At 34.1% G+C, this 71755-nt stretch overlaps 6 protein-coding genes and 1 non-coding gene across 10 annotated transcripts; 4 read left to right on the plus strand and 3 right to left on the minus strand.

The window, feature by feature from the left end:
- Positions 1-3791: 3791 nt before the first annotated feature.
- Positions 3792-7208, minus strand: LOC102607236 (probable inactive receptor kinase At2g26730). Its single transcript, XM_006475702.4, has 2 exons — positions 5674-7208; positions 3792-4966 (listed from the first exon to the last, which is right to left on the minus strand). Exons 1-2 carry the CDS (start codon positions 6971-6973, stop codon positions 4302-4304), a joined length of 1965 nt encoding a protein of 654 aa, XP_006475765.1. The 5' UTR covers positions 6974-7208; the 3' UTR covers positions 3792-4301.
- A 9522-nt stretch (positions 7209-16730) lies between these two features.
- Positions 16731-21995, plus strand: LOC102606950 (sodium/pyruvate cotransporter BASS2, chloroplastic). Its single transcript, XM_006475701.4, has 13 exons — positions 16731-17218; positions 17427-17541; positions 18110-18233; positions 18335-18376; positions 18463-18576; positions 18690-18752; positions 18881-19008; positions 20074-20155; positions 20288-20339; positions 20487-20584; positions 20701-20859; positions 21424-21513; positions 21589-21995. The coding sequence occupies exons 1-13, from the start codon at positions 17101-17103 to the stop codon at positions 21664-21666; spliced, it is 1263 nt and encodes a 420-aa protein (XP_006475764.1). The 5' UTR covers positions 16731-17100; the 3' UTR covers positions 21667-21995.
- Positions 21996-24540: 2545 nt separating this feature from the next.
- On the plus strand, positions 24541-32801 carry LOC102631359 (transcriptional corepressor LEUNIG). 3 transcript variants are annotated; one of them, XM_025097407.2, is made up of 18 exons: positions 24541-24897; positions 25566-25663; positions 25778-25887; positions 26108-26383; positions 26458-26546; positions 26672-26747; positions 26838-26913; positions 27519-27568; positions 28090-28368; positions 28474-28653; positions 29042-29284; positions 29806-29923; positions 30047-30156; positions 30287-30436; positions 31102-31257; positions 31361-31483; positions 31711-31917; positions 32272-32801. In XM_025097407.2, exons 1-18 carry the CDS (start codon positions 24866-24868, stop codon positions 32413-32415), a joined length of 2517 nt encoding a protein of 838 aa, XP_024953175.1. In that variant the 5' UTR covers positions 24541-24865; the 3' UTR covers positions 32416-32801. The 3 variants fall into 3 exon arrangements, with proteins under 3 accessions (XP_024953175.1, XP_006475762.1, XP_006475763.1); XM_006475699.4 differs by having other exon boundaries at positions 24542-24897; positions 28078-28368; XM_006475700.4 differs by having other exon boundaries at positions 24543-24897; positions 28078-28368; positions 28489-28653.
- A 141-nt stretch (positions 32802-32942) lies between these two features.
- Positions 32943-37531, minus strand: LOC102627755 (gibberellin 3-beta-dioxygenase 3-like). Its single transcript, XM_006476045.4, has 2 exons — positions 36700-37531; positions 32943-33531 (listed from the first exon to the last, which is right to left on the minus strand). Exons 1-2 carry the CDS (start codon positions 37176-37178, stop codon positions 32943-32945), a joined length of 1068 nt encoding a protein of 355 aa, XP_006476108.1. The 5' UTR covers positions 37179-37531.
- Positions 37532-39766: 2235 nt separating this feature from the next.
- On the minus strand, positions 39767-49084 carry LOC102631050 (ABC transporter G family member 32). 2 transcript variants are annotated; one of them, XM_006475698.4, is made up of 24 exons: positions 48466-49081; positions 47944-48064; positions 47754-47842; positions 47589-47673; positions 47304-47463; positions 47153-47229; positions 47017-47070; positions 46639-46729; positions 46247-46548; positions 45873-46154; positions 45419-45735; positions 45176-45336; positions 44985-45088; positions 43694-43850; positions 43466-43588; positions 43273-43364; positions 42864-43196; positions 42456-42746; positions 42112-42195; positions 41860-41993; positions 41529-41756; positions 41004-41175; positions 40652-40906; positions 39767-40343 (listed from the first exon to the last, which is right to left on the minus strand). In XM_006475698.4, exons 1-24 carry the CDS (start codon positions 48738-48740, stop codon positions 40071-40073), a joined length of 4260 nt encoding a protein of 1419 aa, XP_006475761.1. In that variant the 5' UTR covers positions 48741-49081; the 3' UTR covers positions 39767-40070. The 2 variants fall into 2 exon arrangements, 1 of the variants encoding a protein (XP_006475761.1); XR_008052999.1 differs by lacking the exons at positions 39767-40343; positions 40652-40906 and having other exon boundaries at positions 41028-41175; positions 41399-41756; positions 48466-49084.
- A 1080-nt stretch (positions 49085-50164) lies between these two features.
- Positions 50165-52614, plus strand: LOC127901416 (uncharacterized). The gene is made up of 2 exons (XM_052438675.1): positions 50165-51652; positions 51763-52614. The coding sequence occupies exons 1-2, from the start codon at positions 50165-50167 to the stop codon at positions 52612-52614; spliced, it is 2340 nt and encodes a 779-aa protein (XP_052294635.1).
- A 1143-nt stretch (positions 52615-53757) lies between these two features.
- Positions 53758-53861, plus strand: LOC127898771 (small nucleolar RNA R71). The gene has a single exon (XR_008050603.1). It is a non-coding gene; the product is annotated as a small nucleolar RNA R71 (small nucleolar RNA).
- The last annotated feature ends 17894 nt before the right edge of the window (positions 53862-71755 follow it).

A 71755-nucleotide genomic window follows, 5' to 3' on the forward strand; every position in this document is an offset into this window, starting at 1 on the left:
GTGCACTACTTCCTCCTGTCTCCATTGCTTTTCGCTTACTTCACCCCTCTTCTTGCTATCAACAGAAGCTTTTTGCTCTGGGTCCCCACAGACGGCGCCAAAATGTTGATGCGAGATTCCGGTTCTCCTTGTTCTATGACCAGGATCTCTGCTCGATCAACTTCCCCACGACCAGGAGGTCTCCTAGTAATGCTTCTTCTCCAGATATCCCTGCACACACAGACAAGTCAGAGTACGCCGGTTGTTCTCCCGGCGCAAACCCTCCGACGCTCAAGTCAGATATCAAGGTTCGGGGAACGCTTGCCACAGGTCTTATGGCTTTTTCGTGGTTTTTTTCTTTTATCTCAAAAATGCTAACCCTTTTACCTTCGTTGGCTACCTTTTTATAGGCTTCCTCTGAATCCCAGTTTTCTGCTTTTTTCGAGACGGTCTGGGGCTCTGACTGCTGCGTTATGGGCAAACGTGGGATCTTGCGTGTTACGCCATGGTTCAGGGGAAAGCGTGGCTGTCGTGGTTCTGCGAGATCTTGCGTGTTACGCCACGGTTCAGGGGAAAGCGTGGCTGTCGTGGTTCTGCGAGATCTTGCGTGTTACGCCACGGTTCAGGGGAAAGCGTGGCTGTCGTGGTTCTGTGAGATCTTGCGTGTTACGCCACGGCTCAGGGGAAAGCGTGGCTGTCGTGCCTAGATTCTCGGGCTGGAGAGCATGTCTTGCCAACTGCCGTCGACCGGGTCTCCTCGCCTATCGACCTCTAGCCGGAATGGCCGTATGCCTCTTATAGGAAATTGGCCTCGCGGATGACAACATCGTGGACGAGCAGGATATTTCTGCTCCTGTTCTTCTGCGCACCAGGCTTTTACGGAACACACCGGTTCGCAGAACTCTGCCATCAGATATCTGCTCGTCATTCCTGGTCTCGTCGACATATTTATCCCAAACAGTATCTCTCCCAAACAACAAGTATAGTAATATTATATTTATATGCAATGCCGATAAAGCAAGCTATCTTCATTCCATAGATAATTAAAATAATTCCTTTTGCAGGATAAGCAACCTCCCATGGAGGTGGGGTGGCATGTGGAAAAGGCCTTTGCTCAGAGACCACAACTTTGTGGAGCACTTTTTTGTTGTCGAAGCAAAGAAAAGAAAGATTGTGAGTATTCATTTAAAGAGAAGTTACACATGCTCCACGAAATTATTTGTGAAATCTTTTGACCTTTATGGGATAATTAGTAAATTGGTGCTAAGAAAGACTAATACCTACTTACACATTCATTGTCATTAGTATATATCAGTACACTGCCGTTGATGTGATTTTTAGAAGATACTTCAACCAAGCATTAGATTACATCATTGAATAAGGTTTTTGATGGCTTAAAAAGGTTTCTTTCGTCCAAACTGATCCAACTAACATGGGATAGATAAGAGTCTTGGAAGTTGATTTCAATACGAAAGATGATTATGAATGGAAATTTCATAAGGCCAATTCAAAATGCTTTATCCTTTGGCTCTGACTTTCCCTTCCAACTCTAAAACCATACGCATGTCCAACTACACTACAGAGCTTATGGTCATTGCTATACTTTCAAGAATAATCTTAGAAGGCAAGAAACTCTCTGTCTTCGGTCACACTCAAAAGTTTATGATTCAAAATATACATTATCAGGTAGCATCTCATTTATCTATACTTCATCTTTTTCTCTGTTTGTTTGATTTGCATCGAAGACCGTTGTACAATTGCTTGGGGATCACTCTTCAACTGAGGGGTTTGCCCCAGTAAACACAATAACAATATGACTGCATCATCTTTCAAACCCAACAAAGACTAAATATGAGGATTTGATTATTGGTGACGTGAATAAAACGAGAAGTTGAAAATTTTTCTAATGTTTTGTTCAGCTGATAAAACTGAGATGGATGAAAATGCGTCTCAATCAAAAGCAGAGAAAAGCCCTTCGTTTTCTTTTCTAGTGGTGAAACCTATTAACGTTACAAATTTTGCTGGCCTAAATTTAGGTAAGCTGCAAGTGGAAAATGGGTTGAAGTCGACTGCGTATGACAAGATTTAGTTTTCCACTCATCAAAGTATTGAGTGTTAAATTAGGTGACCTGTAACTGTTAATGGGCAGGACCATCCAGGAACTTACCGAGATGCTTGCTTGCAAGCATTGATTGAAGCATCCAATGCCATTCTGCTGTCTTTAATTAATTAGTTAAAAGTTAAAGAGATTATCTGCTTTTATGGCCAAAAAGAATAACATTTTAGATAAGCTGCCACTGAGAAAGGGAAGCAAAGGTGCTTCAGCGGCTTCCTCACGATGCTTGTGAGTTGTGTATAATCCTCTCAACTTTTTCAGTGTCAGCAAGACAAACAATCATGCTCTGAACCTTTTTACTTTGGTGTCACCTCACCATCATTATTGTATGTGATACTCATGACATTCTCCCATGTTTCTATTTTCTCTCCCTTGCATCAGAAGTCTTGATCAAGAGCATGAGCCCATAATTATGATGTAGTTCTGTGGCCTTGCACCATGGTTTATAATTAATTTGATGGTATTCACAAATTGAGCTTGAGAAAGTAGCTAGTTATATTATTGAGTACTTGAGCCAAAGCAGGTTGTCAAGTACTTACGTTTGTCTATATCTAAAAAAAAATCTTCCAGCTTGAAAGTGATTTAAGGTGCAAGTAGGTAATCAAGAATTCAAGTCACAAGATTACGAGGAGCCGATAAATTGCAGGAAAAACAAACCAAATCAAACGAAACTGAAAGTGTAGCCGGTGTCCGCTTTCGGTGCACCAAAGCACGAAGATGCGATTAGCCCAGTGAGGCACGTGCGTCCATTGACTGTGAGGGCGACCACGTGGCAGAATTACAATGTGCGCAAAGCTCTTAACTTATTGAGGGTGAGGAGGCGCATGTTAGGAAAGCTGGCAAGCCAAAGGACAACGATGAGTGGGCCAACTTCTACTTGGAATTGTCTGGGTCTTCGCTCCCTGGCATTTTATTCGCTTGGACTGTCTTCCCAACGCGACTCTACAGCGCGTGACCAACACAGTCAAAAAGGTTATATGATGAGGCGGGACTCGATGCGGTGATTGGACGAGGATACTCTGCATGCGTAGAAATGAAATCACCAACGGGGCCCCAGTTATATATTTTATTAATTGGAGATGAAAGGGGATGCAGAGATAGAGTGGTGTCACGAGTCGCGTGAATCAACGGCTGACAGTGTGCGTGGGTCAAAAGACACAACTCTCTATAATGTCAGTCAGACAGAAAACAGAGCGAAGCCGGCCAGCCTGTTCCCCACCCTGCTCCTTTCAGTGGCTCCGTAAACGGTAAACGGACAAACCTTTAAAGCGAAATCCCGAATCTACCCTTCAATGATCATACGTGATGTATTTGTTCCGTAACCCACGTGTCAAGCTTCCAAATTAGTCAACCCTACTCCGGTTGGACCCGCTGCTATCACCAACCGCTTACCGATGATTTCGGTTCGGCATAAATAATCATAATGTGATGGGACCGACCGGGTTGTTAAGATTTAAGAAATCATAAACTGGTTTAAACTAGTTCGTAACATAAACAAGCAACTGTACAGTAGATTGGGTCATAAGATCATACTTTTTATTCCCATGTGGACACAGTAGATGAATGAACCGAGAAACTTGGAGATATTTCAACGCTCTGGCCGGACCTTAAAATCTAGAATCAACAAATCATTATTAATGGATGAATAATAAGAACAAAACAATAATGTTTTGGCACTATACAAGAAGAAAACAAGTGGTTGGAATTTTTAGATGATTATTTCTTCAATGAGCAGTTGGCTGCATTGCAATAAAGGATAAACAACTAATAAAATTTTACATCAAAAGAAGAAAAGCCATGTGTTAATGGACACACTACACAGAGCGTTTGTTAGCGAACAGACTAGTTTAAAAAGAAAGAATTATAAATAAAAACTCCAACTAATTCCATCAATGGTCACTTCCAATCAGTTCATGGAACTCCCAACTTTCACCCTCATAAACAATTCAAAATCCCCCCCACCTGTAAAAATCATGGCAAAATAAAAAAAAAATTTCAAAAAAATGAAAACAGAAAACACAATTAAATGGCCACCTTAATTCCCCCAGTCACCTGCGCACTTCCAACACTAATACTTACGCAATTAGTGCACAGTTCAAGGACACTCCCAGCTCGTTGTTCCTTGCAACACTTCTGGATTCTTTTTTTGTTCGTTTTTTTTTTTTTTTTTGTCCTTCCATCTTTTAACTCACGCAAGAACGTAATTTTAAGGTGTGAGAGCTGTAGGTGGAGTCCGTGATTCAGGGGGAGGCGTATGGCCGTCTGATCCTTTCGAGGGATCATCAGACGATTGCCGTAATCCATCATCAGTCTCACCCCTATTCATATTCTCAATCATGCGTACCACCTCTTGCATAGCCGGTCTTTGATCGGGAACAGTGGATACACAACCCATAGCAATTTGCAACAGTTGAACCATTTCCTCTTCAATGTTGTGATATCGCATCAACTCCACATCAAAAACCTCAGCCGTCCACTCTTCACGTACCACGGACTGGACCCATCTAGGTAAATCAATACCTTCCTCACCCAGCGAGGCCTGATTAGGTGCTTTGCCCGTTAATAGCTCTAACAACAAAACACCGAAACTGTACACGTCGGATTTGAATGTGACCTTGCGGGTCTCGACCACTTCTGGGGCACGATACCCAGCCACGCGGGTGGGCGGAGTCGTGTTACCGAATAGCGGGTTCAATCCGAAATCGGAAACACATGCATCGTGGTCAGGTCGGAGCAGGATGTTGGAGGCTTTTATGTTCCCGTGAACTATTTTTCCTGACACGTGGAGGTGGGCCAAACCCCGTGCCGCACTTAGTGCTATTCTCATCCGGTTGTCCCAGTCTAGCGGGGTACGGCCCGAACCTCTACTCCCTGTAAAACGATTCACCGCAAGTTCAGACTATAAAAACATAATTTAAGGGACATGCCGTACAAAATTAAACAAAAAAAGAATACAAAGCATCCATAAAGTAAACTCGTGAGACTTGAGAAAGGTTTATTAAAATGATGATGTCGGTGGCGCCATGTTTGATGGTCATTGGAGTGTGCTGCAATGTTGGTGGGAATAAGAGTAAGTAAATTAGACCAAAACGGCAACTATCTGGTGCGTGCTGCGTGTGCGTTACTCACACGCTAAGAATGTTTGCACAGAAGCATAAACCGAGCAGAGGAATGTGCTCCTCCTCCTGATGCTGGCTATAAAATTATGAACTCTCCGTTTTTTTTTTTTTTTTTTAATTTCTTAAATGTTAAAGGTGAAGAATTTCCCACACAAAACTCAAAATAATCTAAAACCTAACATCACTTTACATATTCTATAATCACAACATTTATTCCCTAAATAAATTTATTGAATTTAGAAAGTACTACTATAAAAAAATTTCCAGGACCCAAAACAGCTGGAAATCCACTACGGTCAAAGCACACAAAAATAGAAAACAACAAAGATAATGCAGCATTTTCTAGTGAGGTCAGCACATTTTGAAAAAAATGATAAAATCTGCAACAAAAAAAACAAAAAGCAAAAACAAAAAACTTGAGATTACGAAAGGCAATTAGCGGACAGGAGGGGGCATTACCGTGAAGGAGAGCGGATAAGCTACCGGCAGGCATGTAATCATAAACAAGCAACTTTTCATCTTTAGAATAGTAAAAAGCCCTCAAAGGAACTACATTATCGTGCTTAATCTTGCCCAAAACCTCCATTTGCATCTCGAACTCTCGTTTGCCAACGGCCACTTCTTTAAGCCTCTTCACGACAACAGTGGTTCCCTCTTCAAGCACGGCTTTGTAACTCGTCCCAACGCTTCCTTTACCCAAAACCTCGGCTGAAGCCCTCAACAAATCCTCCAAATCGAAGCTATAAACCCCTCCTTCAAAGAACACAAGCTTGTTCCTATCAGCCTCGGCTGCCCCGCCAGTGATATCATCTTTCGATGACGAAGTCCCCGCCTCCATCGTCACCGCCCGCGCCGTTGCTGCCGCAGGGGGTTTCGGGGCCTTCCCTGGCCGCTGACGACGTCGTTTTTTAAGACAAAATAACAGTAATAACAGTAATAGCACAATAAAGACTGCACCTCCAACCGCAATGCCGACAATGGCGGCCGTTGAGAGTTTATTGGACTTTTTATGGACTGGAGCTACTGGTGGTGGTAACGACGGCGACGGAGCCGGTGAAGGGAAAAACGGGTTACACGGTGGCAATGGGCCACCACATAGATCTAAGTTTCCGGTGAATGATGATTGAGGGAATTTTGAAAGCGTTGCAGGGATTGAGCCGTTGAGATTGTTGTTTGAGACATTGAAGTCTCTCAGATTAGCCGGGTTGATGCTCGGAAGGTTGCCTGAGAACTTATTGTTCTCCAAGAACAGACCCGTTAAGTGTGTCAAATTGTTGACATCGAACGGGATTTTGCCGGAGAAATTGTTGGAGGAGAGGTCGAGCCGAGTTAGGCGATTCATTCGAGTCACACTCGCGGGGAACACACCGGAGAACTGGTTGCTTTGCAAGTAGAGGCTACGAAGGAGTGTTAAGTTAGAGAAATCGGAAGGGATCTCACCGGAGAGCCGATTTGAGCGGAGGCTGAGAACTCTGAGTTGACTCAGCTTTCCTAGTGTGTTGGGCGGGATGGGACCCACGAGGCCGACGCCCGGGAGGCGAAGGCTGTAGACGAATGAGCGGTTGGCGTCGCACTCGACGCCCACCCAGTTGCAGGCGGAGTCGGAGGCGTTCCATTGCACGCGATTCTTGTGTGGGGTTCGTGAAAGAAACGCAAGGAGAGCTTGCTTGTCTTGAGTCGGCTCCGAGTTCACATACCCTATCCCACCACCACAACTCAGTAACAGAAAACAAATTAACCGCATTAACGCTCCCCCCATTGTGATGATATCAGTTACCGAACCAAAACACACAAGAATTAAACAATAAAACAAAAAAAGAATGCGGTTGCTTATGTATGAAGACTATAATTTATACGGCGGTTTTGATTGGAGGTTTGAGAAAGCTATTCTGTAAAAAATCCAAAAAAGCGGTTTTCCGATGACACTCCATGTGAGTGAGAGAGAGAGAGAGAGAGCAGATTTTATTGTGAAAGACGAGGGCTAGTGAGAGAGGGTTTTGTATTGTGCATTAGGTACCCGAGGGTAAGGCGCCCAAAAGGTGAAAGATAAAGCTCTGTGAAAAACAGAACCAGTCGACCAGGCATCAGTGAAAACGTTTTTTCGTTTTTCTTAATTTTTTATTTTGTTGTTTTATGAAATAATTTCATTTCTTTTTTTTTTTCTTTTCCGTTCACTGAACCCACGCTTCAAGCGCGTGTCACTTTGTTGATTTTGATGTACAGCTACCCGCATGTGAGAGCGTTGGTCACTGCCACTTACGTTAGAGGAGCGTGGGATTGGCGAATGGCGATTGTTAGATAGATTTTGTAGGAGTGAATCGGCCAAAGCCAAGCTCCGAAAGGCAAGTGTGATGTATGTAAAGATCACACGGTCTAAATTTTCCTGATCTATGTAGTGTTTCACTCTCAGGTAGTTGATGGTTCTTAACCGTTTGATGGATGTAAAATTTCGGACTGGACGCAGATTTATTACAGTTGCAAATTTATGGGTTTGACTGGTAAAAGTAAAAGTTTTAGTTAAGCAAATTTAGGGGTGCTGTTGATGAGAGAGTGATGACACATGGCAAATAGTAGAATGCTGGCGCTGCCAAAGCTTAGCTGGAGAATGTGTCACTGAACCGAATTGGCAAGCCAAGTGGAGCCTTGGAGGGACAAACATTGGTGTTATAAAATGATTGACACTTGTTTTTATTCAAAACTTTGTATTATATAGTCTACTTTATGCTTAATTTTATTTATATTCTGATGTTCTATAGTTTGTTTTAATTCTATTTTATGGAAAGCAAAGTTTTATACTAGGCTTAATATGAGTACTACATTCAATTATTGACCAAAGATTGGCCGGCATCTAGCATATCGAACCCAGTCTAAACTGAATTATTATTTATCACTAGAAGAATTTTCTACTTATTCTACGATGATGCTTCCATGTGGGAGGAATTATTTTTGTAGATAAAAAAAAAAAAATTCCTGTTATTGATTGATTTTTTCAATTGGAGATTATACAAGTGAAGATGATCTGTTTTATTACAAACCCTTCAAAGCGAAGCTCTAGGAAAGCACAAAATGATCAACTTTAACCACCGGAGCTAGTCCCCACGCAATGATTCATCAGACACAAGTTTAACAAGGAAACCGTGTGATCATGCTTGTCCATTAACAACCACATTACTACCAAATTGTGTGTTTGCTTCTTTATGATTTGGAATCAATCAATCTACTCTGCATTGCATTAGGATTTCACTTCAGAAAAAGATTTACTTTACAAACAAAACCCATTTTAAGTTTTTCTCCATTGCTAGAATGAATGATTGAATGGCTTTAAACTATCTTTAGTAAAGGGCGGTTCATATACAGGACAATGCTAGAGCTAGAGAGAATTCAAGAACCATACCTATTTCAGAAAAAATAAGGAAAGGAATTCAGTTGACTCATGAGTCATGAGCTGACTGCCCACTATGTTCATACTTTGGGTTGTGGCAGTCATTAGTGGTTGGATTAAGCTTTAGCAAATAATTGAACAGTGTTCAAATTTACTGCCAATATGTACGACAACAATGACAAAAAAAAAAAAAAGTTGAAGGCTAGGTTCTCACATTTATAATCTTAACTCTTTCAAGCACATCAAAAAAGATGTGCAAATAGGAACATGATCTCCACTCTACATTATGAATTCAGTCAGATGGAGAGAGAGACAATAATAACAGTTTCGAGCAAACAAATAGATCACAATTAAAACATTAGGTCACAATTATTGTGCAAGTTTGCTTTGACAAAAGGTGGTCCATATGGACCAATTATGATGAGCACATCTAAAAAGATCTAATAGCTTATAAAGCATTGACCCATATGGTCCCGAATTGAGTCCCCGGTGCTCATCAATTTCTATCTTTTAATGTGCACAAAAGCATCACTGTATCTACCACAGGCAGCAAGACTGACTTTCACTTGCCGACCAAACTTTTCGTCCCAGGAGTAGAGTAGGCACTAGCCAGAGACGGAGATCTGCTGCTTTTATTTTGTTGGGTCAATCAATGAACTGAGTCCACAACTCAAGATGCGTTTAGCTTAATCTTGAGAATTTGGGCCCTAAATCTTTTCCAAACCATTTTACCGTTGGAAGACACTGCAAAAACTCCCATCATTTTCCATTGGACAAAAAGGGCAATGCATGAATAAAATACGATAGTGGCTACGGCGAAGTTATTCCACCGCAGAGTATTGATGATAACCGTTAGATTATACTAGTAAGTACAGATTTGATATTTATATCTATGACCATATGGTTATCATCGGCACTCCATCGTAGAACAGTTGAATGAACTCAAAAAATAAATATGACTACAAAGTCTAAAACTAAAGAAGGCTTACAATTACAAAGAAGATCAAATTAATTAACTATTGACTTGAGTTGCCGCAGGTCCCAGTAAGGTTTCAAATAGTTTGAAGGCGCCGATCAAGTTTCCAATGAAAGTGGGCATGGTGGCTACTGCTTTCTTCTTGTCACTCATAATAGACAAGTTACAAACAAACCTCGTACAACTTGTCAAGTCCAATTTCCAAAATTCTCGACAAAACCCATTGGCTGTAAATGCCAATCACCTGCATCCAAAGTGAAAATAGTAACAAGTAACAGCGCCGTTGGCCTTCTATTCCAACGGTGGGCTGCTGTCCTCAACACTCTTTTTTGCCCCCTCAAATTTTAGAGTAGGAATAGAATATTTCTCCATACATATTTTTAGTTAAGATAGATTTTCTACTCGTACTTAATAGACTGGAGCTCCATTGTAAATGTGTAATACATGTAGATTTTTTTTAAATAATAAAAAAAATCTATAAGAGGAGTCTTTTGAGAAAATACTTTTTAAAATAGAAGAACACAGCCAGAAAAATAAAGCCTGACAATTCATGGCACAAATTCGAGAGACCGTAAGTGAAGCCTTTACTATCATCAACCACAGAAATGAAGCCCTCCAACTTTGCCTTATCCAGCAGGAGGCTTAGAACAAAAGTGGTGAGATACTTTTTAATATCTATGGGGTCAAGACTCAAGGGAGCCAAATTTCACTTGAAATATTAAATCAAGGCAAAAGGGTTACCAAAAGAGCACCATTTTGAGTCCTCTTGTTGACTCACTAACCCCTCTCTCTATTAAATAATTTGGTAAAGGTGAACACCTGGAATGAATATTTCTCTAATATTTTTATAGGAATAAAAATTTGAGCGGTGTTACATTAATTATAATTTAGGTGTTATATCAATAAACTTGTATAATTATAAAATAAAAAGGAAAAAAAATTGCTAATTTTCTTTTTTGTTTTTATTTTAACTTCTAGAAAGAAATTAATTTTTGAACTGATGAAAGGGAATTTCAATGTAAATGATCAATAATTGAAGGAAAGAGACAGCACGTTGTATTAAAAGAAGAGAGGCAAGCAATAGAGCTTTTTCAAAAGCTGATCAAGTTTCCATACGAAAAACGTTCACTTGCTCTGCTGGAGATTAAAATTTGAAACAATCAAATAATTTAAGGGGCTAGCTAGCAACTGGAGTTGCCGCCTGGAGGCTAGGGCAGCCATGCATATTTTTGGCACAATCAAAAAGTCAATGTTGCTCATTGACTTCTAATTTTATGGCCAAGCCACCAAGAGCACACCCTCTGCATTTCTTATATAAATTCTCCTTAATTTTTTAAATTGTCGAAATAATTAAAAAAAATTAATTCTTTTATTTTGAATGAAAATTTAATCAAGCACTTAAATAAATTATTCTTTTAATAATTTAACCTAATTTCATAATTTATATTTATATTTTAAATTTCCATTAATTTTTTTTAGAAACTCGAATGAATTTAAAATTATAGAGATAGAAATGATGTAATAATGAATTTAAAATAATTCAAGATTTTAGGATTTATTATATTTTATAAATAAAGTTTTAAAATAAATATTATTTTTTGATGAAATTTATTAACAAAATAATTGATTTTAATTTGTAGATTAGCATTTTTTAAATTAAACTGGAATGTTTTGGAGAATAAAATCCAAAAGCAGTGTCATAAGGATTTTTTGAGGATTTCCACTCTTAAGACCAAGTGTTTTGGTGGTGACACCTTCTGTTCTGTTGGTTCATTTAGCATCAATCCTCATCCGGCTGTTTAGCCCGTAGCTCCAAAGCAAGCAAGGCCTTTGTCCGGTCTACTCATTCGGATTCTGCACTTCGTTTGGTTAAAAGCCCAGCCCATCAGAGATTTATTCTACCCATTATTAGTTTTTTTTTTAAGTTTTGGAAAAAAGAGCTTGATAAATTAAAGGATGAAATTATTATAATTGAAATTTTTAAAAAATTGTTATTTGCTGATCCTCTGCAATTGATGAATATTCAAAATTTTACTTAAGATGGATGATAATTTGTGTCAAGGTTTTAAGTCAATTATTCAAGTTAAACTAGCTTTAATTAGAGACTTTTAGAGTAATACTAATCATCTCAAGAATTTATTAAAAATATGTAAATAAATAAGTGCATCTCGTATAATGTTGATAATTGGACTTCCGAATAAGGAAGACTTCCTGCCAGCCATCTATTAATGTTAAAACTTGTCCTTAATTTTATTGTTAGGCTTATGCTTAGCAACTTAAACTTAGGTCAAGCAATTTCTCTAATAAGCTAAGGTTTCATGTTTAAACTTACGTGCTCACTTTGTGCCAATTAAAATTGGATCATATGTCACATAAGGGCCAATTAAAATTATCTTTTACGGTCATTAGATTCTTACTTGGTTTGAGTAATCTACATATGTGTATAAAGTTGGGATTAAAAGAGTTGATGTGACAACACTATTCCTCGTCTTTTTATATTCTCTGTTATTTAATATACTGGCTGAGATTAAAAAATAATTATATTACAAAAGATAAAAAATAATTAAAACTATTACAGCACTCATGTTGTTGTACATGTCTCTTCCTCTTTATATTTAAATTCAATAATATGTAACTATTAATAATAATTAATTATAAGCTTTGAAACATTCATTTATTTATTATGCTAGCAATTTCATTAATTAAAACTATTACAACACTCACGTTATTATACATGTCTCTTCCTCTTTCTATTTAAATAAATTCAAGAATATGTAACCATTAATAATAATTAATTATAAGTCCTAAAACATTCATTTGTTTTATTATACCAGCAATTAAATTTTTGTGGCTTAAAATACATCAACTAATTAATATAAGAAGGAATGTTCATTCATCTTCTCTCAACAATACTACTACCAAGACCTAATTTTAATGTCTTAATCTCATATTTTATTATGTAACCTTTTGTTTAGTGCCTTTTGGCTTCTTCAAACCCTCTAAACACTAAGTATTTAAGATTTGTTATATTTGGGTTTTTTTAATTATTGAACCAACATCCTCTTTAGAAAGATTCTTGTGTTTTGATTGTTTGACTTGTTTAAATTTTTAGTATTGTGTGCTTCATGGAGTACTCTTTTCTTCATGAGTTGAACAATGATGGAGATAGTTAGATCATAAGGGTTAGACTTTTTTTTTCCCAACTGTTTTACACTTAATGTAGTATGTTTTCTTTTTTTTATAGGAAAATCTAATGCATGCAATAATGAGGAAAAATTTAGTGACAAGGTTTAGGCACATATTGAGTAAGGGTTCTTTGTACAGTGTCAAGAATTTGAAAGTTGTTTCAACTACAGGCGAGTACAGACCACTTTCAAATCAGTATAAGATTATTTTATTGGTTATAACTTCACTTAAGAGGTTAGAAGAAAGAATTGTTAAGATTCCGATCAATAGATTCCAATTCGTATCTCTGAATTTAATTGATTTACGTGTGAATGATAACACAATCCTCTCAAGTATTTATTTTAATTATTAATGTTTGTTAATCTTTAAATGTATATTAGAAATTATTGATCTTTGTGTTTTAACATGTTTATATTATTTTTCCATGATATTACAGATGTTGTCGGAAGTTTATGTAGTGTGTGTGATATTGAGATCGTTGGAGTTGGTTGAAAAAAAGAAATATATAAGTTATAACAAATTAGTTTATGAGGTATGAGTGATATTGAGATCGTTGGAACTAGTTAAAAAAAAGAGATATAAAAATTCTAACAAATTAGTAAGTTGAATATAATTAAGAAAACTATAACTATATATATTTTTAGTTATTGTTTTATCATAAGAATTGATCGACAGTTTGACTTCACTAATCTTATTAGTTATTACGTAATTTTTAATTTTCTTTTTCAATGAATATATCCAATATGTGCTGAAGAAAAACAATTAAAAATACAATAAAAAAGGTTATAGCCCTTAGAGATTATTCAACGTATTCACAAGAAAATTTAATTAGAAAATATGTTATAGGCAGCTCAAGCATCTTCTTACAAACGCATTAGAATAAACAACAGTACTTGCGGGTTAAAATAATTAATGTAAAAGAAAAAATTAATGAAATCACTCTAAATCCAATTGGAACTTAAAATGAACAACCTCAATTCCTTAAATTATTGCCTAAATATTTGTTCTAATTCTTAAGATTTTTTTTTTCTTTTCCTCACACCTTACCTCTTCATAAACACAAATAAAAAAGTCAAGTGGTAATATTCATATTGAAACAGGGAATAAAAATATTAGTGATTTGGAATAAAAAAAGTAACCAACTGTATAATAATGTAATTCGAGACTTTCAAATTTAATGATAATACGATATCCTTATAATGAGTTTTTCTCTTTACATTATTAACTTTTGTTAATTTGTATGGATAGCTCGGCGACAACAAATATTACTTTATGGGAAAAGTTGGAGAAGATACTTATAGAAATAAATTTTTTTTAAAGCTGCGCGAAACGCGATTCTATTTTCTAGTTTAATATATACAAGTGAATTATTTCGAGTGCTTAAATGAGAGAAACAGTAATAGAGACGGATAACAAGAAGCAATTAAAGAAGGTCTTTATGGTGCGTTTACTTTATGTGAATGAGAATGAGGTGGAATAAGAATAAGAATGAGCTGGGATGAGAATGTAATTTCAATATTTACTTGGCAAAAATAAATGGGAATGTGAATATATTGGAATGCTATTGATGTGTTTACTTGACAAAATAAATAGGAATGAGAAATGAGAATAAGAATCAATTTACCAAAATATCCATAGTATTAATAATTAATAAAAATAATTAATTTATCATTATTAACAATATTATCATTATTGTTTTTGTTGTTGTTATTATTATTATTATTAATAAAAAAATAATATTAAAAATAATTAATAATAACTAAAATAATATTAATAATATATTATTATTATTAAATTTTATTAACTTTATTATTTTAGTTATTATTAATTATTGTTAAGATTATTTTTATTAATATTATCATTATTAACATTTATTATTATTATTATTAAATTTTATTAACTTTTTTTATTTTAGTTATTATTAATTATTGTTATTATTATTTTTATTAATATTATCATTATTAACATTTATTATTATTATTATTATTAAATTTTATTAACTTTATTATTTTAGTTATTGTTAATTACTGTTAATATTATTTTTATTAATATTATCATTATTAAAATTTATTATTATTATTATTAACTTTATTATTTTAGTTACTATTAATTATTGTTAATATTATTTTTATTAATATTATCATTATTAACATTTATTATTATTATTAACTTTATTATTTTATTTATTATTAATTATTGTTATTACTATTTTTATTAATATTATCATTATTAACATTTATTATTATTATTAAAATTAAATTTTAATAACTTTATTATTTTAGTTGTTATTAATTATTGTTATTATTATTTTTAATAATAATGATGATAATATTAATAAAAATAATAATAACAATAATTAATAATAACTAAAATATTAAATTTAATAAAATTTAATAATAAAAAAATTAATAATAATAATAACAAGAATAAGGATAATATTGTTAATAATGATAAATTAATTATTTTTATTAATTATTATTTTATCATTATTTTTATTGTTAATAATGATAATATTAATGAAAATAATAATAATAATTAACAATAACTAAAATAATAAAGTTAATAAAATTTAATAATAATAATAATAATTATTATTATTATTATTAATGACATTTAAAATAATAAAATTATTTGTGATTTGAACAAGGGTAATTTCGGAAATATAAAAAAATTAGAAGGATAGAAAAGTAAATTTATGTTTCATTCTTATTCTCACATTTTCATTCCCAACCCCCCATGGGAATAAGATTCCCATTCCTTATTCCTTATTCCTAAATTGTGTGGGACCCACACATTTTATTCTCATTCACAAATTATATTTTGCCAAGTAAACATAGGTTTCATTCACATTCTCCAAACCCACAAGTAAACACACGATTAATGAAATAAATTTAAGAAATTAAAAATGAAAAGGTATTGACATTTTGCGCTTTTAGTTTGGTCGTAGCACCCTGAGCCCTACGGTTTTAGCCACTTTACTATAAAAAAAAAAAAGAAAAAAATATCAATTTCTTTAAGGGAATTTTCCTCCATATTGTTAAAAATTTTAATTTATTATTATTATTATTTTATTGCTTGGATGTCAAAATTATCGAACGTCACTATTTATAAGGTTATAAGCATAACAAAAATGCTAAACTTACAAGAAAAAAAAAATTCATAATGAAAATCCTAAATAAAATGAAAAGTTAGTACAACTGTGAAAACAAAAATACTAATTCTAATCCAAAAATATTTTTGCTGGCAAATTCTAATCTTAATTCTAATTCTAATTCCAATTGAGTTTTATATTTGCAAAGATATTTTTTTATGGGTATAATTTTAATTTATCTCTACTTAAAATGACAATCCTCAATTTACTCCCTAGAGTGTGAAAACATTTATAATTCATTTATCCCCTTTATTGTTAAGAAAAGGATATATCCATGATTATTCTTTATAAATTGATTATCTTCAAATTACTCCTCTTATTTTAAAAACATCAAGTTACTCTTTTTTTTTTTTAAAAAGAAAATAAATAGGTGTGGACAATGACTTAATGATTTTTTTCGTCTTTCTTAATAAAAATAGGAATAAATTGAGATTTTTAAATGTGAGAAAAGTGATTTGAAAATAGTTAATTCTAATCCACAATTGACCTAAAAAATTAGTAGAAAACTATTTACACATGCGCCCCTATACGACCCTCATATTTTGAATGAAAATAAAAAGTAAATTGAAGTTTTAACACGTCTCAAGATAAGTTGAACTATTTTCTTTTCAGCTTAAAGCTGAAATAAAGTTTGTCAATTTTTATTAATTCACGCACTAATTATAAAATCAGGATAAAAATGAAGATGGGTGGGTGAAATTTAACAAATTATTTTTTTTTAGTGCGAAAATATGGAAAATAGAAAATCAACTCAAATTATAAAAATCAATTAATAAATTACACACGAACTTTGACTGGGGGCTTGTTGGGATCATGATTCATGATCATTTTAACGGTGGACACTTCGTTGGTCATCACATCCTCGATATCGTTTTCTGTTTGACAGTCGCTTTGCGTCTCAGAAGACATTGGAGCTCACTCGCTTAAAGCACAAACGACAAAACGACAGTAGACGAGTGAGAGTTGTTTTGAATGAAATAGCCATAAGCCATATCCGTTACCTGGGTGGATGAACCTTACGTTGGTTTGTGTGGCTCATCGGTTTCCACGACCCACAAAACATCCAAACAAAAATCACAAACCCTGTCACCTTGGAGCCAACTTGTTACATCTTCAATATCTTCTTCTTCATTTTTGTCCCATATTTCCCAGTTTTGGCCTAGTGAATCGTTCTACTTACAACCGTTCTCAATGGCGTCCATGACTTCTAGATTTGTTGCTAAAAATTGTACCAATTTACATGCTTCTGAGGCTAGTTTTAGACCAACAGGTTCTTCGATTTTGGTCGGAGTGGCGCAAGCTCATCTGGGTATGTTTGATTTCTGCTTGTTTCCGTTTTTGGCTTTCTGGGGTAGTTTTTGTTTGCTCATTACTTCATGAGTTCTTGTTCTTGTTTTTGTTTGTTTGTTCGTTTCTTTTTTTCCATCTTTCTTTGCCTCGTTGCTAAGACTCTTGAGTGTTTACTTTTAAGTTTACGTCAGTTTTAACTTCTATTTTCTGTTCATTTTAATGCTCAGATCTAAGAGGTGGATTATCAGCGATTGATCATGGAAAAAGTTTGGCAATCGAAAGCAAGCCCCAAAATCACATTGTTGCTCTCGCAGCTCCCTACTCAATCATTCAAAATTCAAGGTATCTCTTTTAGACCAAGTGATTTATTATAGTATTTGTTAGTTTAAAAATGAGTATTTGTTTGCCAAGGTGTTTAAGCATTCATTTGCTATTGAAGTCACATGCCTGATCAATGTCATCATGCCAAGTGGCAACAGTGAGCTCTAGTTGGTGATCATTAAGAAATTATAGTCCATTTCAGCAAAAGATGCTATAACTTGCATGTTGTTATCTTTCAGTACAGTAGGAGAGTAAAAGAGTAGCCTTCATCCTAGAATTCTACCCTTAATTAGATAAGGGGTAGATCCCTTCCTTTTTTTTTTTTTAATATGGTTTCTATCCAGATAACCAGTTTGGCTGTCAGTTAAAGTAGCTTAGTCATAGTCTAACCATGTTGTACCCCTCTGGTGTGAAGTACATGACAGTGATGCTACTAGACCTCAATTTAAATCAAACATTAATTTTTGGGTTCCTTTTTTCAGGCATTGCTATTTTTATTTATATTCTTAAAATTCATTGTCTTTTGCTGTATAATCATGCATCTGTACTCCAGTACACACAACAATAATGATGTAATTTCTATATTTAGGTGCTCCCAAGTTTTGTGCAAGGCAGCAGCAAATGTATCTGGAGATGTTCCAAGTAAATCTCCTGGTGGAATGAGCCAGTACGAGCAAATAATTGAAATTTTGACAACACTTTTTCCTGTGTGGGTATGTCTTTCATTTTGTTAGTAGTACTTGATGGATTTCCAGCTCATAGTCCAAATGAAACATTAGTTTTTGCGTAATCGCTGTTACCTTTTTATGGACAGGTCATACTGGGCACCATTATTGGCATCTATAAGCCGAGTGCGGTAAATTGATTATCTCTTTGTTGTTTCTTTGTTTAGTTGCGAATAAACCACTGTTTAACAAGCTGGTTATTGAGTTTTTCCTACAGGTAACATGGTTGGAGACAGACCTTTTCACTATTGGCTTGGGTTTTCTTATGCTTTCAATGGGATTGACTCTGACCTTTGAAGATTTCAGAAGATGTTTGCGGAATCCATGGACTGTAAGCGGCAATCTGTTTGAATAGTAATTACTAGCCTTTTTCTAAAATCGAGAGCTAGACAGTGTCAGTTTATTTGTTTTCATGATTGATACTGCCTAGAATTATTTTTGCAGGTCGGTATTGGATTTCTTGCTCAATATTTGATCAAACCTATGTTAGGCTTTGTAATTGCAATGGTATGTTTGCTTCAATGTCCTAAGCATGAATGTCTCATTTCATATTCATTGATTTCTTCTTATTCCAATGATATATTGTAATTCTTGTTGAAATCATAGTCACTAACATATATATCTTTCATTTTCAGACACTAAAACTTTCCGCACCCCTTGCTACTGGTCTTATTTTGGTCTCATGCTGTCCTGGTGGTCAGGCTTCAAATGTTGCTACCTATATATCTAAAGGAAATGTAGCACTTTCTGTTCTTATGACAACGTATGCTTCAGTTACTTTCGTGCTTTAAAATCCTTTTTTTGGGTTGATAGTCTCTGGATGATTTCTCTGCTGTTCAATGTTAAGTGCTTTGGTGTCATTTGATAGTTCAGAGCCACTTGTTGTATCTTTTAGGCATTAATCAGGTGGAAAATCTTAATTGGTGCATTTAACCCTTCTAGTTTTTATCTTTCCCCCACAAAAGATAAGCAAAAAGACACTTTTGACATGTAAATTGCAAGCGTGTACTCTGTACATAAAAACTGATATATTTGCCAAGCCTTGATGCGCATTGATCAGCCATAATGTTTGAGGAAAAATGGGAAAATGTCTTTTTTTTAAAATCTCTAAATCCATTGAGTTTATTGTTTTCTCTTGATTTATATTTAAAACTAAGCTTTAGTTGTGCAATTATTTGTGCATCCGGCAATTCTTTGAAGTATTGGTGACGAGGAAACTGATATGTGTTTGTGCATTCATTCACTGACAATGAAAGAGTGACAAGAGGATATTCATTTGGATGAATTTCAGGTGTTGGAGTTTGGATAGAACCTGATTTTGTGGATTTAAAGGCAAGTAAAACTCAGGTCATAACAGTTGTCCTGACATCAGATGGGTACATTGGGAAATCTAACATGTGCCATTTGTGTGCAGCAAGTAGTCAAGTAATCACATCACTTTTGTTTCCAAAATTATGACTTTATCAACTTTAACGAGGAAAATAAATTCTTTTCTTTTTGCTTTTGAGGATGAAATTGAAATTCAAGGTTGAGAGGGAGTTTATCTCTATTCTCTTTATTAAAATGCAAGAGGATGCAGAATCTGAACTGTTAGTAAATTCGGGATCTGGTTGTGAAATTTCCATATTTTGGTCCAACTTGAGCTCAAACCTATGGTGGTCATCTGACTTTCATTGATTTGTTTACCCAGTAAAAGTGGTTATAGCTTCTCTGAAATTTTCTTAGTAGGCATATGCATCGTTTTCATTCTTAGCTCCAGTGGTGTTTTGTAGATTATTGAGAGTTTATAAATCTAAAGTTTCATGAGTCTTTTGCTTAATATCTGTAGGTGTTCGACTATTGGAGCTATAGTCATGACTCCACTTCTAACTAAGCTTCTAGCTGGTCAGCTTGTTCCTGTAGATGCTGCAGTAAGTAGGACAACGCCCTATAATTTCTTTAATATATAATCCCCAACTTTTGCGTAGCATTAAATTGACGACCAGGAAGGAACCAGTGTATTTAATCCACTTATTCTGACATCTTTCCTTTCGTCTTCACAGGGGCTGGCTATCAGCACTTTTCAAGTCGTGTTAGTACCAACAGTTGTTGGGGGTAATTAGTTTAGTTGTACTGTCAAATCATATATCTGCTCAGAGATTTTGACATTTTTGTGAACCTGATACTGTTACTAGCTAATGCCAATCTATAACTCATCTGGTTATAAATAATTTGACTGTGAACTTCTTCTTTATGTGCCAGTGTTGGCGAATGAATTCTTCCCAAAATTCACTTCAAAGATCATCTCCGTGACACCCTTAATTGGTGTTATTCTTACCACCTTACTTTGTGCAAGTCCTGTGAGTTCTCTAAAAACTTTTAGAGAGAAACATAATGATGAATTCAGAATTTCTTTATGTATGTAGTGATAGTTTCTTTACTTGGAAAGTACTGATTTTGAATTGTTATTTTCAAGATTGGGCAAGTTTCAGCTGTCCTGAAAACTCAAGGAGCACAACTCATTTTTCCAGTGGCACTCCTTCATACTGCTGCTTTTGCTCTTGGTTATTGGTTATCAAAGATATCTTTTGGTGAATCCACTTCGCGTACCATATCGATCGAATGTGGGATGCAGGTATGTATCTGTTTTGTTAGTATTTTTGTAAATTTATGACGTGAGATTTTTCGTCAAGCTAAATGGTGTGTAAAAAACATAGATTTATGTTGCTTAAATAATACTGAAGGAACCATTTGACTATTTCAATACTTGCGTGCTTTTATTACAATTAAGATTAGTTTTAGACTGGAGATGGTAGAAGTTTCATTTAGAAAGTTGGACATTCTTAATGTGCACTTCATGGATTAACTTGACTAATTTAAATCGGCTCAGCTTCTATGCCTTCCTGTAAATTACAATTGACCCTAAAGAGAGCACCCTTTGAATGGCCTGTTTATAATAGTAATGAGAAATAGTTGTTTGTGAACAATATGCATGCAAGAGTGGGGTCTGGCAGTGGTCATTACTTGAACCATAGTGCTTCGTTGCCCATTGTTCTGGACCGATGGTAGAATTCACCTCTTGTGCCCGTGAGTTCATATACCCATTAAGATATACGTTTGTAGTTCATTATCTGAGATGTATGGTCATAACATTTTCTGTGATTCATTCGTGACTTTGCTTCTATTTTTTGTCATCCAGAGCTCTGCACTCGGATTTTTACTAGCCCAGAAGCATTTCACAAATCCCCTTGTTGCTGTCCCTTCTGCTGTTAGTGTTGTCTGCATGGCGGTATGGCCCTTTTACTTGTAGTTTTTAAATTTTTGTTGGTATGTTTTATATTAACTGCATTATCATGCCTTACAGCTTGGTGGGAGTGCTCTTGCCGTATTTTGGAGGAACCAGCCTATTCCTGTAGATGACAAGGATGACTTCAAAGAATGAAACTCTTGAACCTTTTTCTATTTTCTCCACAGCTTTCTAGTCCTAGAAAAATTATGCTTCTTTTAGTTTAGGACCTATGTTTGCCTCGACCATGAAAACTTCATTTGGTTTAGTTTCAGGGAAAAGTTATGGATTCATTCCACATTTCTTTTGGTCATAAGGTATAAGCCCTGAGAAGTGGAAACTGAAATTGGAAGAAATAATCAAATGATAGAAAATTAAAGGTGGCTAGTGCCCCATCACCTTGTAAAAGTAAATCTCGACATTGAAGTTTATTCTTGTTCGGTTCAGTAGAGAAAATAATGCCCAACATGAGAATCGGGGGTCAATTATTTTGCAGAAAAGTACATAAAATCTCACTGTCATCTATTTCTGACGATAGGATTAATTGATGAAACAGATATAGCCGGTGCTTTCTTGTATGCCAAGTTAAATTTCCATTTTTATTCTCTCTCAAAAGCTTGCCATTTTAGTGTTGGCCAACTGTTGCACCGAGGAATGAGGACTGCACTGCAGGTGGAATTAAAAATGGAAAAGAGAATTTCCAAATTTGTCTCGTCAGCCGGCTTGAGCACTAAAATAAAAAACTACAAGCGAATACCCCACTGAATTCACCGCACTGAAGATTGACGGGGGCACAAACAAGATGTCAAAGATTGCATTGTCTCCCTTTCATTGATCTCCTTCTTCCCTGCTCTGCTTTTGCAGCAACTGCTCTTCAGTTTTTCTCGTTGCCTCATTGGAAAAGTGGTAAAATAATAGTTCACCAATTAATTAAACTCCCCCATTAGCAGGATCATTGGTAGAGATGGTAAAATTTGACACGATCCGATTACCCGACATGAACATGACATAAATAAATGGGTATGGGTAGTCAAATTTAACACGATTATTAAATGGGTCGGGTCTGGGTCAACACGATTTTTTTTTTGTGTCGGGTTTGGGTTAAAATTCTTGACCCATTTATCCGATCAATGACCCGATTATATTTTCTATTTTAAAATAATTTACATATTCTTATAATTAAAACTCAAATATTAGAGATGATTTTCTTTTCTTTTTTTCTTTAAAATGGTGAATATAAACACAATGTTTTATTTATAAAATTTTACATACATTTAGAGCTTCAATAGTGTAAATGTGTAAAAATTGATAGACATGTATATTTTATAATATTGATATAATATATATATATATATATATATTAAAACTTCAATAGTGTAAATGTGTAATATATTGATAGATATGTATATTTTATAATATCGATAAATTATGTATGTATGTATGTATGTATGTATGTAGTTATGTACATACGTATGTATGATAGTGTGTAAATATTTGATGTAACTTTTGTTTAATATATATATATATTAAACGGGTTATTGGGTAATCCGATTATTTTTTCGTGTCGGGTTTGTGTCTCAATATTTTGACACGATTATTAAATGGATCGAGTTTGAATCGACCTAAATTTGACACGACACAAAGCTGACACAACACGAACACGATCTGATGACCCGCTTTGCCAGCTCTAATCATTGGGTTGTAGCCGGAGTGCAACCTCTTCTTCTCTTCTATTTGTTTTTCTACCTTTTTCTTTTATCAGGTAAAAGTAAATTTCATTCCAGCAAATTTGAGGACAATTACAATATGATAACACTCTGCCGACAATAAACAAATAACGAAAATCTCATCAACCAATCATAATAATATTCGCATAAATGTGATGAGATGTGATATTCTAGGAGCATCAAAGGCATTCTTAAATAATAATATACAATAGGATAAGACCCCCAGGGCCTACTACTTGACCTAGCATTTTTTTAATAATTTTCTTTTAATTGAAAAAATAAGTTAAAAAATTAATTTAAACTTTACCTACATTATATTTCGTATATTTACCTTGTTATATATCTGAACTGTTTTGATTGATACCATCAATTTATAAACATTAAGCAAATGGTACCATCAATTTATTAACATAAGAAAATCGCTATCGTGGCTTTTGCTTCACCCGTGGGCGTTTTACCGTGATCAACAAAAAGAAAGTGGAAAAAGAAAAAAAAAATGAATAAGTTCTTTTATCTTGATAATAAAGCAGCAGGTACTTTAGTAGCCGTCACTCACCAACCTTCGTATCTTCAAAGCTCAAAAGTCGCCTCTCTCTCCTACTTTCAATATTTGCTCTCTCTACTTTTTGCGCCATTCCCAATCAGCCAATGCCATACCATCGTCGTTTGAAATCATTTTCATGACCAAATTTATACCCCATGCTTTACCAAAAGGATTCAATAAGTTGGAGCTTCTGTTATGTCTAGAGAAAGATATGTACTGATTCTGGCTCAACGATTTCCACTTCTATGACTATTTGGAGGTTGAGTGATCAAATATTCATGATCCACACAATACGCAGACAATAGTTAAGAAAAATTAATATAAAAAAAAGACATAGAATCGAATTCTCTGGACTCACAAATCCGAATCTATTATCTTGATATCAAGGTGTCAATACATTTTCTAATCTCGCATGATAATTAAAAATCATGTGACTTGCAAATATTGCTCCAAAACTTTGGTATCAAGACTTAAAAAACTGATGAGACTAAGCTAAAACCGATTTGAAGTCTCCACAATTGTTAGACCAAAATTCGTTTTCACCAGTCAAAACAATTTCTAAAATCGATTGGCGAAAAGGGTACTTAATGAGGAAAACAGTAGATTATTAGAAAAATCTGAATATTATTTCTTTCAAAGAAAACGGGTTTTAATTAAAAAAAAATATTACCCATTAAATGGAATTATGGAAACTTAACTTTGACCATAAAAGTTAAAAAAAACTTAATGCCAGCTGCCCTGTTATTAAAAGCTGACAAAAAAGCAGAGCTCAAAGCAAAACAAATTTGCAGCTCTGGGCCTCTGGTTGCGTGAGCTCTTGCACTACGGAGAAGAAAATTGAAAAAACTATTTTTTATAAAAGGAAGAGAAGCCACTGGAAAAATTAATATTAAACACATGCCATTGTTTCAAGCGGAAGTTCTTTAAAAAAAAAAAAAAAAAGAGCAAGAATGTTTTATTCTTATTGTTAAAGCCGTAGAGCATGTTTTAAGATTCTAACTGAAGAAGAATTTTCAGCCGACATTCTCAACACTCACAGCTTTAAACATTTTCTCTCTGTCTTTCTTAAGCTCGTACAAGAATCATGTCGCAAAACAACTGGGAAGCTGATAAAATGTAAGTGTTTTCAAACAACTGAAAGATTTTGTTTTATTTTGCTGTTTTTTGTCATTAAACTTTTCTGGGTTTTTTGTTTAGGTTTGTTATCTTTTAGTGGGTTTAATATTTTCTTGTTCTATGGATTGGGTAGGTTTCTTTTTTCTTTTCTTTCTTTTTTTGTATTTTTGTGTGGGTTTGTGCTTTGTATTCATTTCTTAACATTCGACTCTGTTTTTCTTGTTTGCTATTGATAAAGTTTCGAACTTGTAGCAAATGGATGCTTGTTTTGGGCCCTGGTGTTGTTTATTAGTTTTGTAGATACTGGTTTGTGTAAAAAATTGGGTTTTTAAGCTCAGTTTTTGGCTTTGATTTGTTATGGATGTTATTACTTATGTTTTTTTTTCGGATGTCTTTGCTTTGTATCCCGTTGTGGTTTATATTCTTTGCTTATTTCATCTTTGATTTTGTTGTGCTTGTTGTTTTTTTTTGACAATGATGGAATTGCCATATGATGATGCTAGGGCATTTTGTTTGTTCTTTTTTGGGGTGACATTGAATTGTATCTTGTTTCACTGCCTCTTCGATGATGCTCTCACAAAGTCTTTTTCGCTTTTGCTCCATTTAGTATTTGCTTATCCTCAAATTAACTGGTGATTTTTTTTTAATTTCATTTCTTTGGTCATTAGGTTGGATGTGTATATATATGATTACCTTTTGAAGAGAAAATTGCATGCTTCTGCCAAGGCGTTTCAAACTGAAGGGAAAGTATCTACTGATCCAGTAGGTATGATTATTAAAAGAGAATTGCCAAAGAAGACAGAGTTTTTATAAATTGACATTTCATTGATATTTTTGCTACTTTATGTAATGATTCTTTTTGTGTTTGAATGAGCTCCAGCTATAGATGCGCCCGGTGGTTTTTTATTCGAATGGTGGTCTGTGTTCTGGGATATATTTATCGCAAGGACAAATGAGAAGCACTCTGAGTCTGCAGCATCCTACATTGAGGTGGGTCGATGGGATTTCAGTTTGCAGTTCATCTTCCCCTATTTGATGCATAATTAATTATGAAAGTTATAGGTTACTTAGAAAGAGAAACTTGATTCTATTTCTAAGTATACGCTGGATTGAGAGTGTGCTGAAAATCATTTATGTGAAGTCATTACATTGTTTTGTGCTGCTATATGATCTTGCAATTTAATTATTAAGGTTTTTGATGAAACTGCAGAGTCAGGTGATTAAGGCTCGGGAACAGCAGCAACAACAGCAGCAACAGCATCAAAAGCCTCAGCAGCATCAGCAGATGCAGGTTCAGCAGCTCTTACTGCAGAGGCATGCTCAGCAGCAGCAACAGCAGCAGAGAAGAGACAGTACTCAGCATCTAAATGACACTGGTGATGATCTGAGACCTGGCTTTGCAAAAGCCTTCACAACAAAAATGTATGAGGATCGATTAAAAAAGCTTCCGTTTCAGAGGGATTCCTTGGATGATGCTACCATTAAGGTACCAATTGTGTGATAAGTTTATAAATTGGTTTATCTTTACTTGCTGTCTTTGACATAACCCAATTATTTCAGCCAAGATTAAGTGACAATATGACCCAGCTTTTGGATCCCAATCATGCCACTTTGTTGAAAGCAGCTGCAATAGGCAGCCAGCCTTCAGGGTATTTCTTCTCATGATGCTATCATGAATTCCACGGTTAAGTTTGTTGGTTATCTATGGACCTGCTACTTGCTTTGGCCAGTCCCTAATTTGTAATTTGATAAAAGCCGAGCTCCTTGTTTGCAGGCAAACGCTGCATGGTACACATGGAGTTAGTCAGCAAGTTCAAAGTCGGAGTCAGCAACCTCCACTGTCAACACAAGTAAAAATATTTTTTTACCCTACCCTAGCTTTATCCTTGTAATTCTATCTTTCGTATCTTATTCTGCCCATGTCTTGTTTGTTGAAACAGGAAGTGAAAACTGAGATGAACCCTACGATGAATCCTAGAGCAGCAGGTTCAGAGGGATCATTGATTGGAGTTCATGGTATTAATGGAGTTTTCTTTCTTTGTTAGTTACCTTTTTTTTTTTTTTTGCTATTTCTAAGACTATGTTCCAAATTGTTACAATTGTGGTTTTCCAATTATTGTTTCTAAAAGTAATCATTTGGTGGTAATTATCCTTCTCTGTGGAAGATAAACATGTTCCGTGATTATTTATACTTTCAAGTACAATTGTTGGTATCAGTAATTGGGCCATAAAGTTTCAGTACGTGAACCCTTAGTATGGTTATTGTAATTTGTGGCGTATAATTGTGAGTTGTTTGGAGCTATATATTATCACCCTCCTTTGGATCTTGCTTTGGTAGGATCAGTATTTGGTAATGGTCTTCTATATAGAACTTAAATAGGAGTCCACCGATGTGAATTCATATCTGAAATGCTTACATCACTGGTCGCCGATGTGAATTCTTATCTGAAATGCTTACATCACTGGTAATTTAATTTTAGTGGGGATTCATGGTTTAAGGTTTCAATCCTAGTCTTTGGCATCTGAACCCGTAATCAAATTGGTTGTGTGAGATTTTACTTCAAATTTTAAGCTTTTGAGATTGTCATTTTGGCTTAACAGTTTTTCTTGTGTTTTTTAAGGGTCAAATCAAGGTGCTGGCAATGTGACTCTGAAAGGCTGGCCTTTGACTGTAAGTATTTGGCTTTATGTGATATGATTTTATTATCACCATCTTACATAGGTTATTCAACTGTGAAACACTAACAGTGCTACAATGATTAATGAGAGATAAAATTTTTAATTTTGTTTGAAATTTCTTAATGATGCTTAAAGTACACTTTACCATAAATCTGTGTTTGTTGACAAGTTAATGATGGCGGTACTTCCTTAAAAGTAAAATTCGGTTAAAAAATATTCAAATTAGAAAGCAATATGCTTGGCTTGTGAAATTTGAATTGTTAATTGATTTCTGTTCTGTTCCATGACAGTTAATTAGACTAACTAGAACTCTGGAGCATGGATTACTTTGATTGGTCTCCTTGTTCTATGATTAAAATTTCACAAGCATTGTCAACAGCATTTAATAAATTAGAATCTTTTGCCTTTGTTTTTGTGATTTATTGGTTCAGTTATAATACTGAATATCATTAGGTGTGCATAGTGGAAGTTCCTTTTCTGACAGCATCCCATGTGTATTAGGGACTGGATCAGTTTCGATCTGGGCTTTTGCAACAACAGAAATCTTTGACTCAGCCCTACAATCAACTTCAGTTGCAACAACTTATGCTTCAGGCACAGCAGAATTTGGCGTCTCCGTCCGCCAATGATTTGGAATCCAGAAAACTGAGGATGCTTCATAACAGTCGTAATATGGGTCTTGCAAGGGATGGCTCATCAAATTCTGTTGGTGATCTTGTGTCTACTGTTGGATCAGCTATGCAAATTATTTCCCCTGGTTTGCCTCGTGGAGATAATGATCTGCTAATAAAGGTATCATTCTCTTTTGTACTTGGAGAGGATTTAATATTTCAGTATTTAATTTTCCTAATATAGTCTGAAGGAGGCCTTATGGCTTTCTGATGTAAACTCGTAAAGTTGACTACTACTCAGATACAGCAGCAGCAGCAGCAGCTGCAGCACTATTCCCACCATCCACTTTCAAGCCAGCAGTCTCAAAATTCAAATCCTCTCCTCCAGCAGCAAGATAAAATTCTTGCCGGTGGCAGCATGACCATGGATGGTAGCATGTCTAACACTTTTCAAGGAAATGATCAGGTTTGCTGCTATTGCTTCTGGGCTCGTAAATTATATGAGCTGCATTGCTTTCTAGTTGTCAATCCTTTCCTTATTCAACCATTGTATCAGCTTTTTGTACACTTAAAACTATATCAAAATGTTGCGAATGGTTATTTAAGTTAATACAATCCGAAATTAATTATAACATATTTATAAACTCTAGTTCTTTCTGAATTCTGGAAGTTTATGCCTCTTCTATGCGCATTGCATTTCCTTATCTCAGTTCTGCTTAGGAATTATTATTACTCTTGTTTTTTCTTTTATTCTCAAGTCCTAATATACCCTGAATTAGACAATGAATTTGACTGGCATTTGAAGTTGACAGTCTGGTTAGTGATTCAAATACATTTGCTTTGTTTGTTTTAAGGCATCAAAAAATCAAATTGGGCGAAAGAGAAAGCAGGCAGTGTCATCTTCTGGTCCTGCTAATAGCTCAGGAACTGCAAACACTCCTGGACCAACCCCAAGTTCTCCCTCATCACCTTCTACTCACACACCAGGAGACGTAATCTCAAGGCCAACTTTGCAGCATAATGGTGCCTCCTCTAAATCTCTGCTGATGTTTGGTTCTGATGGTATGGGATCACTTACGTCAGCACCAAATCAGTTGGTAAGCAACCTTTTATTTCTATAGGTATTTTTTTATCCTCTCTTACTTTTGGAATCATTTGATTAGAGAAGTCATCTGCCTCCTAATTTGTAACATTTAAAATTTAAATGTAGCAGCTTTACTTGGATGAGTAAAAAACTTATGAAGGGAAAGCAAATTCAATGAGTAAAATTAAGGGATATGAAGGATTTCTGGAGTTGCTGTCATAAAATAAGTTTCATATCAGCTCAAATTGATAGCATTTGTCAATTTTATCCTCCATGGTAAATCTGGGTTATAGATTACAATGTACAGATGATTAATAACGGATTATTGACTACAAAGTCAAATCAAATAATGACCCGTTTAAAAAATCTAGTCTTATTATTCGGTACTCATTTTTTTCCAAGTAGAAGCAAAAGTAAGCATGTAGAGGTCATGGAACTCATTCTTATTCGTATTTGATGTTTTTCGTGTAATTATTAGATATCTCAGATGGAATTGTGATTAGAACTCTATTTGATAGTGGGTGATCATTGCAGACTGACATGGACCGCTTTGTTGATGATGGATCCCTGGATGATAATGTAGAATCATTCTTATCACCTGATGATGCAGATCCTAGAGATCGGGTTGGTAGGAGCGCAGAAGTCGGCAAAGGTATGATTTATGCTGACTTCTTACATTGACGTGTGCTTCAGAAAATTAGCATTTTGGATAAAATTATGTTTCATAATTATGCAAAATGATTCCTACGGTTTGACAATTTTGCTGTTACATTAGGCTTCACATTTACGGAATTTCAGCTTATTCCTGCAAGTACAAGTAAAGTTGAAAGTTGTCACTTCTCGCCAGATGGAAAACTTCTTGCCACTGGTGGACATGATAAAAAGGTTAGATGGGTTATTGTTAATGAGTTGTTCTTTGAAAGTTTTAATGATGTTTCTTCTGAGCAATGCAAGATAGTTCTGTGTTTCCAGAATGACAATGTCAAATTCATTTGCTCAATGATTTTTGGTGCAGGCTGTGTTATGGTGCACGGAGTCTTTTACGGTAAAGTCTACACTTGAGGAACATACTCAATGGATAACTGATGTCCGTTTCAGTCCAAGCCTATCAAGGCTGGCTACATCTTCAGCTGATAGAACTGTCAGGGTTTGGGATACTGAAAATGTCCGTAAGCTTACTTTCATTTGCTGTTACAAGTGCATATTTGTTTCTACTGCTATTGGTTCATGCTTCTTCGCACCAACATGATTGCGATGAATTAGTTAGATTTCCTTGAATGTGCGTTGCTTATAATAAATATTAACATGTTTTTGGTTTGCATCTCTCTGAATAGTGACATGTTCAAGTATATGCCTCTTCCTAGTGCAGTGACTTTTTCTTCTGCATTTCTCAACTTTTTCCATGATAATATTATAACTTGCTGCCTTTACACCTTACAGTAGGTTCATTTTTGTTGCCCTTTCTCTCCACCCCCCCCCCCCCCCCCCCCCCCCTCCCTTTTAAGTCATATGAATGGAAACAACTGCAAAAGAGAATCCGGCAACTGCATATAACACCCATGCAACTGCAAAAGATGTTTAATTGAGAAATAAAACTTTGGCCATGATTTGTAGGTAGGTAACTTATTCTTGATAGTCTTGATGTCTCAGCAGTGATGAAAATCTGCTTATTGGGTTTAAATTTTGAACTTCTGATAGAAATGTTTCCTTATTGTTCTATTATTAAGATATAAGTCGTAAAGGGCTTCATGACTGAGTATTAATTTGTCCAACCAAACTGCCCCTCACTTCGGATATTGCTGGATGATGGTAGATGATTTTGCTTTGCAGCCTGACTATTCACTTCGTACTTTTACGGGTCATTCTACAACTGTTATGTCTTTGGATTTCCATCCTAGTAAAGAAGACCTTCTCTGTTCTTGTGATAATAATAGTGAGATACGATACTGGAGTATCAACAATGGTAGCTGTGCTGGAGTTTTCAAGGTATGCAATTTGATGCCAATCATCTTGAAAGGATGCTTTATATTGAATTCTATTTTTAATTGTTATCTTCTGTTACACAGAATTTTTTTGAATCTTTTGTCAGTGTCAGAGTGGTGCAACCCAGATGAGATTTCAACCTCGTCTTGGAAGGATTCTTGCTGCAGCCATAGAGAACTATATCTCTATACTTGATGTAGAGACCCAAGTTTGCAGACTTAAATTACAGGTCAGCCATAGCTAAATTACATGGAAAATTGGTAATGATGGAAGTCATCGCAATTCCTTCTCTGTGCTTGATAGGACTCCTACTTGCAAAATTGCCTCACTTGCCTGATCGGCAATAATACATGATAATAAATGGATGTTATATGCTTTGGACCCCTTCAAAAAGTATGTTGAGGCACTTACACCTGTATTGGTCTATTTATTTCGTTTTGGGTGGAACTGTTATAGGGTCATAAAAATCAAGTTCATTCTGTGTGCTGGAACACTTCGGGTGAGTATCTGGCATCAGTGAGTGACGAATTAGTCAGGGTGTGGAGCATTGGTTCTGGCAGCAAAGGGGAATGCATTCATGAGTTAAGCTGTACTGGCAACAAATTCCATAGCTGTGTTTTCCATCCCACATTCCCCTCACTATTGGTTATCGGCTGTTATGAGGCAAGTCATACCTCTACTGCTTTTCCTTGTGGTTTAATTCTTTGTTGTAGCTACCAAGCATCTAGTTAAGAAAATCTACTCATGCATTCATATGTGTGGAAGTATGTGTATGTGTGTGTTTTTCTGTCCGCAGGACAGTCATGCATGGTCTAAAATGCAAGTTTTACAACTTGGGTGTCTTAGTATGAGAGAGAGGTCATTTATTTGGATTACTGGTCTCTTTTAACATTGGACCAGAGCCGAATTAGAATTATGTAGCTCAAGTTGCTGATGTGCAGTTTTCCTTTCAATGTGTTTTTTAATTTGTTTATATTTTTAATTTTTAATTTTTTTAATTTTTTTTGCTGCTTCTAGACTTTGGAGCTCTGGAACATGACTGAAAACAAGACACTGACTCTGAGTGCACACGACAAGCTTGTATCATCTTTGGCAGCATCAACTGTTAACGGTATGGTAGCTTCAGCTAGTCATGACAAGTGCGTCAAGATCTGGAAGTGACTTTGCTCCTTTTTTTTCTTTTTTTGATTTAATGACATCACAGCCAACCTTATCGTCTACGTGTATGTATCCAATGTCAGATTTCTCAGCTTCTAATAGTTACTTTTGTGGTTGTCCATATTAGTTTAATGTAGATGTTAGAAAATGGGGGCTTTTTGATTGTATTAACATACCCTGACAGCGAAAAAGGTTTTTGTTTCAAAGCCGCCTGTGTTCTGGCAGAACAAAACTTGATTCGAATGTTTGGGGTGATGGATGGTAGTGATACCAGTGCCGCAGATATTGCTGAGTCTGAATACATGTATGTAACAACTTTTGTACAAATTTTTGTTGATCAGGAAAATACAATATATATATATATATATATATATATCCTGTTATTGTGACGGTGATCTCACTGCAGTAAAGTGTTGAGTACATGAGTCTTATTATGGCTCTGTGATAATGATTGTGGATCAATTGTTTGGAAAACAAGACATTGCTATTGTCCTCTTTACAAGTTTACACATACGTGATCCTTGCATCCATCAGCAGCTTGATGCATCATATCTAATCAACTCAATCGCCTTGTTAAAATGAGTTGCCTTAGCATCAAGATACTCCCGCCACGTCACCGGGCGGTACAGAATCGGATGATCATGATCAGTCAGCTTCACTGACGGCGATATCTTGACATCTTGAGGTGGGCCATAGAAGTATGCTGTTGATATGCGATGACGTGTGTTGTTCACAAGCGCACGATGGAGTGCACTCTTGAACCGACCATTGCACGTTATCTGCATCAAATCACCAACAATAACCACAAGTGCTCCGGATACTGGGTGCACTGGCACCCACCCAACATTGTCTCTATAGACTTGCAGGCCACTGGTGTTTCCCTGGTACAAGGATGTCAGCAGTGATGAATCAGTATGTGGGGCTAAGCCCATGGCCCGGTTCGGGTCGGGACAGACCGGGTACGAATTCAGCTGAAGAACGCCCTGTGGGCTTTTGCAGCCGTATTTGGGCTTGAACCATGCAATGTCTTCTTGGGTTAAGCCCAGTGACCTGAACATGAGGCCTAGTATTTTTTCAGCAAGTCCCTTAAGTTCCTTTTGGTACTCCACCATTACTTGGCTGCAGGCAAATCGAAGAAATTACAACCAATGATTAGCACCAGCAGCAAGCAAGTAGTCATTGATATAATTTTTGAGGCTCTCAATTGCATAACTACAATTTTTCAATCAATCAACAAGAGGTGCAATGTGTCACGAACGATACATGCCCATGTCTTGGATATATTTAGCAAAAGGACAATAAATACACAAATCCCATACTACAATAAAACCTATTTTGTTAATTAAGTAGCAACTGGCATTGCAATTCCATGCATGCGGTGGACGGACGCTAGCTAATGCTAGACTTTAGGGCTAAGGAATGGATATTAAATTACTATAGCTTTTGTGCCATAGCAATTATAGAAAAGAAAATATAAGTATAAAAAAAAAGTTGATAATATACATTAAATATAACTTTTAAATTAAAAAATTGACAAAAATAATAAAGATTTTTAGATTTTTTTATCATACAAGTTTTAGATCAACTTAACATATCTCTCAAGTCATAACAGCTAACATTTATCAGATGCTTTTAAAAAAAGTTGATAATATACATTAAATTTAACTTTTAAATTAAAAAATTGACAAAAATAATAAAGATTTTTAGATTTTTTTATCATACTAGTTTTAGATCAAATTAACTTATCTTTCAAGTCATAACAACTAACATTTATCGGATGCTTTTGGTCTAATTTCAATACCAAACAAGGCCTGAGTACTTAATTTTGAGAAAAAAATTAAGGGTGAAATGAGGACAATTTCATTAAAGAGTAAAAGGTTCGAGAAGAGCCTTGTGTGCAAACTTTTTATTATTATTGTTATTATCTAAAAAGGTAAGAAGTAGGTAAAGCCCAAATTAACTTTTCGATCCCTTACCTATCCAGAATTCAAACTCGGTGGCCAACTAAATAAAACCAATTAGAGACGTCCTTGGGGCATCCAGTGTCCAAGTATTTGAATAATAATAAATTGAAGAAATAATGACATATATCCAGTGGGATGAAAAGCAAAATGTCAAAAGATTAAATGCTAGAAAAAGAACTGCAAAAAATAACATCAAATTGGCCTCATTTATTGTGTTTATAGTTAAGTAAAACAGGCCTGCTGTGATATTATTTTTGTCTGAATGTGATGAAAAGGCTGGTCGGTTGAAGGACTCGAAATTGAATACTCCTACGCATCGTAAATTTTTTATCTCAAATAATACGATATTCATTGATTGTTTTAATTTATTTGGTTCTTATAAAAAATTATTAACTACTTAATAAATAATACATTATTTAGAATTTAAAAAAAATTAGAATGACTATTATTCTGCCTAGAAATTTATTAATGCGGTGGCAATTAAGACAAAAGATAAATGGATAAATCCAGACGTCCATATTCCAGAATAACCTAGTTTGCTTTAGGCTACATGTATATATAATAAACTCTATGATATGATCGAGCTGTGTGTGCTGCACGCCGATATTAATTATTTATAAGTGGGGAGATGCACGCAACTAACTAATAATACAATGGTATATCAATCCAAGCTTAAGTTCGGGAGAATGCTGGTTAATACATAAGAAGCGTCTTGAATTCTCGATGATGGAAGTAGGAACCCTAGTCTTTGTAATAGCTACGTGAAAGAGAATGAAACTGCATGGCGCATGCATGCACTTCTTTATAGTTGTTTGTCATCCATCACTTTTACACGATTAATATGCTCCCTTTTGATTACGTACACGTAGCTCTATCCCAGTTCCCTTCTAAATCAGTCACGTTCTACGATTCTACCACGTCATTCCTTAGATAGTAACGAAAGATTTTTGAATCACTAAAATGCCCCGAGGGATTTTAACGAAAACGACGCAGATATCCTTGACATGACTGGACGCTAGCTGACTGACAAAATAAACGGACAAAACAAGAACTGAAGAACTTGGACATGCTACAGGACTTCGGAGCTAGCCATGGCAGCTAATTCACTGTTCGCGACCAAGCCATGTGTCGCCATCGACCTCGTACATCCACTTGTCCCTTTCTTCGAGTACTAAAACTAATCTTTCTACAAATCAATGTTAGTCTTTATTACTTAATCTTTGAGCCTGGGGCAACGACCGTTGAGGTTCTAACTGATCGAGGCGGTTCTATTATTGCTAGTTGAAAATCATTGATTTATAATATAATCCATGTCATGTAAATGTAAATACTGATTGCTTTAATCGGTAAACTATCTTACATGAAACATGAGGTCTGGAATGATTTCAAATTCTACTCACATGAAAGAGGAGAAGTAGGCCGTGTTTACTGTTAGACGTTGGACGGCTATAATTTTTAAGTTTCAGCACTAAAATATTTGATAAAAGTTAACTGCTAAGATTTAGAAATTGAGTTAATTTAATTTATTATTTATATGATGATAAACATGTAATTTCTTTAGTAATTTTTGTTAAAATTTTTATTTAAAAATCATATCTACTAGAAACTATTAAAAATTTATACTTATATTTTTTCCCTAATAAACATAATTTACAAGTTACAATACTTTAATACCATACAGTACCTTGGTGCCTTAGTTTCTGGTGAAGCGGTTGTTAAAGAAAGAAATAAATAAATAAACCTCATGAAAATGATGAAGAAATGTGAAAAATAAATAAATAAATGATGAAGGAATGTGAAAAATGATATAAAAAATATAGTGAATGTCATGTAATATGATTAAAGATGATAAAATGTTATAGTGGAGTGTCTCAAAACAAGAGTTAGAATAAGGCATAACGGGGCATGCAAATGTACAGGGAGATTATCAGTTTTCCTTCTGCTAAAATTAATATATATAATTTATTCTTGTACTATTTTTAAATAAAAATTAATAAAAAGTTTAAGTAGTAAAAATAAGAAATATATATTTTGGTGTGTATAAAAAATTAATAATAAGAATTTTTTTTTATATTTTTTAATTATTTTTAAATATTTTTCTTATGATTGTGTGTGTATCAAAGACAAATTATTAAATAAGTGACCTATTTACTTCGCTTTTCCTTTAAATTTTTTGTGCCAATAGATTTTTTAATATTATGAAAACAGTAGGTGATAAGTGGTGTATATTAATATCAGTAGGGTGAAAAATGACAATCTCTCCATATATATATATATATATATATAATATATATGCACCATGTATATATGTTTAGGCACGTACCAGAAATTGATGTGGTCATACTCATGTGGCCAAAGTTGGCGAGCATGATCAAGAGGAGACCCCAAAATTGTGAACCCTTCAGTCCACATGAGCTTTGAGAAGAAGGTGGAGATGCGAGGAAGGCCGTAGCCTGTGAAGTCCTCCGGCGACCGGCCAGCTAGTAGCTTTTGATTGGCGGGCAGTGCAAATAGCCTCCTAGTTTGGAACTCAACTTGGTTAAGAAGTTTGATGGGAATGCCGTGGTTGGTGACCTGAAACGCACCCCACTTCTCACATGCCTGTCGTATGAGTGTTGCAGCCTGCGGGCCGCCAAGGTCAATGACCGGCACAGCTGCGTGTGTTAACGGGTCGGCCATCGGGTGATCGGGGAGGGTCCAGGCGTGGGAGTCGGGTAATTTGAGGGCAGTCTTGAAGTCTAAAGGAATGATGTGTTTGAGATGAAGAGGGTTGTTTTTGTAGGATTCGGACACTGAATTCATATTTTGGGAATGGAAATTGCTAATGCAGGAGACTCTTGGTTGTGGTTTCTAGCTAGCTAGCTAGCCAGCTTAGGCCTCAGTGAGTTGTGTGTTGTATTATAATTAAGATCAGAGGTAAAGAGAGAGAAAGGAGAGGTCTTTTCTTGAACGTTGTCTCTTGGTGGAATTGGAGGGAGAGCTCTCGGCTCTTGTCTTGTTTATAACTGGCAGTAAGTAGCTCAGAATCCTTTTCTTGAATTCTTGTCTCCATTGTCACTGTACATGTCAGATACGTGCAACAACTGTAACAAGGAATTGAATGTTAATTTTGTCTTCTCTTTCTCTTTTGTATCAACTCCTAACTAGCCAGTTTCTACGTCCCACCGAATTTATAGTTTGCACTTGTCTTTAATCGATGTCATTATTCACCCTTTACTTGTTAGCTTATGTAAGATTTCAGGTCAAACAATTTTGTCGAACATAACTAATCTCTGTCTTATACCAGTTCCATTGCTGTCATTTTTGTGCAAATTTTATTTTAATGTCTGGGCTCACGTGCTGTCCTTTTGATTATCCAGTTATGGATCTCGTTAATAAATATTTTTGGGCTTATGCTTATGGTGGTAGTTAGTACCCATGGTGGCAATATGTGGAGCCCGCCCCCCGCTGGCCCCCACCACACAATATTTGTGTAAACGCATACCGCTTCAAAAAAAAAAAAAAGAAATTAAAAAGAAAATTCACATTATTTCTTTCTAATTTTAAATAAAGAAAAAGTTTGGACAATCAATGGGTTACATTTTGTACCTATTTTATTTATTTTAATATAAGTTTTTTTATGAAACATGTTTTTTTAAAACATATTCACCTAAATTTTAACCCGTTTTAAGGTGAAAAATACTAAAATGTCAACAAAATTATTTTCGCTTCAGCATTTTTTTTTTCTTATTTCATACAAAATTTAAACGTTTCAAAATGATTTACTGGTGCTACTTAAATTTACTAGTATGATTATTTATATATTCAATTAAATTAACAAAATATGTCTCTGCAACATGATGACCACCAAATTTTTGCTATTTACATGTTGGGGTGCTAAGAAAATTCTTTGGTTTCATTTTTAAACATTACATTATGTTATATAGGTCATAAATTGAATAACTAAATTATATCCTCGATATTGTTTAAGAAAGATGTGAGTAATTAATGAACTTAAAAGGATTTGACTTCCCCTACAATGGGTTACAAACGTGTGCAAGAAGTCCAAAGTAAATAGTATCTTAAAAGTGGGCACATCATTTCAATAGGCATCAAATCAACTCTAAACCGGAATGTGCAGATGATTAGGACTAGTGAGAATACTAGGAGAGATGTGAGTGATGGGTTTAATAGGGGGAATCTCCCTTAGACAAGCAAGAGGCCTTTTGGCTTTGTGTGAAGCAATAATACCAAGAGCAAAAATAGTGAGGGTGAAAGACACATGCTGCTAATTTTTTATTTTTTTGACATTGATAATTTGTATTATAAGGATAAAATAATTAATTTAAACTTAAGTTAAAGCAATTTTACAGGTCAAGAATTTAAAGATTTTTTTTAAAAGATAGATTTAATTAATTAACTATCCAACTTCATCTCAACTAATGTGAAAGGATGAAGTCATGATTTTAATTTTAATTTTTTTAGGTTGGGCTAAAATTATTGTTAGTAAAAGTATTATTTATGTGAATTTATTTTTATTTTTAAATATTCCGCAATAACACAATCACAAGAAATCTCCGCTATAACAAGATACAAGAAATTTATACTCTAAAGCTTGTATCCTATACAAAAGCAAGTGAGAAATATATAAAGAAGAACAATCATTTAAACTAGAGGTTCGATATAGTAGTCACATGGGCATATTGAAATTGTTTGAAAAAATTTATAACGTGCATTTCATTGAAACGTTTATCAAAGGATAAAATAAGAGTAAGAGAATGTATAAGAGTTGTTATTATTTCTTTTTTTTTAAGAGTAAAATATTAAATTTCAAGAAATAAAAATGAAAACTGATTTAGCTCGGAATTCGAATAAATTCTTGAATTGATTGAAAGAAAGAATTATGAAAGGAAAATAAAAAGAACAAATTTTTTTTGTGAATCGAAGTATTAAACTAAATTATACTATTCTATCAAAAATTGAACATGAGATGAGTAATCAAAGTATTGTAATTTCAAGAGTAAACTAATAAATAAAAATTCAAGTACTTAATATTGGGTTTTAATTTTTTTTTCCCTTTTCATCAAATTAGTGTATATAAACTGTGAGAGTCTTAGACAGAGCAAAAAGAAACAAGGTCTAGAGTCCAGACTTAAGATGGACAAATTAAAAACTATAAAATAATAATAAATAAATAAATGCTTGACTAAGCAAGCACAAGCACTGCACAGGATTCCATTCACTATGGTGCCTCGTGATGAATTATTAAGCCACATGAGCAATCATTAATCAGAAAGACAAACGAAATATTATATTTGACAATGATGGTATATGAAGATGCAGAGATTCGGCACATGCATGCATTGGCCCCGACAATAATGTCTTTGTTTGAAACCCTGCAATCATATGAATAGAAGGAAAAAGAAATCTCATAATTAAGCCAATTATGGGAATGTGATTTTACAAAATTACGACTTTATTGAATAATCTATATATATACTGAAATTACACTGCTGAATCAAATACCGCCTGTTACACATTATTGTATCTGTTGGACACTTGAATAAATGTTTTTTTCACAGAATTCCAGGTACGCTTGGGAATATACTATGTTGCTGCTATACAAATTCCAACCCTCTCTTAAACTTCATTTCTACGAGGAAACTGATGAACTTGCCACTTTGTTCTCATACAAATGAAGCCACCTTCACCTTGTCATCTCTTTTGGAACTTGAAGGCTTTTATTGCATAAGCAAATATCATTGCAAAAATAGTGGCGAAAGCAACCACCATAGCACCGGCTATTACCAAGAAATCGTGCCTAAACCCAAACACATCCTTCAGTAAGTGCTTCACAGGAACCGAGCCAGTTCCATCTGAAAGCTTCACAAGTTTATTGTCGTCACCAAATTGTGAAGTCTGGAGGCCGTACAGACTCCATGCTATAGGGTTCGCCCAGTAATACCATCTCCAGTAAATGGGAATTCTCTGCAAAACAAGTGGAGCACATTATCGTACTTTATAGGTGTATGTGAGAATGAAAGGCAACCCAACCCACGGGAAGTAGATTCCACGATTGCATATTTGGATGAAGATCATTTTTCTGGAGATCATTTTATTGTCAACACAGTTGACTACAAAGCCTATGGTCCATGTACATACTGCTCTACAAGTTTAGGCTACTGGAACTTTCAACATGATGCTATCAGGTTATGTTAATAAAATAAAATGAAATACACAAGCTGTTCTAACAAAATATGATACCACACTAAAAATAAAAATGGTAACTTAGGTACCTTGTGGGCAATCATAAAGCCGCTGAAAAGGTTCCAAAGCATATAACAGGGAGCAGCAATAATGGCAGCCACATTATGATTTGGTGTGATAGCAGTCGTCATCATGCCATAAAAGGTGAAATATAGCATGGTAAAGTACATAAAAAATATGTAAGAAATAAACTTCACAGCAGTCCACTCAAATGAGGCCATAGAGTAGAAAATGGAGCAGTAAATAAGTGCCTGTCCAAACACATAAGGGAATTCAATAACAACCTGCATATATAAAGAAAGAAAAACACTAGTGAAGTTTTGAGTATGGTATCATTGCGCGAATAAAGAAGTGGGGAAAGGGAAGAACACAGAAGCAGACCTGTGCAAAAGCAAAAGGTAGAGCTGAATACATTCCAGCTGCTCTCTCTCTATATGAAACATATCTTTCAACAGAAACGACAGGTTGAACAGCTGAGGCATTGGTAATTCCGATGAATAAGACAGCTACATACATGGATCCCATGGCATTAAATAAATCTTGTTGGTTCTCCCTGTATGAATGAGCATTCAAATGTGGAAGAGAATTTAGTGATACAGACTTCTGCCCACAGCAAAGAAGACTATGTCTAATGAGAGACGAGAAGCGAAGCAAATAGAGAAATGAAACTGATATAATAGCAAATATCAAACTCTTGACGTCCTCGGTTCGTGGAGGAATATATGCACCAAGGGAACCAAATAAAAAGTGAGAGATTGCAGCTGTCTATTACCTACCTTTTTTACAAGCTTTTGACCTCATAGTAATTCATGTGTAATTATGTGATGCTAAAGAGTTCCAAAAATGCCCAAGTATGATAGAATATCTAGGAGGTTACAGCTTTAAAGGAAAACTTTAATAGCAAACCTTTTTGCACCAAATTTCCAACATATTGATCCAAGCATTAATGAGATCACAACAGTGTAGAAAAAGCGAACTGCTGTATATTGTGGGTTCCGCCAATAAGATAGGTTTTGCTTTCGAAGACAAGCTAAAAACTGGTTAGCAAAAGACTGAGAATACTTAGTTGAAAAGTTCAATTTTTTGGAGCTAGGACTTGGCTTGCTTAGACTCTCAACCAGTTCCCTGTTACGTCTGAAACATAGCAAGATAGAATTGTCAGACAAGGGAAAAAGAAAAGTGCTGAATGTAATAGTGAAACCAAACAGCTGGAAATTCCCCTAGGACATGCACATACTGAAACAGGTTTGATCTTCGATAAATTTCCGCAAAATCAACACCAAGACGACTTTCTTCAACTGGTGAAGTAACCTCAAGCATCCAAGCAGCAGGATTATATCCGGGCCTGATCTTTGGCACACCTTCAACTGCCTATAGATGCAAAGATATGCAGATTGATAAGATGAACGTGAACAACATCACGATGGATTTAACCAAAAAGTATCTGACAATAAAATATTCTTGGAGATTTAAACATGAATGATTCAACCTCAAAATATTTGATGAGTTCACAAGACTTAGAACCAAGTGGACCAGCATATATGAGCTCTCCTCCGCGCTTCATAAACAAAAGCTACAGAGATAAAAGATTATAATTTCAGGAGAGTATCAATGAGATCAAAACATTTCAGAAGTATCAAGCATAATGATAAATTATCTCAAAATTTTCCATCCACGTAACTGAATAACAAGCCTATCAACTAACAATCAGACAAAAAGTGTTGGGTAGCTACAACAAAAACAGGGACATAAGCTCATCTGATTTCTGACATTTGACATGTCAAGAGAGAAAACCTTATTAATAAAGATCTCTCCAATTCTAAGAGAAAATACCTCATCAAACGATTCAAAAATGTCGATGCTGGGTTGATGGATTGTGCACACAATTGTTCTCCCAGTATTTACAATGTTCCTAACAGTTCTCATCACTATTGCTGCAGCCCTTGCATCCAACCCTGATGTAGGCTCATCCATGAACACTATAGAAGGGTTGGCAACTAGTTCAACAGCAATTGTCAATCTTTTACGTTGCTCCGTGGACAAGCCGTTAATTCCTGGTAGACCAATCAATGCTCCACTTAAAGATGTCAGCTCCACAAGTTCCATCACTTCCTCAACAAATGCCTGAAAATTTCAATCAATGAGTTAATCTTAGCCAAGATACATAAAATAGAAGAGAGATGTATTTAATATTACCTAGCCAAGATACATAAAATAGAAAAGAGATGTATTTAATATTACCCTTTGTGTCTCCAATTCAATCTCTGATGGTAACCGCAGCCAAGCAGAGAACAGAAGTGATTCCAGAACAGTCAAGCCAGGAGAGTGAATGTCATTCTGCTCACAATAACCTGAAATTCTAGCAAAAGTTTCTTGCCTTTTGGGATAACCAGATATATATATGTCCCCTTCTATGATCCCGCCAGTTTTTCGACCTGCTAAAACATCCATGAGGGTGGTTTTACCTGCACCACTAACTCCTACCAATGCCGTAAGCACACCAGGTCTGAATGCTCCAGTGACATTAACCAATAGCTGCAATCTATCCTCTAATACGCCTTCTTGTTTCAATTCCTGAGGAGATACTTGGATCAGATGAATAATATTTAAATATTTAAAGTAGCAAGTTGGAGTAGAACATTGTACGCACCACAGGGACATCTACAAAGTAATTGATATTGCCGAAGGCCATAGAAAGTGGTTGAAACGGCAGAACCATGCCTTTTTGCTTGAAATATTTTCCTATCCAGAAGTCAAGATAAATGTAAACTTTTCAGCATCAAATCTTGATGTATAAAAAGGAATAGAAAATAGAAACCCGATGTATATTGCATTTTACAAACCATTTAGCGAAGATGAACGCTGCAAGTACTCTCTCAGTTCGATAACAACATTTTCACCTTTCCTTCTCCTGTCTCTCTCCTGTAGCTCTTTCTTGGAGACAACAGCCTGTTGCTTTCCCAAAGCTGTGAAACAGTAAAAGCATAACTTAATGCAGAGTATCTTTCTACTAACTTTCTTTATTAGCAGACACAATAAAGGAGCACTGTTTACAGAATGAGATCACTCACGGTTAAGGTAGCTTAAGAAGAAAGTGAAGAGAGCATTAAATAAAAGTGTATATCCAAGCATGGCTCCAACACCGATCCAGTACCAGTAGCTTTCTGGAAACAAACTGCGTTGTCTCAATATTGCCTCTCCTAACGAAAAGTTGGAGTTCCCAGCTTTCTACATATAAGGAAACATACAACAAGAGTTTCAACATATATTCAAGAAAACAACAGGTTGAACTTTACTTAATTAGCAAAATATTAGCACTTATGTGTAAATTTTGTCTATTGCCTTAGATCACTAAATTGAAATAAATATTTACATTAATTTTTCATCTGATTACCCTTTAGGCACATGACTTGAATCAGGCCGTAAAGAAAGACAGAATGCTTAAAACCACCAAGATTACGCTGCAAATGATAATAGACTAAAGAAAAGTGATGCACAACATACAGTTATAGCCAAATTTTCTTTAGCCTCTTCTCAAAGTGAAGCCAAAAGAAACATCTCAGGATGCACTTCCACAAGCTCTAGGGTTTAAAGCCATCAGAACTATGTTTCCTAGCAAAATATTTCATCCCATGTTGGACAGACCTGACCCAAAATGTACATTCTTGAAAATCATTATTGGGACATTCACAGATGGGGTGAAAGGAAGGAGAAAATTACTTGACTTGTGTGGTAACCAGAAATTAGACAATTCCAACTTTGAGTTAATATGGTCTCAAGATGATCACAAGGTTTTCAGTAGAAGACTCCCAAAAGCTATCAACAATTCGATTGGGACACAGCATAGTGTTTGACAAGGCTACACTGTGACTCTCATCTAATGGCTTTATCAAATTGTTTAATTCGAAAAGTGAAAACAGCATATACAAATTGTGAGCAAGTGTAATTGATAATTTGACATACCAATCATAAGCGTTATACATGTCATGTCTTTCCATTTTGTATGTGTAATAGTTTGCAAAACTGAGCTACTTAGTACTTACATTATAATTTTAAAAATTGGTTGTGCATTAATTTTATTTTTCTTGTATCATATTATTTATTGGACAATATGTTGATGTATTGTATGTACATCATATTTATAAGATCTTAATAGGATACAACGGCACTCAAGGTCCGGAGGTGAAGAAGGAAACTCATTTAACAATACTAATCAATTGAAACAATAGTAGTAGTCATTCATCATTACTGTAAACCATATTGATAGATGAAAATTTGAAATTTCAAAAGCACCCAAAAGCTTTGAAGCAAGATGCATAGATGCTTATATGATATGCTAAGTAAAAGATTACACTATGTTACCTTATCCCAAGAATGCCCAAGAAATTCATTCACTGAAGCTGCATTTTGGGCATACATCAAAGGAGAAACCCAGAAACCCCAGATCCACCATTTCGGTATACTATCTGCCACAGTGATTAAAAAAAAGAAGAATAAACTTATGAAGACATCAGCAACTAACCATGTAGATATTGCAAAATGGCAAGTTTTACCTCTTGAAATGATGAATCCTCCAAGAGCCATGACCACCAGCATTGCGAAAGATCCAAAGGTATTGGCAACAATCATATTTCTGCCCAACGATCCAATTACACGGAAAAGACCTATAGACATCTGGTGCAGAAAGAAATATAACAAGAGTTGCCGGGAAAATCTGCAATAAAAAATTCGAATCATAAATCCTTTTCATTTCAGTCATCATCGATTGCTGAATTCAATAGAAGCATAATATTTACCTAACAACATTAGGATCATATCCAATCACATAGTATGTAACAGCCACCCAAAAACCAGACTCTATGAGCGATGTTGGAATGCTCAAAGCCCAAGAAGGAATTGTATAAACCCAACTAGGATAGAAGTGCAAGTCTCTATGCTTGTAAAGTACTGGGAGCTTCGCCACCAACATTGAAACCTCAGTAAAGCCATTAAAGAGAATAATGACCATGGAAAAGTAAAGTGCTCCAAGGTACAAGCCACCATCATCGATTGTCTTATGGTGCATTGTTGTCCGAAAAAAAACAGTCATTGTGATTAAGGCAACAATAAGAAGCTGCAGAACAGAACACATTAGTGAAAAGTTAGCATTAGCATTGTCAATATAACAGCAATAAAAATGGTCTCTTAGGCCTTGTTTACCAAATACAGACACTAATCCACTCGCCAAATTAACAGATTTAGTAAAATTACCTGAATAAATTTGAAAACGTAAATAAATGAATTCCGTTTCATCAGTAGCAATTGCCAGTTAAAGCTGGTTTTGAGAAGTTCACTCCTCTTTTCACCATATTTAGAAGTTGACAATGCTGCTGGATGATTAAATCGTCTGTCAAAAGGAACAGCCAGTTCCTCTGACAAATTCTTTCCAGTGTGATATGAATGAAAAGCTTCAGCAAACTTTCCTGGAGATATATATCGGTATGGAAGGTAAGGGTTGGACCAGTATTGCTCTTGGTCCTTCTTTGACGTAACCTGTATTCAGAATTTTTTTAGCAAACTTTTTTTTTAAAAAAAAAAGAGGAGTATGATGCATATGAATTTACATACAATCCTTGACCACTTACTTCCTGCAAGAAGTCTGCCACATTCTTTCTCTTTGGACAACTAAATCCCATAGATGCAAAGAAATCAAGAACAGAAACTCGGGGTCCCTGGTATACAATCTGGCCTTCAGACAAAAGTATAACATCATCAAATAACTCATAAGCCTCAGGAGCAGGTTGAAGCAGAGAAATGACAGTGGTCCCATCAAGTGCACGGGTAGAATGCTTAAGATATTTGATGATTTGATAAGTAGTTGAACTATCAAGGCCATTTGATATTTCATCCATGAATAGTACTCTGGCTGGACCAACTAATAATTCACCTGAAATCAAATAATTGCTAAATCAAATCAGCACGAATAAAAGCCAAAAGAATTTTACTATCAGTAGAAGGTAATATACATTGCTTGCACCTGTTGTCAGCCGCTTCTTCTGGCCTCCAGAGATACCTTTAAGCATCTCATCTCCTACCAATGTGTCAGCACAAGTGTCCAAACCTAGAATCTTTGTCAGACAAACATTAGTGCTTCAGAAGTTTAACAATTTATGTTCATTTAACCATTTATGTTCATCAACCCCTTATAAGCGAGAGCATCACCCTACAGTTCAAGGTACCTATTTAACTTTAAATCAAATTCCATTGGCTAACAACATGCTATTCAACATGTTTGATGGGCCAATCCTCAGTAGTCATTCTTCAAGGGTGTTAGTTACTATTTAGGGATGTTTAAGGCCACAGTCACAAAAGGAGTGCCAAATGTATCCAAGAGCAATCAACATATAGAGAGTACCTTCATGATGTACTCCACCACAAGACTAGTCTTCTGACCCCCCAGTGCAAATGACTGAAAGCAAAAAGTGTAACATTGAGAAACTCTCAACAGAAATATATATTTTCAGAAAAAGAATTAGTCGTCCTACAATTACCTTCATAAATATATCAAGATCTTCATCAGGTTTTATCCCAGCTATTTTTTCTCTTCTTGCAAGTTCCGTAATCATATCTTTTGCCAGAATTCATAGTCAGCAACTAGGAGAGCATTGCTCTTACAGATACAAATTACTTTCTGGGGCTTACCATATTTGGATCCAACACCTTGACACCGTCCTGCAAAATCCAGAGTTTCCCGTACTGTCATCTCTGCCACTTGCCAATCCTGTTGACTGACATAAGCGGACGTCCTTGGAGGAACAAACTCTTTAAACCCGTGTCCATTGTATGTAATTTTCCCTGACACCTTTTAAAAAATCAAAGTGCAAATATATTACAAGCAATGAACAATCAGACAAGGAAATGTTGGCAACCAGGTGTCATATTTTAAAACATGTTTAGCATCATTCAAGAAAAGCAAAATCTTAGTACCTGTAAATGATGTCCGAGGCGCCCAGCAAGAGCTAGCAATAGTGTAGTCTTTCCTGAGCTCGGAGGACCCAGCAACAGGGTCAATCTACAAATAATAATTGTACCTTATAAAACAGATACAAACGTGGCCAATAGTTTTACGGACTTGATCATGTCTGAAATTACCTCGAAGGTCTAATAATCCCACTTAAGTCATCCAAAATTGTCAATTTGCTCCTGTTTCCCCGATATATCCGCAATTGCCTCAAAAGAGCCTGAACAACAGTCAAACGGGTAAATTAAAAATAAAAATAAAAATAAAAATAAAAATCGATTTATAGCAACAAAACAAAATAGTTAATTGTGATTAATTTACCTCAGTCATGTTAAAAATAAAATTGGGAATAGTTGGTAGCGCTCTACTTCCAAGGTGAACAAAAGATTCAACTGTCAGATTCTGAAATCGAACCTCAATCTTTGGAAGCTCCAAATCAACTCTGTAATATTCTTTCTTCTTCAGTCAGTTCTCATCGACCAAACAAAGTCTCAATTCGATTATTTAGAGCTAAAAATTTCCAAATGTAACTCATCGAGGAAGTGAAGCTGGTGCACAACTAAAAATAAAAATTAACATGCATTCCACTTGCCAAAAAAAAAAAAAAAAAAAAGTACTTTGATTCCACAACTATTTTATTTGTTAAAATGGAAAATAAGTAGTTTAAAAACAGTGTTCGTTGAAATAAGTTATAAGATTTTATAAGTGTAAATTGAAAAACAAAAAAGAAAAAAAAAAGTCAAATTCTTAATGTCGAAAACACAAATTCAGCTTCTCGTTTTTCAAAAGCTCAACGCACTATCAATAAACAAAAAAAAAAAAAAAAATGAAACGATTCATTACGCTTCGCATCTCTTTCTCATGCGATCAAAGAAGCGCTCCGGATCATCTTCAACAGCATTCACCAACCGGTCCAACACAAGCCTCTGTTCCTGAACCGCCAGCTCACTCACATCGACCTCCTTAACGTCACCGACCACGTTCTTGAAAATGCCACGGCGAGCTCGAGCGTAAGTCGGCAGCCGCTCAAGCGCCGCCCACCTTAACGCCTCCTCGTCCTCTACCTCGTCCCTAAACGACGACGTTCTAGAAAACACATTCTCCGCCGAGTTCCACATCCGATCTAATTAATTATCACAAAACAAAGCCACAGAGAAAAGAGAGAGAGAGAGAGAGAAAGAAGCTGTAATGATGTTATTTAAAAGTAAGATCACATGTAATGTGAGCTACTAGTGCTGCTACTGCTGCTGCCAGTGCAATATCTACTTGTATTCAAGCATGGTAGTTGGGCTCTTCATTAATGGTGCCTCATTTTTTCTCTCTCTCTCTCTCTCTACAAGTCTTTGGTTGTTTATCAAATTAATTTACATATATTTCTTTCTAATTCTTTATGGAAAAAAGTATGTCTTAGCTTTCTTTCATTTCCTGTTACCCGCAGTTTGTTTCTCTTTTTCTCTCGATGAAATTTCTCTATTTCTTGTTTCCGTAAAAGTTTGTCGTTGTTATGATACTTTGCGGAGAAGCCTCATTAATGGCCGCGGGAAAGACAAAATCTGGAGGGTTTTCAATCATACACGCGCTGGACATAGAGGCGATGACACACGCCACTATTATTTGACACGTTAGGGTGATCTACACGTGTTAGGAAGCATAAGGGTCGTAGCGAGTGGGAGTAGGGTTTGTATGGAGTTTTTTTTTTTTTGGTTTTTTGAGTAGTGGGAGGATTTGAATTAAACGGTTGGGAAAATTACCAAAACCAAAACGAGGTGGATTTATATTTTGGTGTTTTTTTTTCTGTTTTATTATTAAATTACGGCAGGGTGATTGGGACTTAGAAAACGGCGGATGATGACTGATGCGTGGTGAGAAGAGAAGAGTCATGGACTCTTAATTTATGTTTCTCTTACTTTATGTTTTGGTTCGAGAAAATATAAGGGAAATTTATAAAAATAGTCATAAATATTTTGTTATTTTTACAATTAATTCTTTTAATTTTTTTCTATCAACATTAGTCAAACACAAGTCTTTCTCCCTAAATTACCCTTTTTTATTAACTAAAAGTAACAATCTTTCTCCCATATCGTCAAACCAAACGCAGCTTAATCATCAACCAACGTCGACGGCAAAAGACAACAGTAAAGGTAAAATCCGATCATAATTTATCCGAATCCAACACTAATCGGTATCACTTAGTGGTATGAGTTATTTTCTGAACTTGTTGAACTGAGTCGTGGGTGAATCTGGCGACAGGGTGCCTGTCGCACCAAGAGTTAGTGCGATAGGCACATGTCGCACCAAGAGTTAGTGCGATAGGCACCTGTCGCACCAAGAGTTAGTGCGATAGGCACCTGTCGCACCAAGCTTCGGGCGGCAGGCACCTGTCGCACCAAGCTTCGGGCGACAGGCATTAGAGGATGGCCGTATGGAGTATGTGAATGGTAAAAATCGAGCTTTTTTGGTTGGGAAAAATTGTCTGTTTGATCAGTTATTGGCAAGAGTATACGAAGTGTTACAAATAAACCCTAATGAATATAGTATTACAATGAAAATCACTTTGAGGTCTAGTAACACATTATATCGTATATGTGCACTGCCCATGGATATATTTGATGATGAAATGGTGAGGGTTGTGTTGCATATGGCATCCGACGTAGCCAATTTTGGATGCATTCCTATATTCGTGACCACATCACCTCGAGTTTCGAGCGAAGGTATTGAGCCACATGTCGATACAGAAACTTCGTTTAGAACAAATATGTCTGGCCCCGATAATGATGAAGAGGTGTTGCCAAGGACAATATCGCTGCAGCAATATTACTCTCCAATCCACGACAATTATGACAACATTGATGATAACGGCGTTACGTTAGAGTATGTTGGAGCAACGGTATTTCCAATAACGACGTCGTTGGAGCAACGGTATTCTCCGTATCACAACAATGATTTTCGGGACAATGATGATTTTCATCACGAGACAGAGGGGGATAATGTTTGTGCAGAACCTTCTAATAATACGAGGGGCACTCATTTCAATAATGATGGTGATGATGGAGGAGCCGGTCTTTCGAATGTTCCGTCGTTTCAGCACGACGATGAGTGTGAAAATAATACTCCTGTGAATAACAGAGGCAATAGACCTAGTCCTTCTATGGTGCGATCGAGAAGGCGAATTGACGCCCTTACAAGTCTTGCTCCAACTTTGCCTTCGAACATGGTTGCTCCAAGCTTTGTTAGCAGTTGTGATTCAGATGATATCAGTGTGGGTAAGCTATTTGCTGAGAAGAATGAGTTTATATTACAACTACGCAAGGTTGCCTTTAGAGATAAGTTTGATTTCAATATTGCACGGTCTACTACGACACGTTTCGAGGCTCACTGTTGTTCAGAATCATGTAAATGGCGTATTCGAGCAACTAGATGTTCGAACGAGCAAAATGTTCCTTGGGTGGTGAAGAGAATTGACAATGTACACACTTGTCATAATGAGGTATTGGTTGATGGACGTCATCAAGTAAGGAGCCGGATTGTCGGTCATATTATCGCAGAAAAATATATTCAAGACAAGAGGATTTATACTCCGAATGACATAAGAGCAGATATGCAACAGGAATACGGTGTTCAGTTAACATACCAGCAGGCATATCGGGCGAGAGAAGTTGGTCTTGAAATAGTTCGAGGCAACCCTGCAGAGTCATACAACTTGCTCCCTAAATACTCTCACGTACTAACTACAGCTAATGAGGGTACAGTCACTCACCTCGAGCAGGATGGAGATGGTAATTTCTTGTACTATTTTATATCACTCGGATCTTCCATCAAGGGTTTTATGCAGTACATTCGGCCTGTCATTGCTGTAGATGGTACTCATCTGAAGGGACTATATCGTGGAAGCATGTTCGTGGCAACATGTCTTGATGGTAACAATCAATTGTATCCGTTAGCCATTGGGATCATGGATTCAGAAAACAATGATGCTTGGGAATGGTTTATGATGAAGTTACACAGAGTGATTGGCGATAGACCTGAATTGGTAATTATCTCTGATCGATGCACTGCCATAAGGAAAGCCATTCTTAAAGATTTCACAATGCAACCCATGGCGTTTGTTTTTACCACGTCAAAGGTAACATTAAGTCTCAGTTTAGAATGTCTAAAGCTCTTTGGGATCAATTTGAGCCTGCCTTTATTAATGCAGCAAAAGCATATGGCCACGAGGAATTTAAGAGACAACTTGAAGGGTTGTGGATGATCCACTCGGGTGCGGCTGATTACCTAGAAAATAATGTCGGTACGTGCAATTGGGCAAGGTCTCAGTTTGAAGGTAGGAGGTACAGCATACTTACCACCAACATCGCGGAGAGTGTTAATTCTTTCATGCGGGAACCTCAAAAATTTCCTGTTACTCATCTTATTGATCACTTTAGGAAAACAATGCAGCAATGGTTCTATGATAGAAAAATTGTGGCTGAATCAATGACTACTCGGCTAACAACATGGGCGGATGAAATAGTCACTGAGAGGAGAACTATAGCTGAAAGAATGATAGTTCGGCCGGTGTCTCCGCATCGATTTCAAGTGGTAGGCGGTGGGCTTAAGGAAGGTTTGGTTGACTTGCAACAGAGAACTTGCACATGCAGAGTGTTTCAGCTTGATCAGCTTGTATGTGCTCATGCAATTGCGGCGTGTCTAACACACCGGGTGGATTTTATTAACCTATGCTCGGACTTTTACACTACAGAATCGTTGGCGATGGCTTATGCACAACCAGTAGAGCCAGTTGGTGATGTGGCTGATTGGGAAATTCCAGATGAAATTCAGGAGATGCAAGTATACCCACCAGTTGAGGCACCACCACCTGGCCGTCGTAAAGAGCTCATAATACCCTCGGCTGGCGAGGACGTTAACAGGCGGACTGTAAGATGCGGGCGGTGTCATGAACTAGGCCATAATCGTAAGCGATGTAAGAATCCCATTGCGTCGACTCGAAGTTAGTTGTTATTGTGTTTTGTGTATTGTACACTTATATGTCATAAAAATTTCTTTTATTTTAAAATATTAAAATGTTAGCATTAAAATTATATAAACTTAAGTGCGCAAATAAAAAAAAAATTCAAGTTTAAAAATTCAAATTACTACAACGGTTTACAATACAATATCGTCATTAAATATGTCAACCACAATCTTCTTTCTAAAGTACTCGACATGACTAGGGTTAAACTCCAATCCAAGCCCGAGCATTAAATACATCGTAACCATCAATACAAAAACACCGCAATCGCCAGTTCCGGGCTCCTGTTGTGGCGCGCTCCTAATTGCGATAACTTTCCAGGGGTCGGCACTCCGCAACTCAGGTCGGATGTTGTAGAATCCAATATATTCCAACCATCGAGGGAAGATAACTTCAAGTGGCTTGAATTTCAACCTGTATCTTTTGTCGTCGCGGCATGTGAGTAATGAGTCATAAATCCAGACTTTATTTTTCTGAAAGTCCATTCGTGCCAGTACCCAATGCTCGCCGTCCAAGTTAACAGGGATGAGTAACTGCATATAAAAATTCAAAAACATGTTCGTTATATATGAAATTGAAAAACAACTAAGAAAAATCGACAACTTGTATATAAAATGCAATAAAATACATACCATTGTTGTGCAAATTTTAATATACTCGCAAGCGCACGAATCTATTGTAGTATAGACTAATGGTAAGACCATGAAAAATTGGGGTGGTCTCTCCATCCAGGGTTATATGTGTTGAAGTATGGGTTGTAATTTAATGGCTTTCTCATTACACCTATGGCATTGACTTGATCTGAGTATAAGTCATGGTCATGTGGTTCTGTTGATTTAGCAGTCGATAACGATGCTATTTGTCGAGCAAGACCTTCAACCATCTCTTTGACTTCTTTAATTCCCGAAGTTGATTCGCCAATTTGAACCTCATTCACTCCTTTAATTCTTCTAGTATTCCTGAGTGATCGACTCCGTTGTTGGGAATTATCCGCTTGTCGCTGGAAGAATTCTCAAATCTCTGATGCACTTTTTGACATTAGCTCTCCTCCACTTGTTGCCATTAGTCATTCTTGCACATTCGGCAGTAATCCCTCCAAAAAGTATTGACATTGGTGCCATTTCTCGTACCCATGATGTGGACACTTCAAGAGTAGCCCATTGAATCGCTCCCATGTTTCGAAAAATTGCTCGTCCTCTCTCTGGGTAAACTCCGAGATTTCCCTGCGAATAGCATTGGTTTTATGCACTGGGAAATATTTATTCAAAAATTTAGTTACCATTTGTTCCCATGATGAAATGCTATTGGCAGGCAATGTATTAAGCCATGAACGAGCTCTATCCTTTAAAGAAAATGTGAATAATCTGAGTTTAACATCATCGTCTGAAAAATTTTCATATTTAAAAGTTTGACAAATGGCATGAAATCCATTCAGATGATTATATGGGTCCTCATTTTCTAGGCCATAAAATGTGGGGAGACAATTTAGCACACTAGGTTTTAATTCAAAGCTCCTAGCAGCTACATTTGGGTATCTTATACATTATGTGCTCAAATTTGCTAAAGGACTGAAATAATCCTTAAATGGCCTCTCCTGTGGTGCTTGTAAATCCATTCCAAATTTATTTTTAATGTGCCTGTGTGTGCGAAGTGTTTTTTCTAATTCAAGGTCTATAGGTTCAAGATTATGTAATAATGACCTACGACCATGCATGCAAAATAAATAAAATAAAAATAAAAATAAAGATGGGAACAAAACAAATAAAAATAAAGAAGAGTGAGAAATTACGATACTAACTTTATTGCGCTATTAAAACCTTTCTATAAAAATACACAAAAATAAATACGTGAAATAAATTAACTAAAAATAAATTAATAAGATAAACAAAAAAAATTCAAAGAAAAATAAATTGAAAATTAAATTACATAATTTTAAAGAAGAGAAAAAGAAAAGAAATACTAACCTTTAAATGTAGATTCATTTTTTTTAATAATAAAAAAATACAAGAAAACAAATAAAAAAAAACTATTCACAAAAATTAATTCTATAAATTAAAATTACTTACCTCCCCGGCAATGGCGCCAAAAACTTGTTGTGCAAATTTTAATGTACTCGCAAGCGCACGAATCTATTGTAGTATAGACTAATGGTGACGAGTGTCGATCCCACGAGGAGGTGGATTTTAATTATATATAGAATTAATTTTGTAAATGGGTGGTTGGATTTGTGGTGGAAATGATTTGGAATATGCTAAAACTTAAATTAAAATGGCGAGAATAAATTCTAAAATTGGTATTGAAATGGCGAGAATAAATTAAAGAGAATTATATTGAAATGACGTACTTGGGTATCTGGATCCGTATCAACATGCATCATGGGCTAAATATTCCTTATTAATGCCAATTAAATCATGAGGGGGGAATCCACACCTCATGAACCGCGCTCTAATCAATATGGTGCTAAGGGCTTATCGTGCCAAATAATAATAACCTTGTACTAGAGGGCCGGTGAAACCAAGGCGGTACTAGACAAGATTAGTATTATTTGTCGACGAGAAGTCAAAACATCCACAAAAACTAGAGGGGGAGAGAAAATAAATTTACCAAATTAAGCCCATGACACATGTTGAGACTTCACTTTCAACCCAAGCTTGAAAGAAAATTAGCCACTCATAATTGAACTAGGGGCAAAATGGAAATTTATTAAAATACGAAGAAAATATAAGATGGAGAAGGAATTACAGAAAATGGATCCCAAAAATGGATTCAGAGATATCAAATTAGGGGGGAGGGGCCCCCTTTTTATAGATACATGGAGTAAATCATGGCCATCGGATTAAAAACAGTTTGGACGCTCAGGATTGCGCCACGTCATCAGTCAACAGTCCACGGTTTGACCACGCGGATGAACAATAACACGATTTGACCCGACTTTGAACAGTAACGCGGTTTGACCCGGATGAATGGTAACGCGGTTTGGTTGAAAATAATCCTGTGTGATGCATGCACCGTATGCGAGATTTTTCGTCCACTGATATGCTGCCACGTCACCATCAACAGTATATAAGAATTTTAGTCCAACAGGATCGTGACACCTCATCAGTCAATGCCACGTCATCGGTCCGTCTATGTGAACAGTGTCGTGAACAGTAACGTATACAGTACCGTACACGTGAATAGTACTGTACATGTGAACAGTGCCATTTTTCCTTTTATGCTCCTCCTATGGTTTTCGACCGTCCTGAGTTCAAAAGTGATGTCCGTTTTGCCATCTGATTTCTCGTTTATTGTGAAATGACTATGATGCCCCTAAAATACATAAAATACTTAATTAAAATAAAACACATGTAATTAAATCACAAGAAGGTTAAATACATAAAAGTAAGGGTTGTTAGTAAGACTTGAAATGTAAAATGACGGTTTTCTCCTTTATAAATATGCATTTTCTAACACTCAACAACCATATCGACATCCGTCATTGATTTGGACATTGTGTGCTGTCGCCCACAAAGATAACTATTCATGCGGTCGTCGAATACTAATAAATCGACCGCACAATCCCCGTTGTTTCATAACTGATTCAAGAACACCTAGTACATAGATAACCAAGAAATGCATAAATTAACAAAACTTAAAGGCAATAATTAAAAAAAATAAATAAATAGTATTTATAAGTTTTGTCGGCACGTTACCCAAAAAAATGTGTCAATATGTGTGACACGTTGGAGTAAGGCATTTGGATACTGCCGTTGTTTCTCACTAATCAAGCGGAGATACTCGTGAATATGCTGTTGAGAAACAGAAATATAACGATTAAAAAGAAAATTTTTGGTGAAACAAAGCCACAACAGTATACATAACTTCGAAAATAAAAATACCTCATCGCCTAGCCATCCCATCGAAGCTGTACCCAAAATTATTTCAAAGAATGACCGCGGGTGCTGGACTCTCAGGCGGACTCTGCTATCACCAGTGAACCATCGATCAAACTCAGCAAACAAACTAGAGTCCTCCAATCCTCTAAGTGGATTTACATCCACACTCGTACTCATGTCAATCGCATGCTCCATGATTTGGGGTCGAGGTAAAGGCCGGACGTGCTGTCCTCGCCTGACCGGAGGAATCATGTAAGGACTGTTATAAACATACGACGGTATGTACGCGCGGCCGAACTTACTAACGCCCGGAGGCACCTCAGTGAACACCTGCACGCTCTCCCCACTAACATCCCCATAGAAACTATACAATGACGTGGGCGTAGACAAATTTTCATTGCTCACGTCAGTATACACTCCATAGTCATCCGGGGCCTGTCTATTCGCTAAGAAGAACATATTAAACAACTATTAAATTAAAAGTTAAACGAACATAATTATTAAATTTAAATTTGCTCACCGCATACGAGCGTGCAGGGGGAGAATCCTTATTTGGACGTTTAGAAAATGTTTCGATGAAGCCAACAACGGTTTCTTTAAAATCTTTTAATTCTGACTTTATTTCATACACGTTACGATCAATCTTATCCAGCCGTCGTTGTATGTAATCATTAAACTGCTTTGTCCTCGACTATTACAAAAGAAAAAAATAAAACTTTAGAATAACAATAAATAATTAATAATTTATAAAGAAAAAATATCGTGTATTATTTATAACCTCAGAATCCCGTGCGTCATCAGAGTTGTCTGTTTGATGCTGGTGGTCATCAACAGCCACCTCATCCTCAGAAGTGTCATGACGCTGCTCTGGTATTGGGTTTGGTATGTCGTCATGATCGTCATACTCGTCTGATTGCCTTGTAACCAACGGCATCGCGTTGATTGAGGATTGGTGATGTATAAAGTATCATTTAAAATTAGTAAATGAAAAGTCAAATATTTCGATTAAAAAATTTTTAGTACTTAGAATATACCGACCTTATGAACCCAGTCTGGAATGCTTGGCACGTAATCCTTCACAGAGAGCCAATATTTTCTGCTACTCTCCTTTGAATTTGGCTCAAGAGTTTGTAAAACGTCCTCCTGCCATAAATTCAATTGAGTAAGTATACATAACTTAAATTTAGTAAAGTTAAAAAAATAAGTAATACATATTACTTACAAGACGAGATTCGTCGTTGAAGAACGAATAAACCTCCACAAAGTTGATTCTCGAAGACGCCATGGGCTTCCATTGCAGAATGCGGGGAATCTTATTCTTCGTTTTGACGACCCATGTTGATGGCAACCCTCCGATTGCTTCGTAAATCCAAGCCTACAACAACCAAAGTGAAAAATAAAATAAAACAACTATCAAATATTTAATATTATAAAACTTATTAATATCGCAGAAAAAAAACGCACCTAAACCACAGACGTAAAGCCGTAAAGATTGTATTTTTCAATATTATGATCTGGATTTTTCAACCGAGTCTTCTTAAATTTCTCATCTTTCTCGAACAGTGCATTGTCAAGACTCTCGTAAATCATTTCCCACGACAATAGACCCCATGGACGCTTTTGGAAGTACTGTATATCATCAACTTGGTCAAGCCAATCGAAATTGACTTGACAGTGATTTTTTCTTGCATTTAGTACTCTGTCCGCAAAATAAAACAGCGCAATCTTTAATGCGTCCATATCGTCCATTTCCTCGAATTTCAACTCCTTAAATATTGCATCGAATTGCTTCACATTAATCTTACGATGCACACCACCAAAATACGTATTCCGTAGCCTCTACTCCATTTCATCATTTTTTTTATTGGTATCAACACCAAATGAAAGTCCAGTAACCAAGCACCATTCGACAATTGACAAGCGAATCAAATGCTTACCAATTTGAAACCATAACTGATCTTCACGACTATCTTCTTCATGGGCCACTTGCCGCAGTAAAAGATTGTGCAAAATCACCCCACTAAATGGAAAACTTCGACACTCCAAGAAATGCCCAAATATATCCTTTTTGAACATGAATAACTGCCGCTTCGTTAATTTTTCCTCGATGGCTTTTACGACCGAAGATAACATACACATGCTCGAAATTCGACCAAGAAAGTGATCGGCATAACGAAAATACATCTTGCCTACTTCGATATCCGGTGATTATGATTTCGCCATGTATCTGTAATATTTATAAAATTATTACATTACATTTACAGAAAAAAAAAATTGACTCATAAAAAAAATACTAATTTTTGGTGCGACAGCGGGCCACGCATGGCCGCGCATTGCTGCCCAGCGATGGGCGCGCGCGCGCGCCCTGCCCCCCTCCCTCCCGACCCCCAAAATTAAGCGCAATCACTCTAAAATCGAAAACAATACTCCCAAACACCACCAACCACCACAAACATCATCACCACCACTATTCTTCTCAAGCTATAACTATTATTATTCTAAAATCTCATTTTAAATTAATGAAAATTAGAAAAATGACTAACCTAGGTTTTGTTGAAGGTTGTAGATCGTAGATCGGATGCCGGTGAGAGATGGAGCCGCCGCCGACGAGGGTTGATGTCGCCGCCGATGATGGGAGTTGGATCGGTTTGGGAGAGATGAGTGAAAGGGAGTGTTGGGGGAGAGATGAGGAAGGGGTATTTTGGTCTCAAAGGTTGTTTAATGGCTAATGTTGATAGAAATATTTGTGGGGGGTTAAAATGAAAAAAAGCAAAACTTTTTTGGTTATTACTGTAAATTTCCCAAAATATAAAGAGAGGAGAAGAAGGGAGAAGAGAAAGAAAAAAAATAAAGGAAGAAAAATGAATTATTTGTCTATGAATTATTTGTCTATCTAAATAATAAAAATGAAATTAATTTTTTTTCACTTATTTTCTCTCTTCCTTTTTTCCTTTTCATTCATTTCCTCTCCTATCATTTCTTCCAACCAAACATGGGCTTAAGTAATCGTTGAACGTCAATGTGACGTCCTGGGTGGCAAGAATCTAGTTGTTATTTTTATGGATTCCATAGGTTGGCTAGAATGTATTGTCACCGAACTCATATCAAATTTTTCTTTTTTCTTTCTTTGGAAAAAAGTTTGATACATTCTAAATATTTATAGAAAGGAAAATAAAATTTTCTAATATTTAAAAAAATTTAAAAATCTCAATTTATTAATAGATTCAGTTAATTTTAATAAAAATTTTATTTTCAACTTATAACTATCATTATCTATCTCCCTCCAACATACTGTCAATATACTGAATTACTCATTTTGCCCATAAATTGTTAATAAAATTACGAACATCTCCTTATTTGTAAGGGTTGGAATCTTGTTGTAGAAATTCGATTTAATATCTTATTTTTCTCAATTACTCATCTTCATATTTTAAAAGCGGGTCATATTCTCTATCATTCGAATCACAATTAGGAAATAATTTCATCTCCTTCTTTACTATCTTCACATTCTACTTCTTCACAGACTTCGATGGCTCCAACATCCACTCTATCTTCATCCCAATTTGATCCACTTTCATCATCAACAAGTGTTATGCCTTCATTGACATCATCAACATTTTGGTAGATTCCAGAACAAGCAACAGCTAGGCACGAGCAGCGTTTGAGCACAAGTAGTTGGGTCTGCGTGCAACAGGTTAAGGAATTTTGTTAAGGGTTTGTGATTTTTTTTTTTTTATGGGGAGCAGGGTTTCTAGTTAGTGATCAAATGAATTTTACTATTTTAGGTTTGTGATTTTTGGAGGAAGGTTTTTGGCCAATGCGTATAAGATTGCGCTTTCTTAACGTGGCTCATTTGACAACTCAATACACAGATGTCACGAGTCTATAGGCATAGAGTATGAAATCTTTTCCACGTAAGCTGGTTGTATAAAGTTTGTTTGTTCATACAGACAATGTGTTTAGGGAGCTTTTGTTAGCTCCGGAAGATAGCCAGAGCCAACCAGTTTTTCATTAAATAGGCATGGTAGTCTTCAACTATAGAAAAGTAGTGAGGAGAACTAGTAAGAAATGTGCTTGCCAGCCAATTCGTGACATGGATGGTGAGCTGAATCCATCACCGACTTCACCATGATCGATTAGGTGAAACTATTATGCAAAGTTTGTTTATTCATATGGGTAGTGCGGTTATAGTAGTAAGAATTGTGCCAACCATGCGCTTCATATTGCATGATGATATTATGATATTCCCCTAGAATTGGCCTGGGGAACAGCTATGCGGTGGCAGTGCAGTTGCCCCAAACGGGTCTTTACTCTACCACTCTATAAATGGAGGCTTGATAAGTGTCTTCACTTCATCAAACAAATTCAAACCAAAGAAATTGAGTACTCGCACGCATGGCTATGGATGCTACAAACAAGCTTTCTATAATTACTGCTAAAATAGGGCAACTGCAAAATGAAATTCAAGAGCACCGTAGAGTGTTAAACTGCCTTTTGAAAACTTTTTGCGTGTCTGTGGTGGACTTGTCTCTTCCCCGAATAGCATTCCTACTTTGGGTTGGCCTTTTATAGTGTGTTTACTTGTGAGTTTAGGGAATGAGAATGAAACATATGTTTACCTGGCAAAATGTAATTTGGGAATGTGAATAAAATGTGTGAGTCCCACACATTTTGAGAATAAAGAATGGGAATCCCATTCTCATGAGGGGGTTGGGAATGAAAATGTGGGAATGGGAATGAAACATAAATTTACTTTTCTATCCTTCTAATTTTTTTCATATTTCCTAAATTACTCTTGTTCAAATCACAAATAATTTTATTATTTTAAATATCATTAATAATAATTATTATTATTATTAAAATTAAATTTTATTAACTTTATTATTTTAGTTATTATTAATTATTATTATTATTATTATTATTAATATTATTGTTTTCATTAATATTATCATTATTAACAATATTATCCTTGTTGTTGTTATTATTATTATTATTAAATTTTATTAACTTTATTATTTTAGTTATTATTAATTATTGTTATTATTATTTTTATTAATATTATCATTATTAACATTTATTATTATTATTAAAATTAATAATAACTAAAATAATAAAGTTAATAAAATTTAATTTTAATAATAATAATAATAACAAAAACAATAATGATAATATTGTTAATAATGATAAATTTATTATTTTTATTAATTATTAATATTATGGGTATTTTGGTAAATTGATTCTCATCATGATTCCTCATTCCCATTTATTTTGTCAAGTAAACACATCAATGGCATTTCAGTACATTCTCATTCCCATTTAGTTTTGCCAAGTAAACATTAAAATCTCATTTCTATTCCACCTCATTCCCATTCACATGAAGTAAACGCACTATTATAGTATTTCCTTACAAGTTATTAGTAAGAAAATGTACCATATTAACCTTTTAAATATTTAAACAAACTGAATCCATTAACAAATTGATATTTAAATGTCTTTCTTAAGATGTTAGAGAGTTTTGTACCCTTATATTTTCTAAATATTTGGATGCACCATTCCTTTTTTGTTTTTATTTTTGAGTATGTTATTATGTTTGTCTATTTATTGAGTGGTAAATTTTAATATATTCCACTTACATCCATGTACAAGAGGGAAAGTGCGGCAGATATTTCCTATTTTATATATATAAAAAAAAAACTCAAATGTACAAATGCTTTAAAAAAAAATTGAGTTTTTTAATTATACATAAATATGATTCGAAGCTCACTGAAAATGCAAAAATATTTTCATTTAAAATTAAATATTTTCATTTAAAATTAAATATTTTCTTGACTACTAGTTAGTACTTGACTAATTGACCTACTACTCTACTCAGACCTATTCTTACACACTTATTAACTTCTCGACTCAGGCTTAGTCAAAACGGAGTTGACATTGTCATGTAAAATGATAATATTCACCCCAAGAATATTGACAGCATCCGAGGGCACCGTGTATTTTGATATTTTCAAGCCTGGCCTGGCGATAGTTTTTCTCTTTACATTTCTTGTTCGTACGAATAACAGCTTGGACGTCACCAGATTCAGACCATTTACACCTTTTTGCATGCTGCCCGAAACATAATCAACTTTTCCCTGTCTAAGCTTTTTGATTTCTAGTCGTTCTCACAAAAATAATAACACACACACACATACATATACCTATTTTCCAATTTTGCTTTTGCCTGAAATTAATACAAAAAATAATAATAATACATGAAACTACGCCGTTTTCATGTCCCAAAATTAAATGGTTGGCCACGCACATCACTTTAATTAGGGTCCGCTTATAATACAGCGGTTGTATCTCATACAGCCGCTTTTTATTATTTTATTAATACAACTAATAACCGGCCACCGGTACTCTCATTTTAATTGCTTAAAAGAGGCAAATATTAAATGGTAACTATCATATCGCTCCCTCACGTTAGGTAAATATTACGATAATCAATCTAAAATTAGAAAATTATCAAAGACCCCCTCAACTTAAAAAAAGAAAATACTACTTTTTCTTTTAATTCATGAAAAAATAGTTAATATATTTAACTTATGTACTAATAAAAATATAATTAAGTAAAATTAATAGATTAATATATTTAAACAAAAATAATTATTTTATTTTATTAATATTACGTTATAAATTTAATGATATTTTACTTTAAAATGTAACTTAAGTACTAATAAGAATAATATTTTAATATAAAAAATTACAATAAACTATATATTAATTAAAAAATAAATTATATATCAATTAAACTATTTTTATATTACTTTATAAATGTAATGATGTTTTGCCTAAAAAACTATCAAAACAACTTTATCAACTTTTAATCACATTAAAATCCAAGTATCTAAACATATAATAAAAACAATTCATTCCTAAATATTTGGAAGAAATCAATCTCAATATCCCACAAACCACAATACACATATAAGGACTTAAATCCCTACCTACGAAAATGATTGTAATGTTTATCCAACTATCGAATAATTATTATACCAAACATCATACTTACCCCTCAAATGTTGTTGTTGTTGTTATTATTAGTGGCTAATATATGTTCTTTGTATACCCTCTAAAAAAAAAATCATATATTAGACAAATATAAAGCATCTAATATTTCATATTTTTAAATAAAACTCACAAACATTCTTTTATGCAAATTGATTCATACAAAATTATGTCAAATTAATTACTTTATTTAATTTTTTTTGGTATAGTAATTTTTTTTTGCTAAACATTAATCAAATTTATAATGGTACATAATATGGATAATTACAAATTGAATGCAACTAATATTGAATAATGTTATATTAAATTATTTTTACAGTTATATACTTTAAGCACGACAATTACATTTCTAAATTAAATCAAATTATTTGAGTAACACTACACTCACTTGATGGTTCATGATTTGTATACTGAATAGTGTGCAATGATCACAAAATTAGTTCAATCTTACATTTATATCTATATTTTTTAAAATTAAGTTAATTTATATAACAACTAAAAATATAAAATTACGTAAAAATATTAACAAGCTTAAATTTTATATCTATATTTTTTAAATTAAATTAAATTATATTTTTGGTGAAACAATAAGTACTTAGGTTTCATTTAGGTGGGTAAAACTACCGCCAAGATAAAAAGCAATTTTGTTTTAATACCGCGTACATTTACAATTTTTTAATTTTTTCCCCAAATTTTGATTCAAAATATAAATACCTCTCATTCTTCCATTGTTAGAAACCCTAGTCGAGAATTTTTTTTTTATATTTTGAATATTATTGTTAAAAAATCATCAAAAAATATGTTGTTAAAATTAGAATATAGTTTTGTGTTATATTATATTTAAGTTTCAATTTTTTTTGTTCAAAACAATAGATATCTAATCCTGCCTAAGAATTTGGATCATACCTTTGAAATTTGAATATTTTTGTTATTTTTTTGTAGCCTTTTTTTCTAATTTCATTTGGTTTTTGTATTTTTTTTATGCAGAGACCCATGAAATCTAAATCTCAAATTATTAACATTTGATTTAGCTTTTGGAAGCTGTGAATTGATTTAATTTTGTAATAGTTTTATTGATATTAATAGTTTTTAAAGAGTTGTTTTCTCACAAGTTTGTAAAAAAATTTCTGAACAAAAGTGGTTTTAGGCTCGACTCTTTTTGCAATTTTAACTTTTCAATAAGCCTCACATTAGGTTACTATTGTAAGTAACTGCTTAACTGATTGAAGTTCTCATTCTTGTAATGAAACTCTTGATTTGAGTAATTTTTAAATGCATCGGATAAATTAGTAGGACGTTATAATTTTATTTGCAAATAAATGTCAATAAATTTATGAGTAAAAAAGACCATTTGAAAAAGATAAATTAATTAAACATGCAAAATCATATTACTATAATGTTAGATTTTCATCGTACCATATTGTTGGGCATAACAAATTTCTGAAAATTATATTGAAGAACTTATTTTATAAATCGAAAATTATATACATATTTAAAAATGAAAAGGAAGAATACTCATTGTAAGAAAAAATTTTGTTAAAAAATCTCATGATTGTAGTAATAATAATTGTAGTAATAGTTTAAAAAAACAAATAATAATAATAGTGGTAATAATACAAGTATAATATAATAATATTTATAATTAATAACATAAATATTTTGTTGAAGTAGTTGGAAATTACTAAAACTAATTTGAAAAGAAAATAGAGTGGTAAAAATTTAATTCGAATTCAAAAAAATCATAATTCTTGATTTATTTTAGTTTAAAGATAAATAAATATGGTTAATTGAATGATAAAATGAGCATAACATTTACAAAAATCAAAATTTAAGTATAAATAAATTCAAGTTCAAGAAATCTTATCAATTCAATTGATCCCCCCAAAAAGAGAAAAAAGATAATTCAACACAAATAAATTAAGAAAATTATAACTTTTGTAAGTTTAAACTTTTTTTATAATTTATGCTGTCAAAACTTTTAAAAAATTATTTTTTAAAAAAAACACAGCAATTGCACGCACCTTTATATATACTTTTAATCTATTGTCAAAGTTTTGAAAAATTAAAGAAATTATTTAAAGAGTAAAGAGAAAGCTGAAAATGAATGCATTAATTTACTTGATAACTAAAAATAATTAATTAAAATGATAAAATGAGAATAAATATGTATAAAGATTACTCGCTCAAGTATGTATATATATAGACACACACACACACACACACACACAATCAAATTCAAGTGAAGAAAATAGAAAAAAAAAATGGACTTAGATTATAGACAAAATATTAGAAAAGATTAAGGGTTGTAATAAAGATTTTTAGTACTATATAGAATATAGTAAGTTGATATTTACTAAAATAGTAAGGGGTTAAACATAATTCACCTTATTAATATTATTGTTATTGGTAATACAAGTACATTGACTATTTAACCCAATAATTGGAATATTGCCAAGTTAATGGGAAGGTTCAAACCAAAATTAGTAGAATTATAGTTGAAACAAATAGACCCATAAGAGAGAAAGTATAACCAAAATTAGAGACTTACCTAACCAAAAATAAAATTATGAAAAATAAATTTGGTACCTAACCGGAATAATTGGAGTCTTACCAAATTAATGGGAATATTCAACACAAAATTAGAGTAACAATTAGTTGAAACACATAAACCAATAAGAGAGAAAGTGAAACGGAAATTAGGAACTCCTCAAACGGAAAATGAAAGTTACTTGAAACATAACCCAAAATTTTGATATTTAACAAATTTAGTAGGAATATCAAACGTAAAATCGATGGAATAATAAGTTGAAACATATGAACCTGTAAATGAAAAAAATTAACCAAAATTAGGAACTAATCTAACCAAAAAAAATAATTTGGGTATTTAACCCAAACAACCGGAATCTTACCAAGTTAATTAGAATATTAAACGCAAAATCAGTTAAATAATAGTTGAAATATATGTACCCATAAGGGAGAAAATATAACCAAAATTAGGGACTTATCTAACCAAAAATAAAATTATGAAAAATAAATTTGGTAACTAACCGAAATAATTAGAATCTTACCAAATTAATGGGAATATTCAACACAAAATTAGAGTAACAATTAGTTGAAACACATGAACCAATAAGAGAGAAAGTGCAATGAAAAATAGGAACTCATCCAACGAAAAATTAAAGTTACTTGGAACATAACCAAAAATTTTTGGCATTTAACGAATTTAGTAGGAATATCAAACGTAAAATCGGTAGAGTAATAAATTGAAACATATGAACCTATAAATGAAAAAACTTAATCAAAATCAGGAACTAATCTAACCAAAAATAATAATTTGGGCATTTAACCCAAACAACCGGAATCTTACTAAGTTAATTGGAATATTAAACGCAAAATCAGTGAAATAATAGTTGAAATATATAGACCCATAAAGGAGAAAGTGTAACCAAAATTAGGAACTTACCTAACCAAAAATAAAATTATGAAAAATAAATTTGGTAACTAACCGAAATAATTGGAATCTTACCAAATTAATGGGAATATTCAACACAAAATTAGAGTAACAATTAGTTGAAACACATGAACCAATAATAGAGAAAGTGCAATGAAAAATAGAAACTCATCCAACGAAAAATTAAAGTTACTTGGAACATAACCAAAATTTTTTAGCATCTAACGAATTTAGTAGGAATATTAAACGTAAAATCGGTAGAGTAATAAATTGAAACATATGAACCTATAAATGAAAAAACTTAATCAAAATCAGGAACTAATCTAACCAAAAATAATAATTTGGGTATTTAACCCAAACACCCGGAATCTTACTAAGTTAATTGGAATATTAAACGCAAAATCAGTGAAATAATAGTTGAAATATATAGACCCATAAGGGAGAAAGTATAACCAAAATTAGGAACTTACCTAACCAAAAATAAAATTATGAAAAATAAATCTGGTACATAACCGGAATAATTGGAATCTTACCAAATTAATAGGAATATTTAACACAAAATTAGAGTAACAATTAGTTGAAACACGTGAACCAATAAGAGAGAAAGTGCAATGAAAATTAGGAATTCATCCAACGGAAAATGAAAGTTACTTGGAACATAACCCAAAATTTTGGTATTTAACGAATTTAGTAGGAATATCAAATGTAAAATCGGTGGAATAATAAATTGAAATATATGAACCTATAAATGAAAAAAATTAACCAAAATTAGGAACTAATCTAACCAAAAAAAATAAGTTGGGTATTTAACCCAAACAACCGGAATCTTACCAAGTTGGTTGGAATATTAAATGCAAAATCAGTGGAATAATAGTTGAAACATATAAACCAAAAGAGGAGAAAGAATAACCAAATTTAGAAACTTTTTTAACGAGAAACGAATCTACTTGGAATTTAACCCAAAATATTAGTATCTAACAAATTTAATAGGAATATTAAGCACAAAACTAGTGAATTGGAAAGTAGAAACAAATGAACCTATTCGTGAGAAAGTTTAACCAAAATTAGAGACATGTGAAATTAACTTGAAACATCAACCTAATATATTGATATTTAACGAAAACTATTGGGACATGATTATTTTACCTTTTTTTTAACTTTCATTTAGATTAAAAATATTTTTCTCACTCAAATATTTTTTAAGTTAAATGTTTATAAATTTCCTTAATTTTTTTCATTTTATTTTATTTTTTCTGCATTAAAAATGATTTTTTTAAAATTATTGAAAGAACAACCGGTAAAATACCGGTTGTTCAAGTGGAAAAAGTAAGCTGTATGTCATACAGCACTGTACTATATGAAGACTCCTTTAATTAAACCACCTCGCGGTCCGTCCCCGGCAGCTTGAAAACGAGAACACACAATTTAATTATCATTTTTTTTTTTGGATAAATTATTTCTTTATTATTTTATTTTTGTTGAAAGTTCATGTAACAACAAGAAGTTTTAATAATGGACCACCTACCAGGGGTTGATCTACACAACGCCCAGTGTGGGTAATTGACACCGCTCAATAAAAAATTTCCCTTATTTTTCTATTAATTTTTTTAAAATTTCTGTGTGAGTGGAGGCTAGTTTTTCAACAAATTTTGATATTGGGTTCAATTTTATGAATTTTTAGTTTTTACTATGAAAGTAGAAATCTTTTAAAAAATCTATGGTGAGAGGCTAATTTTTTTCGTTGGATCAGTAAATACATAAAATGATGATTTTTAAAAAGTTAAAATGAGAAAATAAGTAAATTACCAAATAGCCTTTGGATTAAAAAAAAAAAAGCAAGCGCCGTCCATGCTCGAGAGGGTAGTTGTTGGAATAATTACAAGATAGATTACTTTTGGTGCAGTTAAAGCACCGCATTGGCCAGAGCAATCTCCACAATTGAACGTCCCTAATCTTTTTCAAAGTGGTTGGTTAATGGGATGAACCAAAAGTTCGGTGGTTCAAAGACTTGGCAAAATTCTTTGGTGGTTAAATGAAGTTTCGACGAAATTGAGACAAGTGTAAATATTACTTCTCTTAAATTAAATTAACTCGAGCTACGAAAGTGATGAAATTACTCATGTGACATCAGCAAATGGTTTAACACGTAAAATTATTCAGTGTAACAATAAGAGAATTTTTTTCAAGAAGTCATCTATTTTAATACTACTCACTATGAAGCACGTTTACTTAAAAGAGTTCGTATAGGGTCCATACATAATTTATATTACTACCAATAGATTGAGGGCGTGTTTATTTGTGGGTTTTGAGAATGTAAATGAATGAATGAGAATGAAATTCATGTTTACTTAGCAAAATGTAATTTGAGAATGAGAATAAAATGTGTGGGTATCACATAATTTGGGAATAAAGATTGAAATCTCATTTTCATGGGGGGGTTGGGAATGGAAATGAAGGAATGTGAATAAAACTCATGTTTACTTTTAAATCTCTTTAATTTTTTCATATTTTTCGAATTACCCTCGTTCAAATCACAATTAATTTTTATTATTTTAAATGTCATTATTATTATTATTAAATTTTATTAACTTTATTATTTTAGTTATTATTAATTATTATTATTTTTATTAATATTATAATTATTAACAATTTCTTATTATTATCATCATCATCATCATCATCATTATCAAAATTTATTAATTTTATTATTTTAAATGTCATAATAATAATAATAATAATTATTATTAACTTTATTATTTTAATTATTGTTAATTATTATTTTTATTTTTATTAATATTATCATTATTAACATTTACTATTATTAATTTTATTTTTTTAATTAATATCATTTTTATAATAATATTTATACATGTATCTAGTTAATGAAAATTACATTATTTAATACTATGGGTATTTTGGTAAATTGATTATCATTTCCATTTCTTTTTTCCATTTATTTTGTCAAGTAAACACATCAATGACATTCCAGTACATTCTAATTCACATTTATTTTTGCCAAGTAAACATTGAAATCTTATTCTCATTCCACATCATTCACATTCCATGAAGTAAATGCACCATTAATATAAACAGGTCAAATTTTTAACAAAATTATTTGAGGTTCACTTTGAGTGAAAATTCAATGAGATTTCGTTCGGTGAATTAACAAGTAAATTTGAGACCTATACACTAAGCTTATTTATTTTTAATTTTTATGTCAAATAATTTATTTTTAAAAAAATAATATTGTATAACCAGTTAGGAATGATAATTTTTCTCGATGAGGTGGAATCCTACAGGATTTCATCCCATTTGAAACGAAATTAAGACATATTTTTATCCCATAAAAAAATTTAAAGACAAAAATAAGACATTTTTTATCCCATTTTCATCTCATGCTGTTTCATTACCAACCCTATAACCAGCAAATTATTTTCGTTTTTGTTTATGAAATTTCCACTTTCAAAAGCGAGTTTCGTTGGTGATGGTGAGGTTATTAATTGTGACAGTAATCGTAGAGACCCCACGCCATCTTCCTGTAGTTCGCAGACCATATATAGCGAAGCATGATTCGCAAGATGATTTAATGTAGGCCATCTTGGAATTAATTGTCATAATTGTATATATATGAATTATGGGCCTGAAATTTTAGGTAATACATTTAAATCATAAAAAAAGTCGATACGCCATAAATTTAAAATAGCATTGGGCTATATCATCAAACTGTTGCGGCTAGTTAATTTGCGGACATGATTATAACATCGGGGAGATTCATTCTAAGCAAATGGGAGGATATCCTAACCAATTCAATTAAGGAATTATTGGCGACATACTTTTTATAGCTTTAAAAATATGAAAAAAAATACATAATTTTCTTTTTTCTTCCATGACAATTGATACCATCTTTTTTTTTTTTTTAATTAGCTAAGATTATACAAGTTATTATTGCCTAAAAATTTAAATTATGCATAAGTCTAGTCCATAATTTTTTTTTTTTTGTATATTGCAAAAGTTGATTTGACTTTAATGGTTCAAGTTTTTTTTTGTGTATTTTGAATGTTAATTTCTACCAAATATTTAAAAGTAGATTCGGCATGTTTTGGACACATATGTATAAAACTATGTTATTTTATCATTGATTCCATAATGTTTAAAAATACTTTTGATTATAAATATTAGTAAATTTTAATAAATATTTTTTGAAAGAAAAACGATTGGCAAACCCAAATGGCCAAATGATAACCAAATTAAACTAATTAAGATCCTGAAATAATAACTTAATTGGTTGACTAGAAGTAAGAGGTTAATAATACATATATAATGATATATATTTAATGGGTCCGGCTACGGTGTAACTGTGGTACCGTGCCACAGTTGCATCCAGCCGTTGAATCCATTTGGATGGGTGGGGTCCATTGAGATCCAACCGCTGGATGAAACTGTGGCACGATACCACAGTTGCACCACATTTTTCCTCATATTTAATTTGGAATTAGGGAGAAATTGGGGTGCCATTTTAGATATATTCACAAAGTTGAAGTAATGAAAGTATGAGACCAATCCATTCCATCCCATATATACAAGTGGGATAAAATAATATTCCAATCCTATCTCTTTATTTTATTTTATTTTTTTGAAAAGAAATTTGTCCTAATCTTATCTTACTAAATATCTCATTTTATCCCATTATCTTGAATAGTTTTGAATGTAAATAAATAAATTTTAATTTTTTTCTTTTAAGGATCATCATAA

The sequence above is a fragment of the Citrus sinensis genome, chromosome 1 (genome assembly GCF_022201045.2).
Source record: "Citrus sinensis cultivar Valencia sweet orange chromosome 1, DVS_A1.0, whole genome shotgun sequence".
Taxonomy (NCBI): domain Eukaryota; kingdom Viridiplantae; phylum Streptophyta; class Magnoliopsida; order Sapindales; family Rutaceae; genus Citrus; species Citrus sinensis.

Coding starts and splice junctions, on each gene's coding strand:
- LOC102607236 (XM_006475702.4), bottom strand. CDS start 6,973: ATGGGGGGAGCGTTAATGCGGTTAATTTGTTTTCTGTTACTGAGTTGT. Junction 4,967..5,673: donor CTTATCCGCTCTCCTTCACG/GTAATGCCCCCT, acceptor ATCGTTTTACAG/GGAGTAGAGGTTCGGGCCGT.
- LOC102606950 (XM_006475701.4), top strand. CDS start 17,101: ATGGCGTCCATGACTTCTAGATTTGTTGCTAAAAATTGTACCAATTTA. Junction 18,234..18,334: donor CAACACTTTTTCCTGTGTGG/GTATGTCTTTCA, acceptor TTTTATGGACAG/GTCATACTGGGCACCATTAT. Junction 20,860..21,423: donor CGATCGAATGTGGGATGCAG/GTATGTATCTGT, acceptor TTTGTCATCCAG/AGCTCTGCACTCGGATTTTT.
- LOC102631359 (XM_006475699.4), top strand. CDS start 24,866: ATGTCGCAAAACAACTGGGAAGCTGATAAAAT. Junction 25,664..25,777: donor AGTATCTACTGATCCAGTAG/GTATGATTATTA, acceptor AATGAGCTCCAG/CTATAGATGCGCCCGGTGGT. Junction 26,914..27,518: donor ATCATTGATTGGAGTTCATG/GTATTAATGGAG, acceptor GTGTTTTTTAAG/GGTCAAATCAAGGTGCTGGC.
- LOC102627755 (XM_006476045.4), bottom strand. CDS start 37,178: ATGAATTCAGTGTCCGAATCCTACAAAAACAACCCTCTTCATCTCAAA. Junction 33,532..36,699: donor TATGACCACATCAATTTCTG/GTACGTGCCTAA, acceptor ATTTGCCTGCAG/CCAAGTAATGGTGGAGTACC.
- LOC102631050 (XM_006475698.4), bottom strand. CDS start 48,740: ATGTGGAACTCGGCGGAGAATGTGTTTTCTAGAACGTCGTCGTTTAGG. Junction 45,089..45,175: donor AGGATTCATCATTTCAAGAG/GTAAAACTTGCC, acceptor TCACTGTGGCAG/ATAGTATACCGAAATGGTGG. Junction 43,851..44,984: donor TTGGGCATTCTTGGGATAAG/GTAACATAGTGT, acceptor CCTTATATGTAG/AAAGCTGGGAACTCCAACTT.
- LOC127901416 (XM_052438675.1), top strand. CDS start 50,165: ATGAAAATCACTTTGAGGTCTAGTAACACATTATATCGTATATGTGCA. Junction 51,653..51,762: donor TTGGCGATAGACCTGAATTG/GTAATTATCTCT, acceptor ATTAAGTCTCAG/TTTAGAATGTCTAAAGCTCT.